The sequence below is a fragment of the Miscanthus floridulus genome, chromosome 15 (assembly GCF_019320115.1).
Source record: "Miscanthus floridulus cultivar M001 chromosome 15, ASM1932011v1, whole genome shotgun sequence".
Classification (NCBI taxonomy): domain Eukaryota; kingdom Viridiplantae; phylum Streptophyta; class Magnoliopsida; order Poales; family Poaceae; genus Miscanthus; species Miscanthus floridulus.
In genome coordinates this window covers 21304749-21374939 of record NC_089594.1, presented here as the reverse complement: position 1 = coordinate 21374939, position 70191 = coordinate 21304749, and the positions used below count along the sequence as shown (strand labels likewise).

Sequence of the window (70191 nt, the reverse complement as noted above, 5' to 3'; positions counted from 1 at the left end):
GCACAACAAGGAGCGGGCGGGGAGGCGGCAGAGGATGTCCAGAACAACATCCTCTGTGAGGCTGGCCAGTGCATTCCTGTTGTTGGCGGCCGTCTCCATTTCGAAGAGCCTGCGATCGTTATTGTGCAATAGGATATGAGAGCTTCCTTAGTAATGAGATCACTAAAGAGAAAAATAATCCGACAAAGATCCATTAGTGCAGTGCGAAAGCATTACCCTTGCCTTTGGATCTGGCGGTGACGCGACGTGAGGCGTGCAATGGTTCACACAAATTGCGAGAGGAACAATGCGCCAACCTTGAAGATGGAGAAGTGGATTGGTGAGGCAACTGTGTTGTGGGTAGTTGGGAAATGGGGAAATAACTTACGCTGAATTTAGTACCGCCGATAGACCAAACGGTCATGTAGGGCCGATGGCCAGAAGACCTATCTAGTCGGCTTGGCTTTTCATGCGACGGAGAAAATACCACTACCGCATCTACTGTTAAACCATCGGTGGTAGAAATCTCAACTACCGGTTTTCTTCATCAGGAGGCCTCACTATCGGTCCAACCGGCGGTGGAAGTAAAACACAGTCGCTTCTATTGTTACGGCAGTAAAAGTGGTGATAGTGATAAATCAATTTGTAGTAGTGCATCAAGCCAAATATGACCATTACATTGATTAGCTACTTTAGCAATTACGTGGCCCGCCTAGTTACACCACCTATTGACATGGACTAATAAGATAGAAGTCCTAGATGTAATATATTTTATCTCCTGGATAATCAATCCATGTTCTAGAACTAGATATTTTTGGTATCGCAAAAATATCTATTAAGGATGAGGAAAATTATAGAGTATAGATATTTTGTAAGAATGGTGTGTAATGTGCCACATGGTACAATCCTATAGCTCATTTAGCACTACAAATAGGGGTGCCCTTCACCATGTAAGGAATAAGTTAAGAAGAAGTCAAGAAGAGTGTGTAATGTGCCACATGGTGCATCCTAGAGGTCATTTAATACTACAAATAGGGGTGCCCTTCACCATGTAGAGACTAAGCTAAAGAACTAACTTTCTCCATGCCAAACAACATTTCTTCCCAAATATACCAAATAGATAAATCTTGTCACATAAGTTATAGAGTATGGAATGTGCCAAACAAAACAAAAAGGATACTAATCATGCTAGAGTATGAAATATTCTAGAACTAATATTTTTGGCATCACAAAAATATCTAGTAAGGATGGGGAAAATTATAGAGTACAGATAAGAGTATTTAATGTGCCACATGATGATACAATCCTAGAGGTCATTTAATACTACGAATAAGGGTGCCCTTCACCATATAGGGACTAAGCTAAGGAGAAGTCAAGAAGAATGTGTAATGTGCCACATGGTACGTCATAGAGATCATTTAACACTACAAATAGGGGGCCTTCAACATGTAGGGACTAAGCTAAGGAACCAACTTTCTCCATTCCAAACAACATTTCATGCTCTCAAATATGCCAAACAGATATAGTGAATCTTGTCACATAAGTTATAGAATATGCAATATACCAAAAAAGGCCCTAAATAGCATAGATGAGATTGGGTGCCTTAGCTATGTGCAACCTGCATAGGCCCAAACCATTGTGAAGGCCCTGATCCAAAGATGCACAAGATACTCGAAGATCTCATCCTCATCATCCTCGTGTGAGCGGAACTCAAAACCCTAGTTCTTTCACTTCTTTCCCCTTTCCTTGGTCGGCGGCGGCTTTGTTGTGTTCATGGTGGATGATAGCATATCCATGCCTTGCAAGCGCTGCGACTTCACCCCGTGGCCCGTCCTACGTGCCTCCGTGGGATCAGATTCTGACGGAGTCTCCTCCATGGTGAAGGATTGTGGTAAGAAGCTCTTAGGTTGAACCTTTCGTCGACGTCAACGAGGCAAAGCGATTGGCCCAGGAGGAGGAGCGGATGCAGTTTCTGCGGCAGATGGCATGGAAGAAGAAACAAAATGATAGACAGCGGATACTGGAAGATACCGTCCTCGACTTCGATCCCAAGCAAGGGGGCGAGTACTACACCAGATTTACCTTCGCTGACCTCACAAAATTCGATCTCGACGAGGAGTGTAAGTCCATCCCTATTGGTTCAATTCTAATTAGATCAATTCCTATGCTCTGCCCTACCCTGCCCTGACCTTTAGTCATATCTACTGTATTGCTTACACGATCAGATTATTTCTATTTTAATTTGTGCTTTCAAATATTTTTTGTTTGTCTATTCGAGTAGACGTCGTCACTGTCCGAATTTCTGTCTCTTGAATTCGAAATTGCAATTGTGCTTCACCGTTTATACTATCTTGAACTATTAGTTTGAATCTTATATGACTAAAGGATTCTAGTAGCAGACTCTCCTCCGTGTTCAATTTTGATCAGATCAATTCCTCTGCTCTGCCCTACCCTGCCCTGACCTTTAGTCATATCTACGGCATTGCCGTCCATGAACAATTACAAAATTTTACATGATCAGAGTATTATACTCCATTCTATGTTAATTTGTGCTTTCAAATATGTTTTGTTGGTCTATTCGAGCGGAGGTCATCATTGTCTGAGTTTTTGTCTTGGATTGGCAAGTGCATGTGTACTTCAACATTTATACTATCTTGACCTGTTAGCTTTTGAGTCTTATTTGTATAGAGCCTATCTTGATTTTGTTATCTTACTTTTCACACCACAGTGGCCCTTGGTCCGATGAGATTTACTGATGCTGTCTACAAAAATAAGGACGACTATGAGCTATGTGAGGGAATAAACTTCTTCTCTGTGAGAATAACCACTTCAGATGTTGGCTTCCCCATCAATGTGTACGGCACTGTCATTGCCAGAGACAGTCTAGACAAGAGGTGTGTTTATCTCTTTAGCCGTGAGAGAGATCAATGCCAACTCATCAACTCTTAGGTATGTACATTGGGCTGATTGGCAACACTGTTCCTCTAAATGAAGAACTGCTTGTATTTATTAGGTGTGAGCTAGACAAGGATTGCAAAATTACACTAGCCTGCAAATGACTTATATTGATCAACAAAGTAATCGCTAGTGGTTAGTTGGTCAATTACCTGTGTGATATTCATCCTCGTTTCTTGTTCTGAATTTATTTTTGGTGCTGAAAGTTGGAAATTTACACGCTACTGATCAATAATCCCTAGAATATTAGACAATCTGTATAGTTTCCAAATGTTACAAAATTGCAAATGTTCAGTATGAAGGGTAAACTTGTGATATGTTAGTTTTCAAGTCTTTTTGGTAGTCACAATTAGCATCCCAAGGTCCATGAGCAACTGGTACAGAGAACTAGGTGATGCAATATCCTTTGTCTTGTGGGATTCCGCTAAATGTTACACACTGATCCAATTGTTGTCCAATAGAAGTACATTGCTGTTTCTAGGGTGTGGTGTGGATATTGTATGGAACAGAATAAACCTAAAGTTAAACATTTTTTACAACAATTTATGTGAACATAAGTATGTATAATATATTAATGAAACTATATTTGAACCCTTTGACATAATATTTGTTTCTTATATTAGGGAAATTATTTAACACATTTTATTATATCGACATCATGCTTAATGGTACAACCATATGAACCTACAACATCGTGATACCACATGTAAACTGATCATTAACTGTTTCATCTATGGTAGTAGTTTACATATGCTAGTTGACTGTAATCATTCTATTTTGATTACGGCATTGTATTCAGAGAAATATAACATAACACTAACATATAATGTAAACTTTTTCGTAGGATGAATCTTTGATCTTGACAGGTCCAAAACGAGGACTCGCATTGATAGGTCCAAACTATGTTGAGATTGATTTGAAGATTAAGGATCATCAAGGGCAGGACAAAGAACTCAGTAAAGGAAAGTTATCTATCAATGGCATAGAGCGTCGATGGTTGAAGCAATGTGTGCTTGAAAGTGACTCTCTTGCTACCAGGCTTAGTACTGTGGATGTGTTGTATGGAGTTGTGAAAGATGCAGTGGAGTGTACTATTGCAATTGATGTTCTACAAGGAGACTTTAATGGAAAAATCACTGCCCAGACCACCAGCATCCTAAATAGCCTTGTGCTTTTATGATAATCAAGTGGTTGGTGGCTTGACTGGTGATGTTATTGGAGTTATCAAGTTTATACGGTCCATCATATGCATCTATGTGAAGGATATCCTAAGGATTGTTGTCCAAACAACTGATGTTAAGTCTAAACATACCATTGAATTTACTCCCAAGATCAACGGTAGAGAAGAAGAAGATATAATTGTTGGCGTCACTACGATGCATGTAAAGGTAGCTTAGTCAATAATGGACTTTTGAGTAATCTCTTGGGTTGACTCATTGTTGAGGCTTGCTGGCGGGAATTATATGGCTTGGTGTAACTATGTTAGAGTAGTGCAACATAAAATTCTCCTCATAGATGATTCCTTATGCTCGTCGTTGGTATCAGCCTTGTCTTGACATCAGCATCTCTCTTGTCTTGGCCGAAATCTCTTTGATGAGAGATGAAGTGCAAAAATGGTAAAACAAAATTACCAAGTGCAACATAACAAATGAACCAAATGCAAAGCAAAGTGAAGAGGAGGGAAACCTTGGCCTTGCCCCATTGGAGCTCGGTCAAATCTAGACCAGGGAGTTCTTTGCACATCGGCCTCGGCTGGCAGACCTTCTCCGCACAAATGGTCATCAGACGTCTACCTCCATGCACCGCACTCGGCTCCCTCCTCACACCACAATAGACCGGTGAGCTACGTGTCGCCCCCACGTGGCAATGGAAAATCTAGTACCGAAGAAGGGGGAAGTGGTCATGACTCCCCTCAACAACAACAACAACAACAATGACAACGACGTAGGTGCTCTTCTCTCTCGGGTCTCCTCCCACTCTTGCAGCCCGATCGTCGCAGGCGATGTCTACTGCAAAGAGGAGGAGAAGGGTTGGCGAATGGGAAGGAGGGTGGCTTGAGGAGATGCAGTGGCCGGGGGTGGTGGCGGACGTGGACAGTTGGTCGTATGATGGATGGGGATGGCGATGGACAAGGAGGGGGCACAGTAGCTAGAGGAACAACGGATGGGGATAGAGTCATGCGGTGGTGGATGGTGTAGCGTTGAATAAGAAGGGGACACAATATATTTGTGTGTGGACCAGGAGGTAGGCGGGGTGATTAGGTGTAGAATTTTTCTTTTCTTTTTATTTTTTTTATTACACATTTGCTATTCACAACGAAGGCGCCAACGCAAAACCATATGTGTGTACGCTATTTTTCCTTCGTGTAACATTTGAATCAACGGCATAAATGGTTTTTCCTTATGCGTAACAATCCTACCGATAGGTCAATGCTCTTTTCCAAATATTGTCTCCATGTCCCAAATGGCATAGCATCTACGCAATTATATCCGGATCCTATCGGACTCTGTTGTAACGCTGTCAGAACCAGACGATTTGCTGTCAGTCTGCCACGTAGATAGAGGCTCAAAAGGGGCAACCCACCACGCCAACGACGCTGAAAATAGTCGTACACTCCAGCGATGCTGGCCTCAGCCTGCCTATCCATCCGCTTCCTTCTTCTCCTCCCCCTCCACCGCCGCCACACACAACGGATTCCTCGTCCCCTTCGGCAACCCCAGCGGCCACCGTCCACCGTGGCGGCACATGTCAGGTACGCACGCACATCTATCCAATCGCAGCACGAAAAGACCCAAATCTTGCATGAATTCTCAGCGCGCATCTCGTAGAATATGCTCTCCTCGATCCATTTGCAGTCGCAGCAACACATTAAAAGTCGTCGTCTTCAACCTTAATCGATAATGATGTGCAACCAGGTTCTTCTGCCACGCACGTACCAGCAGGTTGGCTCGTCCTCCACGCCAGGCTGGGCGGTGGCAATGGTGACCGCGACCTCAGAGCAGCGGACGTTCACCACCTCCCATCCTCCTCGTGGCGACACGCGTAAGCAGCTGCGCACAAAATTCCTCCTCCACACGCTACTGCTCATGAGCTGATGTGCAAGATAACCCGCGTGGTGGGCTGGTGGCCGCGCTGACATGCTTCCTCTACTACCTCATCATGGTCGTGGCCGCCGGCCCCGCCAAAAGCCTGCTCGGCGTCGCCAGGGCCGCCTTCGCGCTCGCCGCCAACGCGCCGTGCCTCCGGTACATGAACAAGGCCACCGCGCGCGGGCGCGGTAGCTTCACCGGCACGCTGATCTACGGCGACCTCCTGGTGATCAGACGAGGATCTACAACAACGAGGCCGACAGCCGGGGCCCGATGTACATCACCATTGGTGACGGGGGCAACAGGGAAGTGTTAGGATCGAAATGTGTACCTCTCTGTTTGTAACCGATAGATCCAGGGAATACATTATCCTTGTCTTCTCCGTAGATGCACCACAGCGGGTAGACGCCATTGCCGCGGCAGGTCCGGCTCGGTGGAGTCCGTAGTGGTACTGCCGTGGTCTAGTGGTGGCACTACAGAGGTGCGACGGCGGTGGTTGGGGCACATCCCGTCGCTGGCAGCACGGTCTTTAGATCGGTTTAGGGTTACTGTAGGTGGGTGTGGCGGCACACGGCGAACCTCGTAGTCCGAGCCCTCATCCCCACCTTCCTTTTATGTATGCTGTGTGACAGGGGCCCACCAACCGGATTAGGGTTGGGCTCCCCCGATCAGGGAGCAGAGATAAGGGCCCAATGGTGGAGATCAACTAACATTCTCCCCCTTGATCTCATTCCATCTTTCACTTTCATATTATTTACTTTTGTTCATTCCATTACAGATTAGCGCATAGAGCATGTCTCATCGTCACGGTCCACTACCGATAGACTTAACAGCTACAACACACTACTCTGTTCTGAAATAGCTACATGTTCTCTTAACACCATGTTCTCTGAACATGTTAGGTGGTAAGCCTTTTGTAAGCGGATCCGCGAGCATCCTTTCTGTACTTATATGCTCAAGACTTATGACTTGATCCTGGACTTTATCTTTCACAACATAATACTCTATGTCAATGTGTTTGGCAGCACCACTTGACTTATGTTGTGAGCATCCTGTACTGCCAAATTATAATCGCAGTATTACTTTAGTGGTCTATAAATGTCGTCAACCACCTTCAAACCGGGTATGAACTTCGTTAGTTAGTTCACCTGCCCATTGCCTCATAACACGCTACAAACTGTCATACATTGTGGACGATGTAGTGACAGTTTGCTTTGAGCTTTTTCATGAAATAGCTCCTCTTTGCGAGATGATAGAAAATCCACGTCTGGATATGCATTCACTCTCGCATAATTAGAATCTGAATATCCCACCATGTGGAGTGAATCAGATCTTCTATATGTCATCATGAGGCCTTTTGTTCCTTGCAAATACTACAAGACTTTCTTTACTAATTTCAGTGTTCTATTCCAGAATTGCTCTGGAATCTGCCAAGTAAAACCCGGTAACAAATGCCAAGTCAGGGCGCGTACATACTTAAGCATGTTGCAAGCTTCCGACAGCTGAAGCATATGGAACCACTTTTACTTTATCGATTGAGCTCATATTGGTTCCTAGGGCATTGAAAATCCCCATATCTATCGCCCTTGACTATAGGAGTAGGTGAGGGACTACATTTGTGCATACTGAATTTCTTTAAGATCTTTTCTATGTATGTCTTTTGTGACAGTCCTTATACCCTTTTTCTTCTATCTTGGTGAATCTCGATCCCTAGAACGAATGAGGCTCCGCCAAGATCTTTCATATCAAATTTTTTTGTCTCCAGTAGTAGACTGACATCACTACTAGAAAGTAAGATATCATCTATATACAGGACAAGGAAGATAAACTTCCCATTCTTAAACTTTGTATTGACACAATTGTCCTCTACATTCTCTTTAAACCCAAAATTCTTTATTGTCTGATCAAACTTCAAGTACCACTGTCTTGAAGCTTGTTTTAATCCATGAATGGATTTCTTTAGACGGCATCCCGTTCGTTCTTTTTCTTCCATAACAAAACCTTTCGGTTGTGCCATGTAAACATTTTTCTCCAAGTCTCTGTTGAGAAATGTCGTCTTTACATCCATATGATGTAATTCTTAATCGTAATGTGTCACTAATGCCATTATGATTTTGAAGGAAACTTTACATGAGACTGAAGAAAAGGTCTCATTGTAATCAATCCCTTCTCTTTGTATAAAACCTTTTGCCACAAGTCACACTTTATATGTCTCTATATTCCCTTGAGAGTCATGTTTAGTCTTGTAGACCCATTTATAGCCTACTGTTTTGACTCCTTTAGGAATTATTTCCAAATCCCAAACTTTATTGACATTCATCGATTTCATTTCATCTTCCATGGCCTCAAGCCACTTTGATGAATGATCACTTCTCATGGCTTCTTCAAATGAGGTGGGATCATCCTCCATTTGAAATTCCTTAGTGTTATACACTTCATAATCAGCAGAAATAGCTGATTTTCTAACTCTTTGAGACCTACTAGGGGCCTTCACATTTGGCACATCTTCTATTTGAGGCTGTTGTTGCTCCCCCTCATGTGTGGCAATAGGTTCTATAGAATCCTGAAGAATAGGTTCCTCATCGTCATTCATTATTGCCACAGGTGGGATAACAACAGGTGCTGGCACCACAGTATCTAGCACTGTCGGTGCAGCGACAGCAGGTAGTGAGAAAATTGGCTTATGAATCATTGGAGTGGGCACATACACCTGCTTCACTTCAAGGTCAATTTCTCGAGCTACCATGCTCCCCCTCATCAATTCATCCTCTAGGAAGACAGCGTGTCTCGTTTCCACTAACTTTATATGTCTCTCTGGACAGTAGAAAACGAAAACCTTTTGACTTTTCTGTGTAGCCAATGAAATGGCAACTTACTATTTTGGGATCTAACTTCCCAATGTTTGGGTTAACTACTTTAGCCTTAGTAGGGCTCCCCCACACACACGCAAGTGGTTTAGTGAGAGCACTATTTCTGTCCACAACTCATATGGTGTTTTGGGCACCGACTTACTTGGTACTCTTTTGAGAGTATGAATGGGGTTTTAACGCCTCCATCCACAGGCTCAACTGTAAGGTGGAGTAACTTATCATACTGCCCACCATATCCATCAGGGTACGATTGATTCTTTTAGTTACTCTATTCTGCTAAGGTTCGCCCGGTGTAGAATACTGGGCTACTATGCCATTCTTTTAGGGTATGCTGACCGTAGTACTCCTCCACAGTCAGACCTGACTATCTTAATCTTTAATATCTTAAATTTATCCAATACATCTTTTCTTTCTTTGATTGGATAAATATAGCCATAATGGGAGTAATCATCTGTGAATGTTATGAACGAATCATAACCATCCACACTCTTTACAGGAAAACCGACCACAAATGTTAGTGTGGATAATCTGTAAAATTCCTGTGCTTCGTTTATCATCTTTCGTTACATACTTTCCTTTTATGCATTCTCTGCATTGTTCTTAATCTGAGAGCTCTAATGGAGGAAGAATATCATTCTTAACTAGTCTTTCTATTCTCCCCCTCGAAATATGGCCTGAACGATAGTGCCATGATTTCGACGACGCATTGTGAGCTCTCTTATGCCACCATTATCAGGGTGACTATCTGTCACCAGCTGCTTTATCAGCTGGATAGCACATGTCTTTGAAGAGCCAGTGAACTGACTCTTTATTCTATCGAGGTACTCGGTGACCGTGTCACACTCTGAGATTGAGCCCACAATTGCAAGCTCAATCGTGTTCTTTATCATAGCCAAACTTTTTCTTGTTGGTAGTGATTCATTTCCTATGCCCAAGGAGTCATAGGATATCTTTTGGGATTCAAAATCCCTCTCTTTAATTGCCCAAGTGGCATCATTCTCTTTTGTCTCCCTCACCGGTGCCACAAACTCAGTGGAACACGGTGAGGTGACTACCCAGTCCACCTTAGACAAGATGAAAACCAGGTCAAAACTTTTCTTAACATAAAAATAACACCATTTGCATGCCTTGATTTCAATGTTGGTCAAAATCAAAACATACAATTATTCTTATACACTAATTCTACATCACTGTTGGGCAGAAATAGAATTAATGCATAAATCATTAACATTATCAACTTTTCTTATACACTAATTCTACATCACCGTTGGGCAGAAGTAGAAATAATGCATAAATCATTAACATTATCAACTTTTCTTATACACTAATTCTACATCACCGTTGGGCAGAAGTAGAATCAATGCATAAATCATTAAAATTACGATATTATTATTAACAATGTTGGTCAGAAAATAACATCATAATCATATCAAAACTCTTTTTCTCCAATTAAATACCACATTGGTTCAAAATAACTGGAGAATCAACAATTTCTTTAGCAGCGGAAAAACTTTCTTTTTCTCCAATCCTTTAATCCATTAATCAATTTCCAGGAAATAAACATTTACTGGAAAAACTTTCCTTTTCTCCAGTTAAATATCACGTCTGCTCAAAATCACTGGAGAATGTACTTACTCAATTTCTTGAATTTTACCCAATTACTTTTCTATTTTTCTTTTGAGCCAATTTACATATTCAATTTTCCAGAAAAAATAAAAAACGAAACTGGGCTCTTGCTCTTTACTGTTTTGGCCTGAAACGGCCCACGGCCCACAGCCGCACGCGCCCTTCCCGCGCGCTCACCCGCGCCCAGGCCGCAACCTGGGCCTGGGCCGGGAAAGTGGCCTCACGCCCTCGCCCGCCTGGGCCGAAAGGCGGCCCGGTTGATCTGCGCCGTTCGTTCTGATCGGACGGTCGCGCGCGCGGATAGGGAGAACAAAACCCCGCCCGCGGCCGCGCCCTCCAAAACCCTAGAGTCATTCGGCTCTTTCGTCTTCTCCATCTACGCTGCTCTCTTCTCTCTCAGCGCACCCGCAGCCACCGAGAGGATACCGAGCGAGAGCGAGCAGCGACCATGGCGCCGTCGCCGGCCCCCTCGCCGGCGCGCGTGCTCCCCAACAGGTGAGCACGCAGCCGTCGAGCGGCCTAGCCGCGGCGCCCCCTTGGCCGTGCCCGGAGAGCCAGCTCCCCGGCTCGGCTTCTTCTCCCGCGCCGGCGAAGGGACATCCGACGCACGGCGAGGTAGACTTTCTTCTCCCTTCGGATTCGATTTCTATCTTCTTTCTTTTCTTTTCACTTGTTCACCCGAAAAGGGGATCTAGGGCTAGGGTTCGGTTGAACCCGATTCGTGTTTTTTTTGTTTGATTCGAGTTCTCCAAGATTATCCCCTTTCCCCTCTTCGGATTTGGGTCTGCTTTTCTCTTATCCGAACAAGGATTTAGATCTAGGGTTCGGAATCCGACCCTCCCCTTTTCCCCTTCTCTGATTTGTCTTTGGATCTACCATCCGAATCGGTTCCCTTCCCTTTCTTCCCCTTTCCCCTACTCTGATTTGGATATGATTTTCTCTTATCCGAACTGATGTGGGGAATTAGGGTTTGGGTCTGGGGTTCCTTTTCTTTCTTTTGATTCGACCGATTCGGTTTGTTCCCTTCTTTTGATTTCTTTTCTTTTTGGAGTTCATCCGAATGGCTTTCCCCTTTTCCCTTTCTCCACGCGAGTTAGGGTTTGGTCTTAGGGTTCGGCCAAATCCGAATTAGATCTGTTCTGTTCTTGGGTTAGGGTTCGGCTTCGTGAGCCGAGGGCCCTATCTCTTCTCTGATCCGAATGGATCTGTTCTTTTCCCCTGCGCGGTGGCGGTGGTGACCGGGTTCCAGTGACATCCGCCACCCCCGGTCCCTTTTCTTTGCTTTTACCCGGTTAGGGTTAGGATTACACAGAGGCAACCGGCTCTGGTACCATTGTTAGGATCGAAATGTGTACCTCTCTGTTTGTAACCGGTAGATCCAGGGAAGACCTCATCCTTGTCTTCTCCGTAGATGCACCACAGCGGGTAGACGCCATTGCCACGGCAGCTCTGGCTCGGTGGAGTCCGTAGTGGTACTGTCGTGGTCCAGTGGTGGCCCTGCAGAGGTGCGACGGCGGTGGTTGGGGCACATCACGTCACTGGTAGCACGGTCTTTAGATCGGTTTAGGGTTACTGTAGGTGGGTGTGGCGGCTCACGGCGAACCTCGTAGTCCGAGCCCTCATCCCCACATTCCTTTTATGTGTGCTGTGCGACAGGAGCCCACCAACCGAATTAGGGTTGGGTTCCCCCGATCAGGGAGCAGAGATAAGGGCCCAATAGACCGTTGTGCCTATTGGTGGAGATCAACTAACAGGAAGGCCTTGCTCTCAAGTATGCATGTCACTGGCTAGCACCGTATATGCATAGAGTCAATTAGAATCTGATGATGCTGACTCAGTTCATGTGTGTGATTGTCGATGTTGGTCTGAAGGTTCATCAAGGACCACAAGTCGGCACACCTGTCGGAGTTTCGGGAGGCGAGCTTCGGGCACGTCCGGCTGAGGGTCGTCAACGAGATGAGCGCCGTGTGGACGTGGCACCGCAACGACGACGCGTTCGCCACCGTTCGCGACGAGGTCTGGCTGGAGAGCTTGGCCGCTGCAAATCCAGGCCTGGCACCACCCACCCGTCGTGACATTGATGAGCTCTAGAATGCTGCAGGATTAGGAGTGGAAAAATGGTATACCCACAACATTTCTTGGTTGTTACTTCGTCATGCCTTTTTATTGTTGACTATCAATATCTAAATGTTACTATAGATTGACAAGGTAAGGTTAGTATAGTGGATTTATTATTATGGGACATGGGAAATATATTTGCAGTATAATTTGTAACTCTTGGCAATTACTAAGCTGATATATTCTTATGTGTACGTATATTATTAGTTAAATCATCGTATGAAAGACAGCCAATTTTCAAATAGACATAAATTTCAAATCAGGAGAAGTAGGCGTTGCTGTAGCACATTATTTTTAACGTGCTTATTTCAATCGATTTGTACCTTGATGAGATTTCAATAAAGAGGAAAGGTATATTTTGGCATAAAGTGGTGCAGGTAATTCTCTACTTCGACCCGATTCGAATCTGAATCTTGAGAATATCGAGAAGAGTTTTTAATATCCACGTGGATATGGAAAATATGAATAGGATTGTGTGAGGATGCAAAGCATGATATCCATGGAATCGGCAAAAATTCGGCAGATATAGATTATCCGTAAATTTTATATATGGAGATTATTCGATATTTAAAATAGGATATCCAATGGTTTCTCTCCCTAGACTAAAAACCAAAAGAATTCATAATACAGAAAAGTTTGTTACTTGATTTGCTTTTTGATGTGGTTGTTTTATTTGTTAAATTTTGAATTGGCGTGATCTGAGAGCGACAAAATGGACCCCAATGCAACATTTTTGTGTACTAGTTGTTGTTGCCTCTTTACTAAATTAATTCTTGACAAGCATAATTTTGTATGTATGCATATATTACTTGACTATTTAAATCCATCTCCAATCTGACTCTCTCCATCTCTCTACTATTTCTTACATCCGAAAAAAGTCACACCTGCATTCGCATCCGCGTAGTGTCCTATGTTTGGGTTTGGCAAATCTTCCTTTGTGCATAGATTCCATCTTCTTAGCATACCTCCATGATGAACACTATATCCACATCTTCACATTCATATATAGACTCTAGAGGATAGCTGAATCACACCTCTTAATCAAGTACCTATTCAGTAATCTACTATTGCTTAATAACTACAAAAATTATGAATTCTAGGTGGCAATCTTTATCTACCAAAATTTTGGGATGTAATAAACTAGGATCAATCCCTTAAAACTGATTACAATACACAAAGATTGGAAAGAATAAGTACCATTTGAACTAAAAATTTAAGCAGTGGCATCACAGTCATCACTCACTAGTTACGAAAATAGTTTCAACTGTCGCAACAAGCTCAAACCAAAGACTGGTCACTGAATTTGAGACAATTCTCCTAAAAATCAACCTCATCTGTCCCAATTTCAGGCTTTAGCTATTGTAGATTTGTAATCCCTTTTATATAGAACTTAAAATACCCTCATTGGATAGCTAGACTAGAAGAATCAAACCATTAGACCTCCTAAGATGACCCAAATGAAAGATTCAGTGGCGACATAAACAAAAATATGGCGGTGCTCGTGCTCGTTGCAATCCTCAAGGACAAAAAAGAAATGGCACTATATTAGCAAATAAAAGGCAAAAAAAATGCAGAAGAGAACAACTGATTGGAGCAAATCTGACCTGACGTACACAGCATCAGAGTGCTCGAGCGGCAAGTAGTTCGACAGCTTTTTCCCTGTTGGAATTGGAAGAAGAACGAAGAAGCGAAGAGAGAGACAGAAAACGAGGTAGAGAAGTAGAGACCAAAGACAGAGAAGAGCGCGAGAATGGCGTCGTCGTCGCCGGTCCGCGTGGTGTCGAGGCACATCGTGAAGCCACCGCCACGGCCACGCGAGTGCATCCCGCTCACGTCGTGGGATGTCGCCATGCTGTTGGGCAACTACATCCAGAAGGGTCTCCTCTTCGCACGGGCACCGTTCCCGACGGCCGAGCTCGTCGACCACCTCCAGGCCACCCTCGCCGACGCGCTTGCCACCTACTACCCCGTGGCCGGGCGCTTCGTCACGGAGCAGCACCGAGATGACCACGGAGACGTCGTCGGCAGCGGCACGGTGTCCATCGACTGCGGTGGCCAGGGCGTCGAGATCCACCACGCCGTCGCCGATGGCGTCGGCGTAGCTGACGTCAAACCTCCTGACCGCCGACATCCCATTCGTCGTGCAGTCTCTGTTCCCGCTCAACGGCGCCATCAACTACGACGACCACGAGCTCCTGCTCTTCGTCGTCCAGGTCACGGAGCTCGTCGACGGCGTCTTTCTCGGGTTCGCGTGCAACCACTCGCTCTGCGACGGCACTGGTTTCTGGAACTTCCTCAACGCGTGGGCGGAGATCGCGCGCGCTAGGTTCGCGCCCGCGGAAGCCCCACCCGCGGAGCCGGCGTCTCGGCCGCCGCCCTTGTTCGAACGCTGGTCGCCCGACGGCAATGCAGCGTCGCCGACCGTGCTCCCGTACGCCGACCTGTCGGTGCTCGGCAAGAGGCCGACGCCAACGCCGACGCCGATGCGCGAGCGGATGCTGCACTTCCCGGAGGAGTCCCTGGAGGTGCTCAACGAGCGAGCGAGGCAGGAGCTCCTAGCTGCCAGGGACCCGGCCGGCGCGGCTGCCTTGACCAGATTCCAGGCGTTGACCTCCCTTGTATGGCGCTCCATCACCCGCGCCCGGCGCCTGGAGCCGGACCAGCAGACGGTGTGCTTCGCGGCCGCCGACAACCGTGGGCGTCTCCGGCCGCTTGTTCCGGCGGAGTACTTCGGCAACTGCATCAAGCTCGTCTCAACTGACGCGGTGCGCGCGTCTGAGCTTCTGTCGCGCTGGCACGGGTGGGCGGCGGCGGCGGTGGGGCGGGCGGTGGCGGCGCACACGGACGCAAGCATCCGTGCGCATGTGGCGGCGTCGGCGGCGAATCCGTTGCTGCGCCCTGGCCGGTTGTTCCCCGCGAACGCCGTGCTGATGGGGAGCTCGCCGCGGTTCGACATGTACGGCTGTGACTTCGGGTGGGGGAAGGCGCTGGCGGCGCGGAAGCGGCAGGGCCAACAAGATGGAGGGGAAGGCGTCGCTGTACCCTCGGCGGGACGGAGGCTTCGACGTGGAGGTGGTGATGCTGCCGGAGCACATGGCGGCGCTCGAGCAGGACGAGGAGCTCTGGGCCGCCGTGTCGCCGGCCACGGCCAGGGCCACGAAAGAATGAAACTTTTTTAATCCATGCGGTCCAACGTGAATACGTTGTTTAATTTAAATCACACATGCCTGCTTCTTCGTTTGTAAATTAAAATTTTGCAATTTCTGACAAATATCCCGAGATTGGGATCGACATCGACATGATTTTTCATACAAACCGATCCTTGCCGCCGCCCATGATCTCCGACTTCGACTCCGAGTCGAAACTGGAAAGAGGAACCGCCCCTCGTGCTCGTGCATATATAAACATGGGCAGCCCACATCCATCCACATAGCCGCACAGCCTGCCACTCCAATCGCTCACCTGGGGTTTGGCGCCGCCGCAAACACACCGCGCGTCGCGATGGCCAGCGCCGGCACGTCGTGCAGCGTCCGCCTCGAGGGAGACAACGACGCCGTACTCGAGACGGTGGCGAGGATCGGCGGCAAACTAGCGAGCGAGGAAGGCGGCGAGGCGGTGGTGGTCGAGTCGCTTCGCGAGCTGCAGGACGTGCACATGACCTTCGAGGCGCTGGAGGCCACCAAGATCGGCCGCGCCGTCAACGCCCTGAGGAAGAGCGCGCCGTCGGAGGAGGCGCGCCAGCTCGCCGCCGCGCTCTACAAGAGATGGAAGGCTCTGGCCAACGAGCGGTTCAGGAGCAGTAGGGCACCGCCGCAGCAGCCAAAAGGCTGATAAGGGCATCGAGAAGGGTCCCTCGACGCCACCGCCACCGCCGGTCAACACGAAGCAGTCAGCTCGGCCCGAGGGCGAACTCGAGACGATAGCCCCGACAAGTGTCGTCGTCGAGGCGGCACCGGAGGCGAAGCTCCACCTCCACGAGGGGTTTGACAGCGCGGCAATCCTCAGGAAGCCGAAGAGCTTACGGGTGATCAACACCAACGCGCCGAGGAAGACAGAGCATCGCCGCGTGATGGTTGTCCGTCGTACGGCGGCGGCCTCGGAGCCCGCGCTGGCGTCGAACGCTGCAAGGCGAAACGGCGGAGGCTCCAAATCCAACCAGCAAGCCTACTGCCCGGCGACGGCGAGCAACCTGGGTACCAATGCTGCAGCTAAGCGTGTCTCGCCGACTGGCGCTGCGGCTGCACCCTTGACGACCGCTAAGCCGCCGACTGCACCGCCGAAGCCCGTCGGTTCGTCGGGCGCTTGCAAGCGCAAAGCAGAGGCCCCCGCGGTTTTCGACGAGGCGAGGCTGGCAAGGGCCAGGATAAGGCTCCACGAGGGGTACAAGGAGGCCTCCGCAGTCAAGGAGAAGAGGAAGATCAAGGAGGTCAAGGTCATTGCCGCACCGGGGAAGGCGAGGCAGCGTCCTGCTCACAATGTACGGTGCACGGCTGCCCACAGGACAGGGACAGGGAAGCAAGCTCCGGTGCCTTGTCCGCCCAGGATGCGCCGGGCTTTTTGAGCAGTAGCAGCGCGCAAATAGGGTTCGGGAACTTTAGCCAAATTGTGTAGTTTCTGTCGCTTTGAGTGAGTATTCTCGTTCTGATCTGATCTGAAGACGCCGCCGCGCCGGAACATCGTGTGTCCATTGTTTGTTGTTGGCTTTGTCATGGTTTTGGTTGATTATAAGTTTGATCTTCGCTCTGTTGTGTAGTAGTACATCGTAATGTACCTTCGTTTAGTCATGGAGACGTTTCCACGATCAAGACACCAAATCACACACCGGCTTTGTTCCACGCTATGGCCTATGAGGCTATGAGTGCCCATGCATTGCAGCACCGGAAAAAAAAAATCAGGTTTACCTCAATCCCAAAGAATTGGAGGAAGGTAGACGGAGGACTGCAATGGAAGTGGCTTATGTGACTGCTGCCCAAACTGACAAGCTAAATGTTACTCCGGCAAGGCGCCTGTTGTCGGAAAACCGACAGACAAGCAAGTGGGAGAAACCTGCACCGGGAGAAATCAAGCTCAATTCTGATGGAGCTTTAATTTCTTCAGCTCTAATGGCGATGGAGGCTGGGGGTTCGTGATCAGGGACGAAGCGGGAGCTGTCCTGAAGATGGGAATTGGCAGGGAGGATCATCTGCAGGATGCGTTTCATGCCGAGCTCCTGAGTTGCGAGACCAGACTGAAAGTGGTTGTTGCTATGGGGATCGCGGCGATCATCATGGAGACTGATGCTGCGATGGTGAAGGAGGCGCTGGAGGGTGATGAGTACCGTTTATCGGCCATGGGAGGTATCTATCTATCACTGATCTCAAGCAATCGCTTGTCACTGACTTTGCAGGCTTCAGTGTTAGGGATGTTCCTTGGTCATGTAATCGCTTAGCACATGCTTTAGCTGCTTTGGGTTGCAAATTTGTCTAGTGGTGCCCAATCTATTTGGGATGATGTACCTTATGAACTTGAGTCTCTGGTGTCCAGCGATTCGGCTGTGACGAGTGAGTAATATAATGAGCTTTGCATCAAAAAAAATTTGGAACTGAGTTTGGTGTAAATCAAACTATCTTAAATTTTACTAAGTGTTTTTGTATAGAAATGTTAAAACATTTTGATACAACATTGTTGGGTCAGTTTTTTTTATAAATTTTATTAAATTTAAGATAATTTTACTTAGGAGTATGCTAGAATCGTATTCTTTCAGGGACAGAGGTAGTAGTTGATTAATGTCTACCAACAGACCATTAACATTAATCCCACGAAACACAGTAGAAAAAAATAAATGCTAAAAGTTCTCACAGAAATTTATCACCTAAATTTACATCTAATTACCCACCTATGCACTTATAAAACATGATCTTTGCCTTGTCCACCCATTGTTGGGTCAGATATGTGAAAATGAAGCCCATATAAGCCCATAATGATCCCAAGCCTTGTTTGATGATGAAGACCATATGTGAAAATGAAGCCCATATAAGTGGGTGACTTTTTGTTTTCGTTTCTTTTTTTTCACGATATAAGGTGTGGCCGTGTGGGTGACGTTTCAAATATGTCACCTAGGCTAGAGGACACCTGATGCAACATGGAACACGCCGCTACATGGCGATGCCCTTGACCATGCCGTGGGTACGCTACCGATGCTGTGCCGCTTGATTAGGTATTTTTCTGAAAGAAAGAAAAAAAGGAACTAATCATTCATGCGGGTCAGGCTGAGGGCGCATTACCCGTAGCCCATCATTTTCACAGGCCCTACGCCTGCTCCCTGCTGCCCACTTGCTTGTGTTGATATAAAGCCAAAAGTTTTGCAGTTAGCAAATCACCGAAACGGCCTGAAATGAGCTTACACTACTTCAGTTGAGAGCAGAGCAGAGAAAGGAGCCAACAACCAAAGAGGAGCGCAGACGAAGAAGATGGGAATTCTCGGAGAAGAGGTGACTAGGTGAGCGTCGTGATGAGGCCGCTGCTGCACCTGCTGGTGGGGATGGTGCTGTACGAAGCGGCGGTGCCGGCGCTCGTCGACAAGATCACCGCCGCGCTCTGCCCCGCCGACAGCAGGTCATGCCCGGAGGCCATCTACTTAACCGGCCTTCAGTCCTCGGTATCTATCTATGACCTATCCAGCTTGCGGCGTTTCTTCCTCTGCACCCCGGCCGTGGCCCGTGGCCGTGTGATGGTCGCCAGCAACCTGCACTGCAGTTGCATGCCGTAGATGAGATGAGTGAGTGTTGTTTCATCTTCTTCTATAGTTTCTCTCTCCTATCGCTCGGTCACACAAGGCTGAGACGACGTAGCCACGCAGGGGACTGAGGAGGATCTTTTCAAGAGTCACCTCCTATGCCCATTTTTTTACAATTTAGCCCTTTTTTGAAGAAAAATTATGTTTAGCCTCCTGAGAGACGTAAACTCGTCTTTGGACCCTGGGAGTCGGCGCTAGGACTCATGGCGCCGAGCTAACACATCTCGGCGCTACAGATCTTGGCTCCGAGGTGTCTGGCCGTGCACAGCAGGGCATCCTAGGTGACGTTGACGTGGCCGGTACCTTGGTGTCAGAATACATGGCTCCGAGCTCGGCACCACAGATCTTTACGCCGACCTCCGAGCCGTCAGATGATGTGCTGCGACGGAGGTGATGAGACGTGCAAGCGGTTGTAGGCCCACACACCGCTCTCCTCTCCTCCCCTCTGACATGGATGGCAGGTGCCTACCAGTCTGCCACCATGCGCGTGCTCGGTGCATGTTGCTTTTGGCCCTGCAGGGTGCAGAGCTGTAGCGTCAAATCATCTAGCCTTTTGGAGAAGATAAACAATGGGATATCAGTTATCAATGAAAAGGTGAAATCAGTAGACCAAAGATTGCATGTTTCTGATAAAAACAATGGCTGCTTTGCTGGCTGCAGAGCGCAAGCTAAATGATACAGGCTCTGCTGTGAAAACCAACAGGTCTCTTCTTATTCACGCTTTTGTTAATGCTTAAACAATATACATTTAAGTATATGGCTTAGAATTTAATAACGGACCTGTTGTACCTTAATGAATACTTGCACACTTCGCCGTATTTGAGGACCTAAAACCTTTATGTCCGTGGGTTTCTTTAGTGTATTGCTAATTTCTTCTAGTATTTTCTTCAACTTGCAGGTATGTGTCTGCTGGAACAAGCTGGCTGAATGGTGCTTTTAGCAAGGTCGCCAGGGCTACAGCTCTCTAGATGGTTTGACGCTACAGCTCTCCATCTGCAGGAGCAAAAGCAGCATGCACCGAACGCGCGTATGGTGACAGCACCTGCCGTCCGTGTCAGAGGGGAGGAGAGGAGAGCGGTGTGTGGGCCTGCTACCGCTTGCACGTCTCATCACCTCCGTCGCAGCACATCATCTGATGGCTCCGAGGTCGACGTTAAGATCTGTGGCGCCGAGGTATCAACCACGTCAACATCACCTAAGATGCCCTACTGTGCACGGTCAGGCACTTTGGAGCCAAGATCTGTGGCGCTAAGACGTGTTACCTCAGCGCCGCCGACCTCCAGGGTTCAAAGAAAAGTTTACGTCTCCTAGAAGGTTAAACATAAATTTTCTTTAAAAAAAAGATTAAATTATAAAAAAATTTGGGCCTCCCATGCTCCCCACTCGCCAGTCGCCACTAGCACAGGACCACTGCGATGCTCCGCTAGTTGGTGCTATACTAGGTGGCCCAAAAGTCGACGGTGCCATGCGCGCTGGAATCCCTCATCGAGCCGGGAAAAAAAATGATCCGATTGCACCTTACTACCTACTGCAATATAACGTGTACCGCGGTACGGTACCGACCAGAATCCAAGTTAGTGAAACGACACAACATATATAGTGCAGTTTTCGTTTGCAAGGCAGCATGTATAGTAACTACAGTACATGCTATGAGTGATTTGGTGAAACTCTACCATCGGTGTTTCAGGATTAAGTTTCTATTACGGCATTATTATATTGGAAATAAAGTAAAAAGTCCAGGGTAAAAGCATGGTTTTCCAACCCCAACAAACACATAATAGTCTCCTTATGTCTAAAACCACACACTACGCAACCTTCAACAACCATGTAACAGCTCCTCCCAATTTTTTCATCTCACAGGAATGGTACTTGCAACCAGGGGCGGACACGGGGGAAAGCTCAAGCCCCCATACCCATCTCGGAGCAGTGGAACCCCTGTGGAGCCCCCATAAATTTTTAGGCAAAGTTCCATAGTGTAGGGGGTTGAGATTTAAGATCGAACAACAGTATTGTTCAGCCCTCCTGAAATATTTCCTGAGTCCGCCACTGCTTGCAACTATGTGTGACACGGTGAACCACGAGTTTATTGAACACTATTAATTGAACGGGTGGCTTTATCCGCCTCTAGAAATAGTTTCTGAGCGGGTTCACCTCTAGAAAATCTATCATATTTTGCGACGAAAGGAATACCTTTTTTCTCTTTATGTGAATAACAATTCTAAAAAAAAAGAATAACAAATTACATGTATAGAATTTCTAGAAAAGAAGGATAAAAACTTTTATTATATCTGTCAATCTTTTTATTTAAGGATAATAATACTTATTTTTGTGGGAGAAGTAACACATGCTGTTTATTTTTTGTTTGAGTACAGGTAGGGGCGATTTTTAAGATAATAGGATTCCCTCTAATGGGCCAGCTAGCTGATGAATATGGCCGGAAGCCTCTTCTGCTCTTAACTGCCTCCACCTCCATAATACCTTTTGGTAATTTGCACTGTCCTGTTTTCTGCTCGTTATGTATCTCTCCTTCAGTGTGTAGGCCATACCATTCACTCTAAACATGGTACGGTTTTTGTTTATGCAACTTACACCATTTGCACTAAATACTTTTTTTTTTGTTTATGCATGCAGCTGTGCTTGCATGTAATAATTCAAGGACTGTTGTGTATGTCTACCTTATTCTGCGCACTCTTTCATTCTTGATTGGCCAAGGAACATTGTTCATCATTTCAGTTGCATACACGGTTAGGCCTGGTTTAGTTCCAAAAAATTTTCACCCCAAACTATCATATCGAATCTTGCGGTATATGCATGGAGTATTAAATATAGACGAAAAAAAACTAATTGCACAGTTTGGTTGAAAATCGCGAGACGAATGTTTTAAGACTAATTAGTCCATGATTAGCCATACATGCTACAGTAACTAACATGTGCTAATGATGGATTAATTAGGCTTAATAAATTCGTCTCGCAGTTTTCAGGTGAGCTATGTAATTAGTTTTTTTATTAGTATCTGAAAACCCCTTCCAATATCCCCGAAACATCCGATGTGACATCCAAAAATTTTCATTTCACGAACTAAACACAGCCTTAGAACTACAGCAATTTTCTCATCTTTGTACCAAAATGTGTTGCATGTCACTGGTTAAACTAATATTAAAAGCCACTTGGTTAAGGCGAGAGACGCCCCTACCTAGATCTAAGAGAGAGTATTATATCCAATCCTCAAGATAGTTACTTAGGGGCTGTTTGTTGAGGAGTCACACCATTCTAGATAATAAGGTGGTGGTGCACCATGAGTCCAACGAACTAAATTTGGCAAAATGACTCTAATTGTTAACTTGTGAAAAAATGAGTTGGAGATGAATCAACTCAATATGTCCCGCAAACTAAGTAGAAAGGTGAAGAGCGAGAAGAGGATTTTTAATGACATGCAAGCACCTGGCTTCAATGTAACACCCTAAAATTTGCATAACTTTGAAATAGGAGAAAATGATTAATTATGCATTTTTGTGGGCATTTGAATTTAGGAAAATAATAATTTTATTAAATTAAAATCAATGTAGGTTCACAATCATGTGTGTGCATCCATGTTGCTGCATGTCTTTTTGTATTGCTTGATTTCAAATTAGATTCCAAGTTGAATTGATTTTGCATTCAAAATTGACTTTGAAATTGCTTTGGAAAAAATTGGAAAAGGAAAACGAATTTCCCTTTCTCCCTTTCCTTCCGGCCTGGTTGGCCTGCTTCTGCCCGTGGCCCGCTCCTCCCGCCGGCCCATCCTCTTCGGCTTGCACTCCCGTGGGCCGTCCCTCTCCTCCCGCTTGGGCCTGCGCCCTGTGCCCGCTCTGCGCGGCCCAACAACGCGAGCCCGGCCCAGCCAGATGCCCACGCCGCTCGTCCTCTCTCCTCCCTGCTGATGCGCCGGGCCCACCCGTTAGGCGCCTCTTCTACCTCCGTCTCGTGCGTGCCGACGCCGTCCGTGTCCGGCTCCGCCACGAGCCAGTGCCACCTCTTAAATAGTCACCCGAACCTGCGCCCCCTCCCCATCCCACCTTGCAGCAAGAATTTCGTCCCCGCGCGAGCACGCAGCCGCCTAACCCTAGCTGCTGCCGTTGTTGACCGCCTCGCCGAGCACCGCGCTGCCTCCGTTGATCCCCGCTCGCTTCTCTCGGTTCCGGTGAGTTCCCCACTCTCTCCTCTATCTCCGGGACTTTTCCGTTCGAAAAACCGAGCACCATAGCCTCTTAACCAACGTCGCCGGCGAGCTCCCTTTGTTCGGCCATGGCGCCGCCGCCATTCGCCTCGCCGCCGGCCGATCTCACCCGCCCGATCCAATCATGGCCGCCCGTATCTAATCCGACGACCCCAGATGAAGGATACCCCTTTGCTGGTATTTTTGCAAAAACCACCTTACAAGTATTTGGGTCTTAACCCGTAGTCCAAAACGTCTTTTCATATTTTGTTTTCTTCTTTTGAAATCATATTTTGTTTCGATTAAATCTAAAATACGTTTTCAGTTATTTACAGTTTTGCCACTAGATTTGTTTTGGCCATAAAATCTCCGTTTTAACTCCGATTTGATCCGTTCAACTTGCATTGGGTTCATAATTCCATAATCTACATGTTCATACTACTGTTATGTAGGTTTTCAACTTTTAAAATTTGAGGTTACATTTAATCTATTATTTTACTAAAGAAAATCTGTTTTTATTCATAACTTCTTCGTTTTAGCTCCAATTTTTATGATCTTCGCGTCTTTGTGATCATAGCAAGACGTAGATTTGTTTTACAAACTTTTTATCTTAATTTTATGCTGATTGGTGTACTGTTCTAATCTATAGCTTTCGTTTGCTATGCATGATTGTATGGATGCCTGTGTGGTGCTGTTTGACCTCGAGTAGACTATGAGTTTTGTGTTGGTGATCTAGAGCAACTGTTTGAAGATCAAGACCAGCAGCGATACTTTGAATTAAGGCAAGTATAATATGAGGCTCCTTGTTACCTATTCACTTTAATGCAATCTCAATTCATATGCATGTGTTAATGAACAGCTTAGAGTCTACCTACCTTGATATTGATTATCATGTCCTCGATTTACCTATGGTTTTGTATGTGGGTAGTATGCTCAGTTTGCTCCAACTAATATTGATTAAGGAATACAATTAAAGATATATGCAACATGGTATTAAAAGATGTTTTTAGCAACATGGAACCAAGAGGGCTAGAGCATTTGGCCTTTTCTTATGGTGCTCTAGTTTCTCTCCATAAGGACTCATCTTTAAGTGACAACCCAGGACTTACAGTACAACCATGAGGACCACATGGCTCTGGTCTTAGTCTGGTACCTTGCTCTTTCTGGTTTGTAGCAGTTTACCAAAAGGGCAAGAGGGGCATACCAGGCTGGGTATGGGCCTCATCCCTAGGGTGTGTACTATACTGTGTGTATCAGTGCCACTTTTGAAGATGACTCCATAACACTTGGGAGATGGAATCCTTAGCGGCTGCTCCTTATTAGAACAACTAGGGAAAAGCTTCGTAGTGTACCCTGCCTGCTCACCTTGGAAGTGTATTGGGAGTAATTAACTCGGACATATGGGTAACATGACTCGTGGTGAAAGTGTACAACCTCTGCAGAGTGTAAAACTGGTATATCAGTCGTGCTCACGGTCACGAGTGGCCTGGATCCTTACTGAATAGTTGGTTACTTGGATGGTCTGGGTTATGATTAAAATTGCTGACACCTCTAATTATTCATATTTGGGAGCCTAAGCATAACTTAGCAACTTATGATTAATAATAAAATGTGGCCAACTAAAAGTGCTTACCGCAGTTCAGCCGTGTCAAGCCTTTTGAGCCTGTATCCCCTCATGTTATGCTTGCTAAGCGGTAGTAGCTTACGCTTGTTTTATTTCAATACTTTGGCAAAATCCCGGATATGTACTAGATGGAGGTTCTTCAGCGGAGTTTTCCAAGAGGTGTTAGGCTTGTGATCAACCAGTTGACTATTTCTGTGGTGTTGGAGGCTTTGCCAGAAGAATAGAGTTTTAGTATATACTGTAAAGTAAGACTATGTCTTTTGTAACAAATACTATAGTGCTATGTAATAAAGGTATTGTCTTTGATATTGCCCCTTTTTTGTAACTATATGTGTGAATTGCATTCCTAGGCACACATATGGTGTATATCTGGTTTTGTCCTTAAAACCAGGTGCTACAAAGTGGTATCAGAGCTATGTCGACTGTAGGACACAAGCCTAGTTAGAAAATGGTCGTTTTAAGGTTTAGAATTTGCTATAAAATCCTTGGTCTATAAACCTTGCTATTTTCTTCCATGCTATATGCTTGTCTTTGCTGTTCATCTCCTCCTTGCCGCTAAAAAAACTCTTGGCCCTATCTCCATCCTTGATTTGAATTGCTTTTAGAGCTATCACTTACCATGTTCTTGCGCAAAATGAAGGTGAAGCTATAGAGTTTTGAGCCCTTGATACAACAAGAACGCTAGTAACGTGGGTAGAGTCATTGAGTCCTAATGCTTGAATTGTGAACCTATAATGTTTGAATGGTTGTCTTGATGTTCATGCTTGAATTGGATCTTTGTAATGATTACAATGATTTTGTGGGTTATGCTCACAATTTCATTTAGTTTACATGATAAGGTATAAGGACCAATGGTTAGATAGTTCAGTTGGTTTTTCTTGTCTCTGCGCGTGCTATTTTCTGAGCAATCAGTATTCATCGGGTTATATCTCCAAAGGTAGATGCCCAAACATCATGAAAGTTTAATGGATTGGGAGTTAGGACCTCTACAAGTTGAAGTTGCTGCACTGTCTGGGAGTTAGAACAGTTTCAGTTGTGCCCTATTTCTGAGTAACTTAACCGCAGAATCTGGCAAGGTGGTCTATACCAAAAATTGTAGAGAATTTCATAAGCTTTTTAGCCAAATAAAGGACGTCTTCATAGGATTTCTAGAACTTGAGATATGGCTGTCTTTCTGAACTGCTACCGGTAGTTCTCGTCTAGAAAACTTTGGATTGATTGTTTTACCATGTGAACTACTTCTAGATCATGGATTACAACCAATAATTGTGCTGAATGTTGCAAACAAATGGTTTCTACTAGGAGAAGTGCTTCATGTGATGCTAGAAGGAATGCCCCTAATGCTAATCCATCGCCAATAAAATCCTCCAACTATAGAGCAATCTATGATGACATGGACTCAATTGTTATAGACCTATGTTCAGAATGTATGCATCAACCCACATCAAGCACCACCAAGGGATAAGCGTGGTGAATTTATGAAGGGATATCCACCGACATTTTCTCATGCAAGTGACCCACTAGAAGCTGATGACTGGCTTAGAGCCATGGAGCGACAACTTAACATAGCTCAATGTAATGACCATCAGAAGTGCTTTATGCTTCAGGTCAACTTCAAGGAGCAGCTTTAGACTAGTGGGAATTATTTCAGGTTGGGAAAGATGTAAATCAAATTTGTTGGGAAGATTTCAAGACTGCCTTTAGATCTTATCATGTTCCAGAAGATTTGGTGGAGATCAAGGAGGAGGAGTTCCTCAGCTTGAAACAAGGTTCCATGACAGTGTGTGAGTATCATAACTAATTCACTCAGCTGTCACATTATGCTCCAGGAGAGGTGGTTAATGATGCCAAGAAATAGAAACACTTGAAAGGATTAAATGATGGACTTCAACTACAGTTGATAACTGTTGTGTATCCTGACTTCCAAACTTTGGTGAATAGAGCCATTTTGATTGAGAACAAGAGTCGGGAAATAGAGGAGAAGAAAAGGAGAATTCAAAGCCAATCTGTAGGTAGCAACACATGCCCTCGCTACACTCCCCAGCAAGAATATCAACAGAGATACCAGGAACCAACTAGTCAGTGGGATTTTGAACCTCCTCAACAACTCCCTCAACACCAGCAAGAGCAACAGTATGTGAACCAGCGTCCACCCCAAGAACCCCTCATCAACTCTCCAATGAAGGATAGTGTGCCCAACACCCCCTCTTCAGGCAAGAAGTGCTACCGCCGTGGTGAGCCCGGTCATTATGTGAGTCAGTGTCCAAAGAAGCCGAACAAGCAATAGTCCCGCAACGGAAACCATAAACAACAGACTCATGTGCAAGGCAGAGTCAATTATGTGAAGATAGAATCTACTCAAGAAGCCCGAGATGTTGTGTTTGGCACGCATCTAGTCAACTCTAGCCCTGCATCAGTTGTGTTTGATTCTAGAGCTTCACATTCCTTCATTGCACATCATTTTGTTAAGGAGCACAATATACCAAAATGTCCTATGAAGAAACATATGTTAGTTGACTCACCTTGTGGGGATATGCAAGCTACTCTAATGGTTCTAGTGTAAGAGTTGAAATAAGGGGGATAGAGTTTTTGGCAAATCTGATTGTGCTGAAGTCCTCAAGCATAGATGTAATTCTTGGAATGGATTGGCTAAATCCATGAAAAGCTATTATCCACTATGAGAATGGTACATTACACTTGACATCCAAGTCAGGAGAAGAAGTTATATGTAAGGCAACTACAAAAGCAAGAAAGGTGTGTAGTGTCAATCAGATGGAAGGTGCAACCATAGATAAGACCAAGGTTGTTAATGAGTTCTAGTTGTTTTTCCTGATGATTTGTCAGGTATGCAGCCAGATCGTGATATTGAGTTTATTATTGAGCTTTTGCCTAGAACTGCACCTATAGCCAAGAGACCATATCGGATGGGTGTCAGTGAGCTAGAAGAACTTAAGAAGTAGTTAAAGGAGCTACAGGATAAAGGTTTCATACATCCTAGTTTTTCACCATGGGGAGCCCCAGTTATATTTGTTGAGAAGAAAGATGGGACGCAGAGGATGTGTGTGGATTATCGTTCTCTTAATAAGGTAACCATCTAGAACAAGTATCCTTTGCCTAGAATTGATGATCTATTCGATCAATTATGAGGTGCTTGTGTGTTCTCCAAGATTGATCTTCGCTCTGGTTGTCATCAGTTGAGGATTCGTTCATCAAACATTCCCAAGACTGCTTTTACTACTCGGTATGGATTATATGAGTACACGGTTATGTTTTTTGGATTGACTAATGCCCCTGCATACTTCATGTATATAATGAATAAGGTGTTTATGGAATATCTCGACAAGTTTGTTGTGGTCTTCATTGATGATATTCTAATCTTCTCCAAAACAGAAGCAGAACATGAAGAGCATTTGAGATTAGTCCTACAGAAACTTAGAGAACATCAACTGTATGCTAAACTAAGCAAGTGTGAGTTCTGGTTGAAGGAAGTTTCTTTTCTAGGGCATGTTATCTCTAATGGTGGAGTAGTTATGGATCCCAAGAAGGTTAGTGATGTGTTGAGTTGGAATCCACCTCAAGATGTAAGTGAAGTCCGGAGTTTCCTAGGAATGGCCGGATATTATCGGAGGTTCATTGAAGGTTTTTCTAAGATTGCCAAGCCTATGACATCTCTACTTGAGAAGAATGCTAAGTTTATATGGACTGAGCAATGCCAAGCTAGTTTTGAAGAGTTGAAGAAAAGGTTGACTACAGCTCCGGTGCTAGTACTACCAGATCTAAACAAAGAGTTTCTCCATCTACTGTGATGCATCTCGACTTGGTCTGGGTTGAGTTCTTATACAAGAAGGATGAGTAGTGGCTTATGCATCTAGGCAACTAAAGAAGCATGAACTAAATTATCCCACCCATGATTTGGAGTTAGCAGCTGTGGTTCATGCATTGAAGATTTGGAGACATTATCTTGTTGGACATAAGTGTGACATTTATATAGATCACAAGAGTTTAAAGTACATTTTCACTTAGTTAGATTTGAACTTGAGGCAACGTCTTTGGTTAGAGCTAATCAAGGATTATGATTTGGAGGTACATTATCACCCTGGCAAGGCAAATGTTGTAGCTGATGTTCTGAGTCGAAGGAGCTATGTTAATGCAGCTTTAGTAACACAGTTACCTAAGGAGTTATGTGCTAAATTCGAGCATCTTAATTTGGGAATAGTTACTAATGCAATGGAATTGGAAGTGGAACCTACACTTGAATAAGAGATCTGCAAGGGTCAGTTGGAAAATGAGAAAATCAAAGGAGATAGCAGAACTTATCACAATTGGCAAAGCACCGGGTTTTTGATTGGATGATCAGGGAATAGTGTGGTTCAGAAAGAGAATATGTGTGCCAGAGATAAAGTCCATTCGAGAGATGATTCTAAGAGAAGCTCATGACTCAGCATACTCTATCCATCCAGGTAGTTCTAAGATGTACCTAGATCTAAAGGAGAAGTACTGGTGGTATGGTTTGAAAAGAGATGTGGCTGAGTATGTAGCAATATGTGACACCTGTCAGCGAGTTAAGGCAGAACATCAAAGACCAGCATGTTTACTTCAACCTATGAAGATACCTGAGTGGAAGTGGGAAGAAGTTGGTATGGATTTCATTGTTGGATTACCACGCACTTAAAGTGGTTATGACTCAATTTGGGTAATAGTAGATCGGTTGACTAAGGTTGCTCACTTCATACCGGTCAAGACTACATATACAAGTGCAAAGTTGGATGAATTATACATGCAATGGATAGTATGCTTGCATGGAGTTCCTAAGAAGATTGTGTCAGATAGAGGTACTCAGTTTACATCCCACTTTTGGAAGAAATAACATGAGTCTATGGACACCAAGTTGAACTTCAGCTGAGCTTATCATCCACAAACTGATGGACAAATAGAGAGAACCAATCAGATCTTAGAGGATATGTTGAGAGCTTGTGCTCTACAATATGGTACCAGTTGGGATAAGAGTTTATGTTACGCTGAGTTCTCCTACAACAATAGTTACCAGAAGAGTCTCAATATGGCACCATTTGAGGCACTATATGGTAGAAAGTGCAAAACTCCATTGTTCTGGAATCAGACAGGAGAAAGTCAAGTGTTTAGACCTAAGATCCTCAAGGATGCTAAAAGGCAAGTGCAGACCATCAGGGAAAACTTAAGAGTGGCACAGTCTAGACAGAAGAGTTATGCTAACACTCGGAGAAGGGAATTGATTTTTGAAATAGGGGATTATGTCTACCTAAAAGTGTCACCTATGAGAAGTGTGAGAAGGTTTAATATGAAAGGAAAGTTAGCACCAAGGTATATTGGACCTTTCAAGATTTTAGAGAGACATGGAGAAGTAGCTTATCAGTTGGAATTGCCTGAGAGTTTGTCAGGTGTACATGATGTATTCCATGTGTCTTAATTAAAGAAGTGTTTGCGTGTACCAGAGGAGCAGATATCATTGGAAGAGCTTACAGTTAAGGAAGATCTTACATATGAGGAATTTTTGGTAAAGATTTTGGAGACGACAGAAAGAGTTACAAGGAGCCTAGTTACAAAGATGTGTAAGGTTCAATGAAATCGGTATATAGAAGATGAGGCTACTTGGGAAAGAGAAGAGGATCTGAGAAAAACCTACCCCTAGGCCGTAGCTTTTTGAGTAAACATCGTCTGAATCTCGAGGATGAGATTCATTTTAAGGGGGGTAGAATTGTAACACCCTAAAATTTGCATAACTTTGAAATAGGAGAAAATGATTAATTATGCATTTTTGTGGTCATTTGAATTTAGGAAAATAATAATTTTATTAAATTAAAATCAAATGTAGGTTCACAATCATGTGTGTGCATCCATGCTGCTGCATGTCTTTTTTGTATTGCTTGATTTGAAATTAGATTCCAAGTTGAATTGAATTTGTATTCAAAATTGACTTTGAAATTGCTTTGGAAAAAATTGGAAAAGGAAAACAAATTTCCCTTTCTCCCTTTTCGTCCGGCTTGGTTGGCCTGCTTCTGCCCGTGGTCCGCTCCTCCCACTGGCCCATCCTCTTCGACTTGCACTCCCATGGGCCGTCCCTCTCCTCCTGCTTGGGCCTGCGCCCCGCGCCTCCCTCCCGTGCCCGCTCTGCGTGGCCCAACACCGCGCGCCCGGCCCAGCCAGACGCTCGCGCCACGCGTCCTCTCTCCACCCCACTGATGCGCCAAGCCCACCCATCAGGCGCCTCTTCTACCTCCGTCTCGTGACTGGCTCAGACACCACCGTGCCGACGCCGTCCGTGTCTGGCTCCGCCACGAGCCTGTGCCGTGCCTCCCAAGACATCGCGCCTCTTAAATAGTCACCCGAACCTACGCCTCCTCCCCATCCCACCTTGCAGCAAGATTTTCATCCCCGCATGAGCATGCAGCCACCTAGCCCTAACTACCATCGTTGCCGACCACCTCACCGAGCGCTGCGCCGCCTCCGTTGATCCCCGCTCGCTTCTCTCGGTTCCCGTGAGTTCCCCACTCTCTTCTCTATCTCCCGGACTTTTCCATTCCAAAAACCGAGCACCATAGCCTCTTAACCAACGTCACTGGCGAGCTCCCTTTGTCCGGCCATGGCACTGCCGCCGCTCGATCTCACCCGCCCGATCCAATCATGGCCGCCCGTATCTAATCCGACGCCCCTAGATGAAGGATACCCCTTCGCTGACATTTTTGCAAAAACCACCTTACAAGTATTTGGGTCTTAACCCGCAGTCCAAAATGTCTTTTCAGATTTTGTTTTATTCTTTTGAAAGCGTATTTTGTTTTGGTTAAATCTAAAATATGTTTTCAGCTATTTACAGTTTTGCCACTAGATTTGTTTTGGCGATAAAATCTCCGTTTTAACTCCGATTTAATCCGTTCAACTTGCATTGGGTTCATAATTCCATAATCTACATGTTCATACTACTATTACGTAGGTTTTCAACTTTTAAAATTTGAGATTAGATTTAATCTATTATTTTACTAAAGGAAATCTTGTTTAATTCATAACTTCTTCGTTTTAGCTCTGATTTTTATGATCTTCATGTCTTTGTGATCGTAGCGAGACGTAGATTCGTTTTACAAACTTTTCATCTTGATTTTATGCTGATTGGTGTACTATTCTAATCTATAGCTTTCGTTTGCTATGCATGATTGTATGGATGCCTGTGTGGTGCTGTTTGACCTCGAGGAGACTATGAGTTTTGTGTTGGTGATCTGGAGCAACTCTTTGAAGATCAAGACCAGCAGCGATACTTTGAATTAAGGCAAGTATAATATGAGGCTCCTTGTTACCTATTCTCTTTAATGCAATCTCAATTCATATGCATGTGTTAATGAACAGCTTAGAGTCTACCTACCTTGATATTGATTATCTTATCCTTGATTTACCTATGGGTTTTGCATGTGGATAGTATGCTTAGTTTGCTCCAACTAATAATGATTAAGGAATACAATTAAAGATATATGCAATATGGTATTAAAAGATGTTTTTTAGCAACATGGAACCAAGAGGGCTAGAGCATTGGGCCTTTTTATATGGTGCTCTAGTTTCTCTCCATAAGGACTCATCTTTAAGTGACAACCCAGGACTTACAGTACAACCATGAGGACCACATGACTCTGGTCTTAGTCCAGTACCTTGCTCTTTCTAGTTTGTAGCAGTTTATCAAAAGGGCAAGAGGGGCATACCAGGCTGGGTATGGGCCTAATCCTAGGGTGTGTACTATGCTGCGTGTATCAGTGCCACTTTTGGAGATGATTCCATAACACTTGGGAGATGGAATCCTTAGCGACTGCTCCTTATTAGAATGACTGGGGAAAAACTTCATAGTGTACCCTGCCTACTCACCTTGGAAGTGTTTTGGGAGTAATTAACCCGGGCATATGGGTAACATGACTCGTGGTGAAAGTGTACAACCTCTGCGGAGTGTAAAACTAGTATATCAGCCGTGCTCACGATCTCGAGCAGCCTAGATCATTACTAAATAGTTGGTTACTTGGATAGTTTGGGTTATGATTAAAATTACTGATATCTCTAATTATTCATATTTGGGAGCCTAAGCATAACTTAGCAACTTATGATTAATAATAAAATGTGACCAACTAAAAGTGCTTACCGCAGTTCAGCCGTGTCAAGCCTTTTGAGCATGCATCCCCTCATGTTATGCTTGCTAAGCGGTAGTAGCATACGCTTGTTTTATTTCAATACTTTGGCAAAATCCCAGATGGGTACCAGATGGAGGTTCTTCAGCGGAGTTTTCCAAGAGGTGTTAGGCTTGTGATCAACTAGTTGACTATTTCTGTGGTGTTGTAGGCTTCGCCAGAAGAATAAAGTTTTAGTATATATTGTAAAGTAAGACTATGTCTTTTATAACAAATACTATAGTGCTATGTAATAAAGGCATTGTCTTTGATATTGCCCCTTCATTTGTAACTATATGTGTGAATTGCATTCTTGGGCGCACATATGGTGTGTATCTGGTTTTGTCCTTAAAACCAGGTGCTACATTCTAGCCCATGTTAACCACACCTCTTAATTGGAGGCTTTACCAACCATGCTATCGCTCGGTTCACTCATGTATTTTCTACATGCATGTATATGATTTTATACAGCTGGTCAACAACACCAACAATTTTTTTTGATTGCTCATTGTTGTATCTAGTGTGTGACTAGGCAATACTTGAATTACCCTTTGGTTCAATAGTTCATTTAGATGCTATTTATTTTATTTTTAGTTATATTATTCAAAGTTGTAAATAAGAACCCCAAAGCTATCATTTACTAGCATTAGGAACAACATTGGTATCATAGGCGGATGTGGTTGAGCTGTCAAAGCGAGCAACTGCAATTGGCTTCATAACAGGAATGATTTTTGCCTCAAGTGCTTTGGGGCATGTTTTCTCAAGGTTCCTACCCAAGAATTGGATTTTTCAGGTATCATTATTAATTGAAATAATATGTGGTTGCATCAACATTGTTGATTATTTAGTAATACAAGTAGTAAAACATGGTTTCGCAGGTGTCCGTTGTTTTGTTGATATGTTCGGTTCTCTATATGAAAATATATCTTGTGGAGACACATCCAAGAGTTCCAACATCTTCATCTTATCGGCATTCATCATTGTCATCTTTGGTTACCAGGGTTGCACAACAGCGTTGGGAATCCATCGAAGCAAACATTACTCTATTTAAAAATAGGTAATCTTCTAGAAATCAGTCAACTAAGGGATATTTAAAGACTCATGTAAATTCTAAAGCATTTAATTATCATTCCTATTTCTTGTGAAGAAAGGGAATTGACACATTTGCATTTGCATTTCTGTCAACATAAATAGGATTGTCGCAATGTCACTAGTTAAAATTTAGGGTATTTTGCTTATGCAGTCTTTACCAATAAATTAAGAATGCATAAAGTTTCATATGAGTACAAAGATATATCATGAAGGTTTGTTGTCAGGATTTATGTGAAACATTTTCCTTCATTGTTGAAGGTACTAAAGGAATAAATAGTATAATTGCCTCATGGGTTAAAGAGAGTAAATACAATTCTACTTCCCATGTATGGAAACAATGATGCCCCTGACAAGCAAGTTTTGAAGTTAGCTACAATAGCTAATATAATTCTTCATGAATTTTCTTGTGTTGTTTTGTTTGTAGTGAATCACTTAGGCGAATAGTATATGTTGACTTCTTCAATAAATTGGGCATGAGTGGAATTATTGATGTTCGATTGGTAATAACTTCTATCACTTGTACTATATGATATGGTGTTTGAAATTATGTGGTTTGAATTACAGACAAATCTAAAGATTGTTTATCATTTATATTACCTCACTTTTGCCAGTATTACTTGAAGTCTGTATTTGGCTTTGACAAGAATCAATTTTCAGAAATTTTGATGGTGGTAGACATTGGTTCCATCTTTTCTCAGGTGCTACATTAAAAGTCTTCAACCACTTCAATTAATTAAGATCCATATATTTGCAAGTGTTTGTCGTTTGTGTCAGGTTGATTGTTATTATATTTTGTGACAATGTTACTGAAATTATAGATTTTGGTCCTTCCCGTTGTGAGCCACATTATTGGTGAAAAAGGAATCATATGTGTCTCAATCTTGGCATCCATTGCTTATGTGAGTTATTGCGCCGAGACATTTTTTATATGTTTTCACTAATCTCAGCTAAATTTTTACAAACTTTGGTATATTGATGTAAGGAATCTATTTTTTTCATGCTTTGCTTTATGGTTTTGCATGGGCTTGGTGGGTATGTATTTAAGCACACACTTGCTTCAAGCAAGTGCAATTCTAAGCAAAATTATGCACACAGATCAGGGTTTAGTTGGTACAACTATGATAGTTTCCTGCATTTTCCTTGTACCTATATTGCAGGTTCCTTACTTTAGCTCTTTATTGGGTGTCATCTTTGTGATGGCCAGACCAGCTGTAAGTCCATCCTATATATCTATCCGCTAATAACTGTAACATCAAATTTCCATAGTTTGCAATTACTATATAAGAGAGGCAGTTAACCACGAACTGCTTTTTTTCCTTAGAAACAAACTCTATGTGTTATTTGATTAAATATGAATTTACTATCATGAGACGTATACAGATCCATGCAATCGTTTTGAGGGAAGTAATGCCAACTGACCAGGTATACATATAGACACCACCGATCCAAGAAGACGTATTTGATTAATCCAAGAAGACGTATTCTATCTGCAAATCAATCCTGAAAACTTTGTCTAATTTATTTATTTACTTCCATAGGGGAAGGCACAAGGTTTCATTGCGACTGTACAATCTGTAGCTATATTGCTGGCACCTCTGTTTATGAACCCACTAACCTGTGAGCAATCATTTCTCTTGTACCAATTAGGCAATTTCCTATAATGCACATGGACCCTGACCCTGTACACTGATTCCTCTTATTTTGATGCCATTCTATCCTGCACCTCTGTTTCAGCTTACTTATTTCAGAAGAAGCCATTTTCAATTGCAAAGGTTTCAGTTTCCTTGTGGCTAGTTTTGTCTTGGTTAGTCTCTTTCCTTATCTTGATATGGTAGACATGTAGCAATGAAGGATACATATAGAAATAGAATGTTAACTAAGAGATGTACTGTGATGCTTTTTTTTTTTTTTTGCAGGCAACGTCTTTATGCTTTGCTTGGATGCTGAATCCAAAAGGCAGGGACAAATGCACAGAAGTTCCAAGTTCAGACGAGCGTAATGAGGAAGCACTACAGGCACCACTACTGACTTAGAATGTACCAAAATACTCTGCAGGTTACTAGAAATTTTTTTGTGACAACCACTAACATCCTTCCCCAGACCCTGCACAGGGTGGGAGCTTTCTGCACTGGGTACATCTTTTTTTTATTTGTATCGTCCCTTTAGTTTTGTAGTGCTCTCTATGTTACTGCCGTCAGCACCATTGGTACTGTAATGACTAATGACAAAGTAGAGTTGCCACTGTTCGTGGCAAGGTTGGTCACTGATGAGCTTGTTATGTGCAAAGCCAACTACCGGTCGTTGCACCCGGATTTTTTATTTTTTAGCTTTTTTTTTAAGTTTTTCACAAATACGTTTCTGGAGGAAAGATTTTAGAATCTAGACCTTTAGCTCGGCGCCATCGATGTTGACGCCGAGCTAACACGTCTCATCTGCGGGTTGTGGGTGGCTGTTGGGTCGCCGGACGCCGGATATTTTTAATGCGACCTTGTGGACACCGCGTCGCGGTAGCAGCTTGTGGGAGGAGAGGACATGGACAGCAGATCAGACAGCTGCTCCTCCTCCTCGAGTTGTCGTCTTGTTTCTTGGATTGGGCCATGTTTAGATTGCAAGTTTTTTCACTCTCTCTTCATCACATCGAATCTTTGGACACATGCATAGAGTATTAAATATAGATAAAAAAATAACTAATTACACAGTTTGATTGTAAATTACGAGACGAATCTTTTAAGCCTAGTTAGGCCATGATTGGACAATAATTATCAAATACAAACGAAAGTGCTACAGTGCCGAATACTGATTCCTAACCTCAGTCAAAACGAGGCCTCGCTGTCTGTCGCTTCCACGCAGGAAACAGGAGGGGCGGTGTCGACAGAGACGGAGATTTCAGAAAATCTTGGGGGTACATGGCTCGCACACAATGGGAAATAACAAAATGCGTCTTGGACTTGGACGGACCCCATCGCGTCACGGTCCGGGTCATTGCCGGACGGACCCCATCGCGTCACGGTCCGGGTCATTGCCAATCTCTTTCGATGTCCCCTACATCCCGGCCCTACGCGAAACACGCCCACGGTCCATAAATTAATCATCATGATGCATCCATCGTTCGGCCTTCACCGTACTGACAGCCCAACAGGTTATGTCTGCGAATGGGCCTATGGTCAGTCTAGTGGGACGCTATCCCCCGGGTTCAAACCCCGGTGATCGCACATTTTTCTGAAAATTTTTCAGAATTTTCAAGGTACACGCATGTAACACCCTAAATTTTACAACAATTTAAAATAGGGGAAATTGATTTATTAAGCATTTTTATGAGCATTTAAATTTAGGAAGAATAATAAAGTTTATCAAATTAAAATTGAATATAGGTTAACAACAATGAATGTGCATTCATGCTGCTGCATATTAATTTTTGGAATTGTTTGATTTGAACTCAAGTTTGAACTTGATTTGAATTTTGCCTTCAAAATTGCTTTGAAAAGAAATTGGAAAAAAAAAGAATAAAATCCCTCCTCCTTCCTCTTTTTGGCCCGTAGGCCGCTGCTCACCCTTTTGCCTCCGCTCGGACCGAAGTCCAAGTCCAGCTCGGCCTGCTTATCTCCTTCCTAGGCCGCTGCACTCTTCGCTCGGGCGCGAAGCCCAGCGCTCCTTTTCCTCAGCGCCAGCCCAAGCCGGCTCTTCCTTTGCGTATCGCGCGGCCCAGCTTCGCCGGCCCAGCCAGACGCCGGCCGCTCCCGCAGCCCGCACGTTCCTCTCCGCCCGCTGACCGCCTGGGCCCAGCTGTCGGACTCTCCTCCTTCCTCCTCTGTCTCGTGTCCCAGTCGGACACCGCGCCGACGCCGCCGAGTCCGGAGCTGCTACAACCTCCGAGATGGCGTGCCGCTCAAGTATTCCTCCCCATAAATAGCACCTGCCCCCCTCCTTTGTCTCCTATCTCATCTGCCGTTCGGATTTTTCGCCCAAGCAGTCGCTGCCGAGCAACGCTCTAGCGCCGCCGCCGACCACCGCTGTCCACCGAGGGCCGCGCCGCTGTCGTCGTTTCCCGCTCGCGTATTCCTGTTCGAGTGAGATCCCCATCCCTTCCTCTCTCTCCCTGTACTTTTCTTTCATCGAATCGTGCCTTTGAAGCCGAGTACCGCAAGCTCCAGAAGCCGGCCATGGCGCCGCCGAGCTCACTGCCGCCGGCACTGTTCCGGTTGGATTCCTCTCTCTTCCGCCAGATCAATTTTCAGCCGTCAATTTCTAATCCAGCGGTGTAGATTGAAGGATACCCCTTCGATCGGAATTTTGCGCATGAGTCCTTATAAATAGTTCAGTGTTAACCCGCAGTCCAAACGTTTTTACAGATTACGTTTCTTTCTTTCGAAAGCGTATTTTCGTTCGGTTGGACTGAAATACGTTTTCAGTTATTTACAGTTTTGCCATTCAACTTGTTTTAGCCATAAAATCTTCGTTTTAACTCCGATTTGATCCGTTCAAGTTGAGTTAGGTTCATAATTAAGTGATCTACATATTCATGCTACTGTAAAGTAGATTTCCAACTTCTAAAATTCGGGCTTAGATTTAATTTATTATTTTGCTATAGGAAAACTTGTTTAATTCATAACTTTTCTGTTTTAGATCCGATTTTTGTGATCTTCGCGTCTGTGTGTTCGTAGCGAGACGTAGATTTGTTTTCTAAACTTGTCATCTTGATTCTTTGCTGTTGGTGTACTGTTCTAATCTGTAACCTTGTTTGCTTTGCATGATTGCTCCTGGATGATTGTATGCTGCCGTGGTTATTGAGTATAGACGGTGAGCAGTTCGTGGGAGATCAAGGGTACAACTTTGACGAGTAGGACCAGCAGGAGTACTTTGCTCAAGGCAAGTATAGCATGGGATCATCATTGTTTCCTATTCACTTAAATTCATTAAATTCATGTTGCATGTGTCATCTTGTTAGGAATTTCCTAGAATTGGACTATTGCCTTGTCACCTATGGATTATGCATTTGGGTAGCTTTGCTAGAGCTCAATTAAACCATGATCATGTAACTTGACTAATGGTATATGCAATAAACATTAAAATATAATTTTTAGCAACATGGAAATAGAGGGCTGGAGTGTTTAGCTACTTTCTAAATGCTTCAGATTCCTCTCCCTAAGGACTTATCTGTAAGTGATCATCCGGGACTTATAGTACAGCTGTGAGGGCTACATGGCTCTGGCTTTAGCTCAGTATAAGGACTTTTTCTAGCTTGTTAGTGGTTACCTTCATTGGCGTAAGAATGGCTTGATAAATCGGGTATAGAGCGGCCTCTATCTCTATGTGTATAGGCTGCGTGTTAATGTGCCATCGGGAAGGGGGGCTCTACATTTGTTTGCCGAGTTAATCTAATGGCCCTAACTTGTTAGACGAACCTTTGAAAGGCTTCATAGTGACCCCAGCCTGCTCACCTTGGAAGCGTTTTGGGAGTAATTAACCCAGGCATATGGGTATCACGACTCACAGTGAAAGTGTACAACCTCTGCAGAGTGTAAAACTGGTATATCAGTCATGCTCACGGTCACGAGCGGCATTGGAACATTTATGGAATAGATGAACATTAAGTAATATTTGTTTATGCTATTCAGTATTCATGTTTACATTTGATCATGTGTTTTGCATTGGGAATTGAAACAACTTGTTGCTACTCTTAAGCTAAAATTATGACAACTAAAAGCTGCACGCTGTTAAACCTGTGTCAAGCCTTTGAGCCTCATGAACCCCGTGTTACACTTGTTGAGTACGACATGTACTTACGCTTGTTTATTTTCATTATTTGGATAAAAATCCCGGATAGATAACAGATGACTTTGGGTATGATGATTTTCCTGATGACTACCAGACTTGTGGTCAACCAGTCGACGTCCCTGTGAAATGGAGCTTCTGCGAGAGATCTTTTTATTACCTTCGCTATATTTGTGTGATAACTCTGTCTTATTCGTGATATAATAAACATTGGTGATGATACTATTTATAATTTGTCGGCTTATGTGTGTGACTGATCTCTGGGCGCACATAAGGTTTTGCACTCCATTTTATCCTTAAAATTGGGTGTGCGCATTCTGTGGTACTACGCGTTTCTCGCGCACTGGAGGCTTATGAGCTGTCTGATGTTGTTTTGTTGTGAGAGAAAAACACTGTATCATAGCTAATAAGCATGGCTGATACGATAAACGAACATGGTGATAGTGTGCGACACAGCTGTGTATGTATGGCGCCGGGGTAGTCGCCCAAAAATGACGACGACGTTCCCTAATCTCTTTACAAGTAGAACAAAAGCGATAACACATCAATTTGCAGACGTAACGCCATACGTAAGATTGTAGTTGCACCGATCAGCATATATATCCTCCGCGTTTGATAGGCCAAACGTACCGTCAAAGCATGCGCGGTGCGCGCGAGAAATGGACACGTCTGATCAGCCTCTGAGGCCGCCCGGCGGCGCGTAACGTATGCATGCATGCATGCATACGTCCACGACGCGCGTATAACTACAAGGTCGTGTAGCTTCGACCCATTCCGTAGACCAACCGTAGTTCGTATGATGGAGGACAGTGTCCCAATGCGGAACCAACCTATAGCGAGACACACGACCGTTCGTGGGTCAGTCGGTCAGTCCAAGTCAGAGCACAAAACCCGGTACGGCACGCTGCATCTGGATACATACCGCCGAGGTGAAAATGGGTGGGTGCCACTGCCACACAGCACACAGCACAGCAGTCAGCAGCACGTACTGGGACGGACACTGACGTACGTGCCTTCAACTCGCTCCCTCCGCATCAGCTTCCATTCTGGTGCGCGCAGGAGTACCCTCTCTACCGCTGTGTCGTGTGACGTGTCTCGGTGTCCGCATGCATACCGAATTTTTGGGCGACGTGTCACCCCACGCTCGGCGCCATACATCTTGGCGCTAAGCTCGGTGCCAGAGTCGACGGCGCCAAACTCAGCGCCAGAGTCGACGGCGCCGAGATGCCTGCCAAATCAGCGTCACGTCAGCGTCGAGTCCAAGAGCTCGGCGCCAGGGACGCTAGCGTCGAGACGTGTTAGCTCGGCGCCATCCAGGTTCTGAAATCTTTTCTCAAAGGACGTATTTGTGAAAAACTTTCAAAAAAAAGGCTAAAAAATAAAAAATTCTATCGTTGCACCGATGACTTGTAGGACACATGCAGACGACGATCGGCCAAATTCATGCTCTTTGTCTAAACATTATATATTTAAAATCAGATGGAGTATTACTTTACATAGGCCTTGACATTAGGGTCATGAGGGAGGCCTTTTTGTCCATTTGGAAAGTTTTCTTGACACACAATTGAGCCGTCTTCCACCTCTCTCTCTCTCACACACACACACACACTTCACTTGGTGCTGCCCCTGTTCTCATATTAACTACCTGCTTGAGTTTTGTTTTCAATAATTTCCAGAGTCTGAAAGCTACGCAGGTACTACGCGATCATGACTGCAACAGGAGAACACAGTAGGACTAAAAAGAGCCAGCCATGCCAAGAGGGCCCAAATAATAAACAAGATAAGGAGATGCGATATTTGATTGCGCGCAAACAACGCGACGATATGGGATGCGTATTCTACTATTCTTTGATCCGATATTTCTGGCCTATCATTTTCACAGCTCACTTCACCTTATCATTTTCTCTCCTTTTATAAAACTTTTTTAAGTGAAGCTGATATGATGGTGCCTGACACGAAGTGCTCTCACAGCCGGTTGCCTACCGGCTTGCAAGTTGCAATTGCAACCAACAGGCAACAGCCAAGAAGAGGCCGGGCGGCCGGCCGGAGTGGAAGGAGATGAGAGCTTTTGGAGGCGGCGAGGTGGCGATGAGGCCGCCGGTGTTGCACCTGATCGTGGGACTGATGCTCTACCTGGTCGCCGAGGCGATGACCGTGCCGGCTCTCGTCGACAAGGTCACCGCTGTGCTCTGCACCGCCGCCGACGGCAGATCGTGCCCGGAGGCCATCTACCTCACCGGCTTGGAGTCCTCGGTATGTGCTTAAATTTCCGAATTCCAAATTATCGATCTCATGTCCAAAGTAGTCATGTAGGCTGCAGTAGATTTCCAAATTCCAGGATGGTTTCTTCTTGCCATTTCTGTGCTACGATTGGTGTCCAAGGTAGTGGATGATCTCTGTTTCTGTTTCTCTCTCTTCTTTTGACTTTTGAGATGTGGACCTCTGTTTCTGGGCATCGGGCTCTGGGGCCAGCAGCCCAGCACCATTTTTCTGGACATGGTTGTTACGACACGACTAGTAATTTCACTGGTTTAGAATGGATCCACACGGAAGTGAGTGGGTTTAGGGATACATCGAGCAGCGCTCGCCATCAATCCGGACGCAGCCGGCCAGTTCGTTCTCTCCGTATCCCCCCTCTGCTCTCCCCCTTCTTCCAGATAACGTCTCTCCTACGGCTTCGTCCAACTTGGGCCGAAGTACCTGCTGTTGGGCTGGACCTTCCTCTTGGGCCTTGTCGACTGAATTGCTTCCTGGGTCAGTTCTCCATCAGTAGCTGCTTCCCCATCATCGGTGCCTCCTTCAGTTACAGGTTTCAACACCGGCGGCATCGTGACATTCCTCCCTCCTTGAGAACCGGCTTGTCCCCAAGCCGGGGCCGCCGGAAAGATCAGCTTCAACGCTTGTTCATCCTCCCAGGTAGCCAGATGAGCAGGCCACCTCGACCATTGCACCAAAATTTGATCAATGACAGTGTTGTTATGACGATGACGACGGCGTTGCAAGATTTTCAATGGATACTGAAATGCAATAGGGGTTTCAGGTATCTCAGCACAGACCTGATCAGGAGAAGTGACAGCGAGCTTGAGCTGAGATACATGAAAGACAGGATGCACACTAGAGGTTGCTGGTAAGTCCAACTTATAAGCCACATTGCCAATTTTCTGGAGAATCTTGAATGGACCAAAATATCGGAAGGATAATTTCTGATTGCGACGATGAGCCAAAGAAGTTTGAATGTAAGGCTGTAGCTTAACAAACACTGACTGACCAACAGCATAGCTTCTTTCAGTACGATTTTTATCAGCCTGATGTTTCTGGCGTTGTTGGACTCGGATCAGGTGCTGCTGCAAAACTTGCTCCATCAACCGACGATCAGACAGCCATTTCTCTAAATCAGGAATAGCACAATCCTGAAGATGATCTATACCAAAATGCTTAGGCTCATGTCCATACAATACTTCAAAAGGGGTACGATTCAGGGATGAATGATAGCTGGTGTTGTACCAAAATTCAGCCAAAGGTAACCAATCCTTCCATTTAGTTGGACAAGCATGAACAGCACATCTCAAATAGCCTTCTAAGCATTGATTGACACGCTCAGTTTGCCCATCCGTTTGCGGATGATAAGCAGTGCTCATCTGTAACTCAGTTTGAGATAGACGAAAAAGTTCCTTCCAGATAGCACTAGTAAAGATTTTGTCCCTATCCGAGATTAGAGCAGTTGGCAATCCATGCAATCGATAGATATGATCTAAATAGACCTTAGCTATTTGCAGTGCAGTGAAAGGATGAGCCAAGGCAATAAAATGGGCATATTTGGAAAACTTGTCCACCACTACAAGAATGCAGTTGCAACCTTTAGATAGAGGTAAACCTTCCACAAAATCTAGACTCACCACTTGCCAAGCATGTGAAGGCACAGGAAGAGGCTGAAGAAGTCCAGGATATTTGACTCTTTCAGATTTAGCTTGTTGACAGACGAAACACTGAGATACGAAAGCCTTCACCATTGATTTGAGGCCGGGCCAAACAAACATCTTCTTGATCTTCATGTATGTAACCAGAAACCCTGAGTGACCCCCAATAGCTGAAGAATGTAAGGCTGAAATAATCTGTTGTTGCAACTGCGGACTGCTAGCAACCCAGATCTTAGATTTGTACTTAATAATACTATTGTCCAAAGAAAAATGACCTTGAGGAGAAGAAAGAACTAGTGAGGTCAACAGCTTAGAAGTGGCAGGGTGAGTCTCATAAGTTGCAGTTAACTGTTGAACCCAGACAGGTTGGGAGGTGGACAGAGCATAGAAGTCTTGGGGCACATGGTGAGTGGCTGATGGTAATCGAGAGAGAGCATCAGCTGCAGAATTCTCTGAACCTTTCTTATAAGTGATTTTATAATTCAGTCCTAGCAATTTAGTATAAGCCTTCAACTGCCAAGGTGTGGTCAATCGTTGATCAGTGAGATTCTCAAGACTCTTCTGATCAGTTTTGATATGAAATGTGGCATGTTGAAGATAAGATCTCCAATGATCTACAGCCATCAAGATAGCCAAACATTCCTTCTCATATGTTGATAAACCTTGATTTTTAGGTCCCAAAGCTTTACTGATATATGCTATAGGGTGACCCTCTTGCTGTAAGACAGCCCCAATTCCTTTAGCTGAAGCATCGATCTCTATAGTAAACACCTTAGAGAAGTCTGGCAATTGAAGAACAGGAGCAGTAGTTAAGGCTTGCTTGAGCTGATCAAAGGCAATTTGATGCATAGAAGTCCACAGAAAAACAGTGCCCTTTTTTAACAGGTCAGTCAATGGCTTTGCAATAGCACCAAAATGTTGCACAAATTTCCTATAATACCCAGCCAATCCCAGAAAACCTCTGACATCTTTCACATTTGTAGGCACAGGCCATTGTTGAACATCTTGGATTTTCTTGGGATCTGTAGCAACACCATCACCACTAATAATGTGTCCCAAATACTTGAGCTGTTGCTGGGCAAATGAGCATTTGGACAGTTTTATTCGAATGCCATGCTGCTGCAAAAGCTGAAACACTTGGTGAAGGATCTGGAGATGACTATCCCAAGTAGATGCATAGACCAATATGTCATCAATAAAGACAACTACACCTTTCCTGAGTAATGGTGCCAAGATATAATTCATGGTCTGTTGAAATGTGGCTGGCCCCCCTGTGACTCCATATGGCATAACTGTATACTCGTAATGGCCGTGGTGCGTCTGAAAGGCTGTCTTATATTGATCAGAGTCTTCCATCAGGATCTGATGATATCCAGCTGTCATATCCAGACTAGTGAACCGCTTGGCTCCAGTCAATTCATCCAGAATTTCATCAATTACAGGTAAAGGAAACTTGTTTTTGACTGTCAAGGCATTCAGTTTTCTATAGTCCACACACATGCGCCAATCTCCAGTTTTCTTCTTAACTAGCAGCACTGGAGAAGCAAAAGGACTGTTGCTCTCCCGAATTAAACCATTCTGCAACAGTTCTTGCACTTGCTTTTCGATTTCATCCTTCTGTGCTGGATTATAACGATAGGGCCTTAACCGAAAAGGTTGAGCTCCAGGAACTAATGGAATTGTGTGATTGATGTGTCGTTTTGGTGGCAAGCCCATAGGTTTAGCAAACAACTCTTCATACTGAGTTATTAAGGCATGGAGGTCAGCAGGCCAACTGCTGGATATAGACTGAGGCTCTAATTGGAACATTTCCAAAATACACCACAGTTGATCATTTGAACACAGCTCCATAACTTTAGATGCAGTAATAGTGGGACATTGGTGCAAATTGGGCTGCAATCCAGTCAACTGAATCTTCTGACCAGCATGATTGAAGGAAAGCCACTTGTTTCTCCAATGAATTTCCATAGGACTGTGTTTGCTCAACCAATCCATACCAAATATGATGTCATAACACTGCAAGGGTAATATCTTCAGATTGACCACAAAATTATGACCTTGGATAATCACTGGACAATTAACCAACTCATGAGTGCACTGTAATAAGGTACCATTTGCCACTCTGATTTGAACAGGGTCAAGCAATGGAGTCCAATTGGGAAGGCAACTAGCCAAAGTGTGACTGATGAAGCTACTAGTACTGCCAGAATCCACTAAGAGTACTACAGCATGTTGAGACAGAGTGCCTGCTAACCGGATAGTTTGATGACAATCAGTACCTTGCACAGCAGACAAAGATAATTCCATCAAATCTTCACCGGAGTCAGAACTAAGCTTATCAGGCTCACTCTGAGAAATGGCATCTTCTTCAGGTAAGAGCTGCCATAACTCTTCCACAAGATTCAGAGCAACAGTAGTGGCACATTTATGTGCTGGATTCCACTTATCACCACATTTGAAACACAATCCTTTGGCTCTTCTATAGGACTTGATGTTCTGAAGTTTATCTTCCAACCCTGATGGTTTAGCTGGCTCAATAGGTTTTGGAGCGCCAGGTGTATGTGTTGCAGCCAGAGCTCTTGGAGGAGACATTGGTGAATAAGACACTCTTGCATAAGAACTTCAAATAGATGATCCCCCATCTGGTCGTTTGCCATCCTTGGAAGGAATATCCAGCAACACCTCTTCCTGTAACAGAGCAAGAGAACAAGCAGCATCCAAACTGGCAGGACGATGTACAAGTACTACAGAACGAATATTATCTTGCAACCCATCAATGAAACGACTAATGATGACATGAGGGCTGAAATTAGGGTCATGAGCAAGTATTTGGTGGATAAGATCATCAAATTGCTCAATATATAAGGAAACTGTGGAGGTTTGTTTGAGCCTAAAGAATTGACGGTTTAAGTGACTTTGCTGATCTCGTTCAAAGCGTTGACAAATGGTGGCACACAGTTCAGGCCAAGTAGCACGCTGAAGAATGGTTTCTACAGATTGGGACCAAAAAGCCGCAGAACCCACAAAATTCATGATGGCTAGCTTGACCCACATGTTAGGATGAATGGCATAAACGTCAAAATAGGATTCACATTGTTTTTGCCAGAGCTTTGGGTTTTTGCCATCAAACTTAGGAAACTCAATCTGAGGTATAGCTTTGGTCATGTCAAAGTGTAACTGAGATTCGGATGAACCAACATAAGGATGAGGGAAATTATGCACACCTTCGACCGGGGTAGGCATGAAGGTGGTGACCACCCCATTGCCAATGCCCCGGTGACTGGTTTCAACGCCGGCGCCAATAGGCTGTTGTGTGGCCCCAGAAGGAGCCGTATGCTGACGAAGAGCCGCGGACTTTGTGAGATCAATGGTCTCCATGTCGTGGACGCGCGAAGCTGCCGCGGTTGGTGGGGGTTGTGCCACAAGCTGGTCCATCTTGTGCTGCAGATTGACGACCGAGTGATGAAGTTCGTCAACCTTGGCATCGATCTGCGGACGCCACACGCCCACATCCTGAAGTACAACGAGATTATCGTTGAGTGTGCGCTGAATTGAAGTGTTCTGAACTTGCAACTCCTTCAGCATCTGGGTCAGGTCACTGAGTTGAGATTCCATCTGGATGAAGCGCTTCTGGTCTCGAGTTTGATACTGAGGGCGAAGCAAATACTCTGGGACTGCCGCCAGAATGGATCCAGAAACAGGAAACGCTCGAACAGGGCTAACTCAAGGAAATCCGTGTGCTCGTTCGGGGAACGAATGCCGACCAACTCAACCTCGGCACGGACCTATGGATCCTCGCGATCAACGCTACGAAAGCGAATCACAGAGGAGAGCCTGCCGTCGGGGATCACGAGTCCAGATCGAGGCAAACGAACCGAGAACGGAGACGCACCTGGAAACGAGAACGAGATCACCGCCGCCGGACGCCCGCGGAATCGAGTGACCTCCGATACCAATTGTTACGACACGACTAGTAATTTCACTGGTTTAGAATGGATCCACACGGAAGTGAGTGGGTTTAGGGATACATCGAGCAGCGCTCGCCATCAATCCGGACGCAGCCGGCCAGTTCGTTCTCTCCGTATCCCCCCTCTGCTCTCCCCCTTCTTCCAGATAACGTCTCTCCTACGGCTTCGTCCAACTTGGGCCGAAGTACCTACTGTTGGGCTGGACCTTCCTCTTGGGCCTTGTCGACTGAATTGCTTCCTGGGTCAGTTCTCCATCAGTAGCTGCTTCCCCATCATCGGTGCCTCCTTCAGTTACAGGTTTCAACACCGGCGGCATCGTGACAATGGTCACCGTAGGTTTCCGGCCGTTCCGTCAGAAAATTTAGACGAATCTGAACTGCACATCTCAAATTGGAAGGCTACAAACTCAGATGTTGGAGGCCCCTTGGGTGTTGTATAAACATGTACCTTAATTTTCGTTTCTACAAGGACAAAGCACTTGCACGGAGTTTCAACAAGACAAATTCAAGTTCACAAATCACAACTTCAAAAGGTAATTGTGGAGATGTAGAAATCATGCGATGTTCAGTTAGTACTATGTGCTGTTGAGCACCTTGCCCACCAATCCAAGTGAAGAGATACTCCATCATTTTGTTGAAGCTATGACCACCAAACCAAAAAAGCACCATTACTAGTGATGTCACACCCAGGCACAAAGGGCGGTGTAGACCTACAAGACTTTGGGTGCAACTGGGCATTTGTATGCTAGGCAAAACTTTTTCTAACTTCGATGTTGATGATCTTTGACTCTATGGAAAGTTTGTTACGAGTTCTATGAGATTTATTGAAATTCATCCCATTTGACCACGTCAAAATTTAAGGGATAAATAATCCAATTTTGCTTCGGTGGCTTTACCCTTGATGTGTCCATGAAACCTAACCTTTCACATTATTCTTAGCAAAAACATGTTCATCCAACTTACTATATTTCCATTAATCACAAAATAAGATATGTGCCCCTAAATGGTGGCATTTTCATTAAGGCAGTGAATACTTGTCTGATCATCTTTTGCTCAAATGCAGGTAGCAGGGATTTTCAGAATTATAGGATTTCCTTTCATAGGCCAGCTAGCCGATGAATATGGCCGGAAGCCTCTCCTCCTCCTCACTGCCTTCACCACCATAATCCCTTTTGGTATTTTTGTCTTTGTCCTGTATCCTGCCCTCAATGCGTGGGTTTAATTTTTACTCACTAGGCCATAGTACCATACCATACCATTCACGCTAGATGCTACCTGTATGGTTTGAGTATTACTTAGTCTATTCGTTGCATGTTTGAATCCTTCAGATATACTTAATTGTCAGTAATATATTACACTATTTGCACTGGATACTAATTATTAATTGCGTTTTTATGCATGTAGCTGTGCTTGCGTGGAATAATTCAAGGACTGCTGTATATGTCTACCTTATTCTCCGTTGTACCTTTTCATTCTTGATTGGTGAAGGAACCATATTGTTCCTTACGGTTGCATATACGGTGAGAACTATTGCAATTTTCTTGTCTTTGTGGGAACAAACTGCATTGTTCGTTCAACTGCTGCTAGTTGTGCATCATCATGTTTTTCAAGGGCATTCACTAGCTATGCTATTTCACAAATGAACTCTTCATATCATGCTGACTACATGGAACAAATTAGTTGACAACATCTCTCATGACAAATAACCGCTCAAACTAAATATTTACTTTTATTCTGAAATGAGTTTATAAGAAGTGGGCCTAGCTCAACTAGTTGGTGTGGGGATGTGCGGTCATGCATCCCAACATAGGTTCGAGTCTTATTCAACTCAAAATTTGGTTCCTATTTATTTCTTAAAAATGAAAAACCTTCTAGTTCCACCTAGCTTGGTCTCATCTTTTCTAAAAAAAATAAGTTTGGAAGATTATATAATATCCCACAGAATAACTCCATGGTTCCACAATATTCCATTGATGCTAGGCTGACATCTAGGCCTAGATCCCAAGATCCCACATGTCATCCTAACATGAAGTGATATTCAGCGGTATGTAGTAGATTTATATAGTAAGCTTCCAAAGTTTATCATTCATTTATTTGTATTAGAGCACAACAAAATTGTAGGCTGCTTCACTGGCATTCACTACTACATAAACCACTTTTTTCGGACATTCAACCTGGCTGTGTATTTACGAGCCACTCGTAGCTTTGGAAGGTTCTCCTTATGTAAACCATCTATGAAAATGAAATGAATTCCAGAATCCAGAGATGGTCCACATATAGGTACCTCATGTGGAAATGACATTTCATATGTAGTTCCTTATGTGAGCCATCTTTAGAAATTGTTCCACTTCCTCCAAACATTTTGTCATTTTGTATATTTTTAATTAATTGAGTTGAACAAAGGGATGAATCGCCAAACTCAAGTTAACTAAAAGAAAAGATAAAAAAGACACATTTTTAGAGGAAATGGAACCAGAGGTGGTTCACATAAGGAACCTCTGACTACATGTGAGTATGTGACAACCATTTCTTCACAAGGTTGAAAAAGTAAAGCTTATCCTATTCTGCGTAGTAACAATTCTATGGTTGGATAGTAAGAAGGGATCACCCAAGGGGGAAGGTCATGCATTTCAATATCCTAGTAACCTCACGCGGGCATATTTTGCACAAAAAAATGTGTGTCGCACAACCGTGCTATTGGCCATTAGGGTCAGCCAAGGCGCAGACCTTTTTTTTCATTTTTTTTACTTTTTTATTACAGGATTTTATAGTTGGTTTTTCACTTTTCCCCTTTGGAAATCCACTGATTTCTACAAGCCTTAGGTTACAGACGGTTGGATATATATGATTATTCAAAGGGGTTACCAATTGCCTGTAATTTTTTTCTAGTAGTGATTGTTTCAGGCATTTTTGAAAATAATTAATATAATAAAGTGGAACTTTTCTTATGGTACATTTATTTATCGTTTTGTGACAATGAACATATAGTGTTTCTGCTATCATAGGGAGATGTGATTGAGCCATCAAAGAGGGTGGCTGCGTTTGGCATCTTGACTGGAATTGTCTCCGGTTCAAATGCTCTGGGGGATATGTTTTCAAGGTTTTTGCCCGAGAAGTGGATTTTTCAGGTATTGCAAGTTGAAATACAAACTATTTGTAGTTGCGTCAGCATTATCGACTATCTGTAAGCTAACACACAAGCTCTATACCATGATCTTTTAGGTGTCCGTTATTTTGTTGACATTTTCCGTCCTCTACATGAAAATATATCTCATTGAGACAGTTCAAAGGGCTCCTTCTTCACCTTGTCAGCACATGTACATGCCGTTGTCATCTTTGATTGTAAGTTTATCGAAACAGAGTTGGGAATCTATCAAGGAGAACATTAACATATTTAAAAACAGGTAAACCTTTACATATATACATCACTTAGCTAGCTAGGTTAAAGAGTTAAAGGACCAAGAGATTCGTAAAATTTCTTGTAATATCCTAAAGCAAGGGTTCACCCTATTTATTGTGGAATTATGTGGATGATACACTATGCATGACAAAAAAATCATGATAACAGAAAAATACTTCTAAATACAAATTTGATTACATTATTTTTGTAGAAAAACTACAATTGTTTGTAAATAAGCTGTCAAAGGTCACTAATCTTGAACCTTGAAAATACATAAGCACCTTATATAAAGACATGGAGGGAGTACTTAGTAATAAATTGAGAATGTATATAGTTTAAGAATTTGAGTGAAATGTTTTGTCAATATTAAAAGGATTAAAAAAGGTAGGGCACCATCACATAATTGGGACCTTTGGTACAATGTTTCTAATGAGAACCTTTGATACAATGACCTTGGCTACTTTTAAAGCCAGCAAGAGTTGGCCCTACTCATTTTGTTGAAATTTTCTTTTTATTGTTTGTTTGTAGTGAACTACTCTGGCGAACCACGTATGTTTGCTTCTTCTATAAATTGGGTATTAAAGGAATTAGCGATGTCCAGTTGGTGATAATATCTCTCACTGCTACCAGATATGTTGTTTAATATTATACGGTACTTAATTTCACCTTTGTTTTCCTAGTAGTATTACTTAAAGTCAGTATTTGGCTTCAACAAGGATCAGTTCTCAGAGATTCTAATGGTTGTAGGCATTGGATCAATCTTTTCTCAGGTGCTGCTTTAAAAATTCTTAACCACTTTAAAATTTTAAATGAAGATTTTGCATGGCTTAGATTCAAGCTTTATTAATTTTGGTTTTTAATAATGTTACTCAAATTGCAGAGCTTGATCCTTCCATTTATTAGCCACAAAATTGGAGATAAAGGAATTGTATGTCTTTCACTACTCACATCTGTTGCTTATGTGAGTTATCCTACTCAACTTCCATTGAGTGTGCACTAATCACAGCTACACTATTAAAAATTTACACATTATTTCTAAATTATTTTTCAGGCTTTGCTTTATGGTGTTGCATGGGCTTGGTGGGTATGTATTAAACTCAAGCTTACCTTAGCAATTGATTTCTGTTCTAAGGGAAAAAAATGTTGCACGTACGCTGATGGGCTTACTTGATGTAACTATGAAAGGTTGCTGCATTCACCTTTTACCTATGTTGCAGGTTCCTTATTTTAGCTCTTTATTGGGCATTATTTATGTGATGGCCAAACCAGCTGTAAGTAATAATTTATATTCATCTATGCAGCAATATGACATAAGAATTTTCTTTGGTTAACAGTTAGTAGAAGGGAAGGCGTTGACTAAAGCTTTTCAGGCCAAATTTAATATTTTCAGTGCATTCCAATGATATTTCATTATTGCAAACTTACTAGCATTAAAAATATGTGAATATACAGATTTATGCTATCATTTCTTTGGAAGTACTCGCAACTGATCAGGTACATGTCCATACGCCACTTAACATGGCTTTTTTGTCAATTCAATCCTGAAACGTTTTATTATGTACATACTCTGAAATTTTGTGTTATCTGTTCGAGAGAAAAAAAAATTGTGTTATCAACTAGTTGTTTCTCTCAGGGGAAGACCCAAGGTTTTATCGCAACCGTAGAATCTGTGGCCAGAATGTTGGCACCACTTTTAATGAACCCACTAACATGTGAGCAATCACCTTTTGTATCAAATTGGAAAATTCCAGCATTTAATTTCTTAGGGACCTTACACACTACATTCTGTATTTGATCACACCTTTTTTATTTGCTCCTCTGTTTCATTTCAGCTTACTTCATTTCACAGGAAGCCCCCTTCAATTGCAAAGGTTTCAGTTTCCTTGTGGCTGCTTTGGTTTTGGTGGGTTCTTTTGCTCTCGTAGTATGATTGAAATGTGATAATAAAGTGATGCAATATATTTATATCTCTGGATTCTGGAATATGAACCACCAATAGATTCCTTCTTTGCTAAATATTTATACAGGCTACCTCCTTGTGCTTTGCTTGGACACTTAATCCCAAAAGCCAGGATAAATACCGAGAAGTTCCAAATCCAAATGACCCTGACGAGGAAGCATTGCGAGAACCACTATTATCTTGATGGCCAAAACCATGAATCCACGAAATTGAAGAAGATCTTTCAACCAAATGGAAGTCAAAAGCGCCTGTACTCATCACATTAGCTGAATTAGCCGTCAAATCCAGTATAGTGTTCGTATAGTAGATTTTGTACATACACTAGAAGGCAGCTGTAAACCTGTAACGATTGAGTGGTCTAATCATGTACTTCATTTCTGTAAATGAATTTAGAACCCAAATCAATTATTAGCATCCCCAGTGATGTACATATTGGTGATATAGCATGGCAGTATATAAATGTAATAATTTTTTTTGTAGTTGCTTTGCTTGGAGTGATGGATTCATATGTGACACTTTGAATGTGCTTATTTAGTTTGCAACATCAAGTTGATCCATATTGTGAAACTATGGCTCTAGCTAGGAGTGGATAACTTTAGAGCAAGATGATGAAGAACTCGTCCCTAGTACGTTGCAAGTTAATTAATCCTCCTCGTGCTCCTCCCATACCTCGCAAAAAACGATCTTCATCTCAAGTTACAGCGGTGACGGAGCTTACAAGGCGAGCATCGTGACCAGGGTTGATATTAGTGAGCTACAACACGTGGGTCGGGCTCCCGTACTCCTCAGGCGCTTGGGATTTGCGTGCAAATCGGGGCGGAGGGCCATGCTTGAAAGACCTGCAATCAAGATGACCACTATGCGGTAGGAATTAGCGACGTCATGGATCGCCTCTCTACTCTCTCTCTATTTTCTAAATTATAAGTTGTTCTAGTTTTTTTATATACATAACTTTAGCTATGCACCTAGTTATACATTTTGTCTACTTACATAGTAACATAAAAAATCAGAACCACTTACAACTTCGAACGGAACTTAGAATCGATAATGACACGCCACGTGCGTCTGCCCCATCCGGACACGCTCTCAAAAAAAAACTCCCCACATGTGGCTATCCGCTCGTCCCACTCCCCGCGGTGCCTCCATCCCATGCCATGCCCTGTGGCGCCTCCGCCGGCCAGCGCACTCCGCCGGCCCCTTCTTCCTGTCCCCCCGCTCGGCCAGAGCTCCCCACAGCCCCTTCTTCCTGACCCCACCTGACCAGAGCTCGTCGGTAGCCACCTATGTCTACGGTCGACCCCTTTCGTCCCGGCCAGAGCCCGCCGATGGCCTGTCACTGCCTTCCTCTCCGCCCGCCTGCGACGGCGACAGCCCGCAGTGCCGCCAAAGCTTGTTGGCGACCTGTCCCCACCGCCCCTCCGCTTGCCTCGAGAAGGGGCCACGACGGCGCTGCCCTCCGCCTGCCCATCCCCTGCTTTGCGCTGCGTCGTACGGAAGAAGAATGGTGAAAACGCATGTTGGAAGCGTATGAGTGTTTCAGATATTTCACAGGTATGTTGCAAGTATTTCATGCAGATGTTATAAAAGTAGATCGGGATGTTGCATATGTTGCAATGGTTGTACACGTATGTTGTAAGCTTCTCTTCTCAATGTTTCATCTATTTTTTCAGACATATGTTGTAAGCGTATTTATTTTGATGTTGCATATGTTTCACACATATGTTGCAAGTGCTTTATCTAGATGTTGCATATGTTTTACAATGGGTTTCAAGTGTTTTTCATGTGTTTTTGCAAGTGTTTCATATAAATATTTCAAGTGTTTCATCTGCCTTCAGACGTACGTTGCAAGTGTTGCATCTGGATGTTTCAAAAAATACATCGGGTGTTGCATCTCCCTCCTCGCTTTCTGTTGCCTCGCCTCGGTGTCTCTTCCTCCTCCCAGTGCCCGTCACCCCCTCTCCTTCTTCTCAATGCTGGTGACGTTCGGGGCAGCGCAGACCCCACGTGGGTGAAACGGTGCGAGAAACGGACTTCAGGCATGAAAAACGGACGTCCGTGCGCTAACAAGACCAAACGAGAGTATTGTGGAGCACAAGTATGGATGGCAATGGGTAAATCCCCATCGGGTATGGCCACTCCAGACCTATCCCCGCCATAAAAATTTGGTACCGCCAGAATACCCATACCCACCATGGGTGGGGAATTTTTCCCAGACCCATACCTGGCCAGGTAAATCATACCCACCCGTACCCACTAATAATTTATTCACGCACATGAAAATCAACAATTCAACAGCAACCACCACTAACCAGAGCACATAAAATTAGATAAATAATAGCATATAATAATATCTTCTACAACCAGCAGTCACATTACACCATCACACAAAGTCATTATGTCATAAATCATTATATTACATAGCCAAAAGGGGTACATAAATAAATCTCCAAGTTCATTGCAGTGAACATATGTAGGACACCAATTCAACAAATATGATGGTCGATTGCTGTCTTGTTGATGTGTTGGTTTCCTTCGAGTTGGAGACAACTTGATTTGCTCAAAGTTCAAGTTCCTGTAGACCCTCTTGAATGTCTTTGGAGGCAAGACCAGAAGGTGGCAGCTTCTTTTTCCTTGTTGTCAACTAAAAAGGAAAACCAGCAATTAGATAAAATCAAAGTAAAAAGAATCAAACTACAAAACAAGAGAATGGACATACTTTTATACTTGTTCCACAGCCAATTTTGTGAGCACATAAGAGCCTCTATCATTTTTGAAGTTAGCCTACTGCGATGCTCACTAAGTACTCTCCCACTAGTGCTGAATGTAGATTCAGATGCACTGTAGTGATAGGAATTGCATAAATATCCTTTGGGCCGGGTATTTTTCACCCATGGGTAAACGAGTACGGGGATTGCTGGAACATACCCATACTCGCGTACCCGATGGGTGAAGGGTTTGGTCTATTTACATACCCGTGGGTAGTGTGTTTAGTCCAAATTTAGACCCTAATGCAGTAAATACCCGTCGGGTATCGGGTCGCGGTCCCCATTGCCATCTTTAAGCACAAGCTGAGCAGCTCCGGACATGATGTAAGCATCCGTCACGGACTCACGGTGCACCAATGGAAAAAAAAAGAAAAAAAAACAAATAAAAATACCGCCAAGCCCCGTTCCCCGGCTCCCGCCTCCCCTACGCGCTACCTCCCTGCCGTCCTCGCGTCCGGCGCCGCCTGTCTCCTCCTGCGCCTCGTCGGCTCGTCCCTTTCCTCCCCCTCCCCGGTCCCCGGACACCGAATTTCTTCTGCGTCAGCTCCGGAGGCAGCGCCACAGCGCACCCGGCCTCCTTCTCCTTGTAAGGTCCAGTCTCCGTGTACCGGCCCAGAACTAGCCCGTCGGCGGCGGGCGGCCGGAGACTGTGGCGCCGGAAGGGAGGTCGCGCGAGAAAGAGGGTACCGACCGCAAGTAACAGTCAACAGAAGGTCCGTTTGATCTCAATCCATCGCCTGAATTTACTTATTACTGCCTGCCCGACATGGCACTCGACCGACCCCTCTGTCCTTTTTTAGCTCCACCTGCTACACTCGATGAAAAGCTACTAAAGCGTTCCTCCTCTACGTTGCAGCTCGTGCATTTTGTGCTTAATTATTTCTTTTTTCAAACAAAAAAAGATATAAATCCTCCTCTTGGGTAATTACCAAGTGGGCACTGAACATATATAGGATTGCTCAAGGGAAGGGAAGGACATCTGGAGATGGGTTGCCTTGGAGGCGACGAGATGAGAGTTGTGATGAGGCCGTTGCTGCACCTCCTAGTAGGGATGGTGCTGTACGGGGTCGCCGAGGAGATGATCGTGCCTGCACTCGTCGACAAGGTCACCACCGCGCTCTGCCCCCTCAGTGCTACCATCTCTGCCTCCACGCCCTGCTCTGAGGCTATCTACCTCACCGGCCTTCAGTCCTCGGTATGTCTCGTCTCTATACGATTTTGGTTTGTGCACTATTGTTTCCAGCATAACAACTTGGTTTCTCTAGGAAAAGAAAGTGCTAACGCAACACGAGTGAAAGCGAAACACATTAAGCTGCCTTATTACGAATCTTGCCAAAAGCCACAAGTGCTCAACAAAATGTCAAAGGAGCAATGCCATATGCAGATCTTATTGCAGAGTATGTAAAGCTTGGGTATATGTTAGGATTTTTTTTAATTGACCCATTAATTGAGCACCACTGGGGGTGGGGTGGGGATGGTGCTGTTCTAGGTGGCTAAAGAGCAGATGGCATTCGTCAACTTTATCATCAGTGTGCCCGCTACGCCCCTGCACAGGGGACTTCCCTGGAATCTGTCTATCTATCTATATCGCCTGAGTACACATCCTTCCGTATCAGTGTTCTTCTCTTTGTAGTTAGTTACTAAAACGACCATGCATCTGCCACATAGATTGACTAAGTTGGTGAAATTATGCAATCAGAATTACATGGTGATCATTGAGGGATGTTTCTGCTTTGGCAACAGAACAGTTGATATGGTAAATCTGTTTGTTTCCTGAAGGAGATAGTGTTTCTTTGAGCCAAGTACAATAATTCAGCTAAACAAGTAAAACATTGAAACAGGATAAACAATTTCATTTGTGCTGGTTTTGATTTGTTTTTTTCTGGAAATCAAGTTTCAATTCAATGTATTGAGTGCAGGTTGGGGGCATTTTCAGGACTATAGGGCTCACTCTGATGGGTCAGCTAGCAGATGAATATGGCCGCAAGCCTATCCTCCTCCTCTCTGCCTCCACCTCCATAATACCATTTGGTAATTTTCCGATTTGTTGTCTCAACTACTAATGTGATCCCTTCAATTTGTAGGCCTCACAACTAGTCACACAAGACAATTCATATGGATTAAGTTTTAATTTGACCATGGAGCACGTCTATGCTTGTTCCTTTCAGTAAAGTGTTCATTTGTCCATTTGATGTGGATGTTAATTGGTGTTCATGCCTGCAGCTCTGCTTGCATGGAAAAATTCAAGGGCTACTGTACATGTCTACCTTGTTATGCGTACTTTTTCATACATGATCGGCCAAGGAACCATAATATGCCTTGCTGTTACATACACGGTGAGAAATAGTTTCAAATTTTTCTCCATTGTAGAAAAAAAAATGGCATGTCAGTGGTTGAACTGCTCCTGTATTGTCAATTGAAGTCTTCGTATGCATCTTTTTTTTTAAGGTAAAATCATTTTTCCTTTTTTTTTACATGAACTATTGCCTTGACTGAAGTTGGTGACTAGATAGAACCCAGTTATCTTGTGTTGTCAAAGTCACTAATTAAATGGATAAACCACAAAAAAAATCAACATTATTTGTTTTAGAGTTTGTCAGTTACTTGCATGGAAAGACAACAAACCTATGTTATAAGATCCTTCAAGTGGCATTGTTTGTGATTAATTGAATATAACTGATAAAAACAAACAGAAGTTTACCACTATACATTTGTTATGTTGCTTGTGAATAAAGATATGCAATCTGACAGTCTGAAATGTTCCCCTGAATTAGGCGGATGTGGTTGAACCATCAAAGAGGGCGGCTGCCTTTGGTATCCTGACAGGAATTTTCTCTGCTTCGCACGCTTTAGGAAACATCTGTTCAAGGTTTCTTCCTGAGAGTTGGATTTTTCAGGTATCACTAGTTGAATTATTTATTTTTAGTCGCATCATATTGTTAATTATTTTTTTCTTCTTTGCAAGTTTCAGCTTACAAGTCCTGGACCATGGTTTTTCAGGTATCAGTTGTTTTGTCAGTATTATCTGTGCTCTACATGAAACTGTACCTGGTGGAGACAGTCCAAAGAGCTCCCTCGGTGCCTTGTCAGCGTTTGACTTTGTCATCTTTGGTTGTTAGTTTACCCCAGCAACGCTGGAACTGTATGAAGGAGAACATTAGCATAATCAAAAACAGGTAAGGCTTCTGCACACAGTATGTAGTTGACTTTATCATTAAAGATGTTTAATACTCAAGGAATTCATGAAATTTCATGTCAAATCCTATAAGAAGTTTAGGGCTCCCTCCTAGTTCTCATATAAGAAATGTTGATAATAAACTTGTATTTGAACTATTAACAACAAAAATGATGTGTCCCAGAAATATTTGCAAAGGTATTTTTTCTGTGGCTCTTTTTTTTAAAAAAAAAATATGTATAAAGTTTTATATGAGTTCAGCAATATCTATCTTGAAAGTTCTGTCAGAGTTAAGTCAAACTTCTTCCTTCATTCATGAAGGGCCTACAGGAATGAGCAGCAGACTTACTGATTCCATTAAGAATAAGGCAGTACTTATTCATCTATTCATGCTCGGAAACTTTGATACAATGACAATCAATTAGTTTTCAAGTCAGCCAGTGTTTAGCAACTGCTAATGCAATTTTTGTTAAACTTGTATTATTGTGTTTATAGTGAAACACTTAGGAGAATCACATTCATTTCCTTCTTCTATGAATTGGGAATGATGGGCATCAGTGATGTCCTTCTGGTAATTATTTTCCTACTTTCTACTTCATGACAGTGTCTAGTCGAATTGCACACTTCATTTCATTTCATTTCATTTTTCCAGTACTACCTCAAGTCAGTATTTGGCTTTGACAAGGATCAGTTCTCAGAAATTCTAATGGTGGTAGATATTGGTTCGATCTTTTCCCAGGTGAAATTTTTAGTTTTAATTAGTACCCCGTTGGTCACCATAATTTTTAGGGCTTATTGGATACACACCATTGCAATTTTCACGATTTTGAAACACGCCACTACAATTCGCCTAATTGGGCTGGTGCCATTACAATTCTGCTAGAGTTTGAAATACGCCATTGTCTACGCTCCATGCCGTCTTGGACCCACTGTCAGGGCTACAGGAGGCCACCATATTTGCGTATGGACCTTTCTGCCCTCCCGCGAAAGGATAATGTCCCGACGCCGGCTGTTATCTGAAGTGAAGCACTTGGGTTTGCCATTCTCTCATTTTGTTTAGTTTATTTATGAATCAACTTCAGTACATGCAATGCACATTTGGCGCATAGTTCCCAGAACATGCAGTGACATGTCAAGCGCACATGCTACATTCTAGAAATAAAGATGGAAACATGTAATGCACATACGGCACATAGTTCCCAGAACATGCATTTTCATCATTCCAGAAATAAAAATGGAAACATTCCATCGGTCCACATCCATAGTTCTCAAACATTGTACTTAACATCCATACAGAGGACACCATTCTAGTTGCATAGTTCCCAAACACATCAGGTCACTTACAAAGCACATGTTGGTTCGCTTGGACTAGCAAAAGCCATAGATAACACTTCTACACCAATGAATGGCCTACAACCAGTTATGTCCATCAACCCCTGTAGCAGATGCTAACTGTCCTGTGTATTTACCATTTAGACTTGATGCATCTACACCAATGAATGGCCTACAACCAGTTATAAACCCATCCACACATGGTTTGAGAGCTACAAATATCCTCTTAAACCTCATTTTCTTGCCTACTTTCTCCACATCTATCTCTACAATGCTACCTGGACATGTTATATCCATCTGAGCTTTCCAATTAAATAGCAATTTGAATGACTCTTCATATTTACCATGAATATGTTGCAGTGCTAGCTGCACACCTGAATAAAGCTTACTGTACTTGAGCTTTATCCCATAATCTCCCTCAACCTTCTCCTTGGCTGCCTTCGGACGCTTGCTTGGATTCTTCTTCAACCATTCTTTCAGTCTATCTGACACCCATTCTTGAGAAGGCATTTTGTTTACAACAAGCTTCGTGGTTGGACAATCGTGTTCAAAAGGTAGGGTCTTAATCTGAACAAAAGACAAGCATGAATAAGTATTATGCACAACCAAACTGAATTTAATTAAAAAAACAAACTGAATTTAATAACAAGGATACATAATTGTTTATACCTGTATAGTTTTCTGATCATGAATCCTTGAAGCATGAATACGCCAAGGACAGCCAGGGTGCTTACACCTTGCAATATACCTGGTAGGGTCAGTCTTGATGCCAGGAGCAAGCTCAAAACCTTTCTTCACTGCATAGTGCCTCACTGCTTTCCTGAAGGTGATGATGTCAGGAAATAAGGCACCCTTCTCTATTCTTGGGTTCTCAGGATCATGTAAGACCCTTATCTCATCAGGATCTGCATCAGTAACCTCTGCCTCAGCAGGAACAATTTGATTGGCAGCATTAGTAGGCATAGATGAATCTGTTTGTGCATTCAAAGATGGCTGTGCAGGTGGAATTGTAATGTACATATGCTCATCATCGACGCCAACATACTCTTCTTCATTATCAAAGATGTCATGCTCTTCTTCGGCAACACATTGGGATTTGTTAGGCATTGTTGGATTAGGCTGTGGTTCTGGATCAGTAGGTTCTGGTGGTTCTGGATCAGTAGGTTCTAGTGGTTCTGGACCAGGCTGCATTCCTAGATCAGGAAGGATAAGGTCTAGTAGTAGTTCAGTATAAGTAGAATGCTTTAGTGATGGATTTATGTCATCTGGAAGCGCACACAGGGGCTGTTCCCACGAAAACATCCTAGGACAAAACAAAGGATAACAAAATAGTCATGGCTGAATTGGAACACTAAAAATAAGGAACGCAAGAACACTATCTTAGATACTAGCGAGAAAAGTAACATTTGTCCAAAGGAAACTAAAAAAACAGCACCATTTTTATCATTTTTTAATTCATAAAACTCAAAAGTAAACCATGTACCCCGGCAGTGCTCTTCCAAACATCAGCTTATAAGAGAATCAACTTCAGATTTCGGAATCACTGTTTTTTTTTTGAACCTGGAATCACTGAATTGACGCAAAGGGAAAGGGAGAATCGCTGCCAAAGCCTGAAGACCATCCCTCACGTAAAAAATACAGAAGCCAAGCAGCCCCAATTGGTAGATCCGCTCCTGCTTCCCAATCCCCCAACCCGTCAGGCTACTGGACCGCAACCAGCAGCCACTATTAGACAGACGCGGAATCAACCAGCCCGCCCGTGCCTGCACCCGCGCTGCCGCTCGCGTCACCGGCGCGCTCCCCGCCCGCACGGCCGCTCCCGTCGCCGGCGCGCGCCCCGCCTCCCCGCTCCCCACCGCGTCTGGCCGCCGCTCGCTCGCACGGACGTGGAATCGCGCTGTGCCGTCCCTCGCCGCCAGCCCGCCCGCCCGTGCTTCCACCCGCGTCGCCATCCTCAGCTAGTATGGGTGCTACTTCGAAACAGCGTACCTGGTGCCGTCCGTGGCCGAACAATCGGCGACCTCGGGCGCCGCCGCCGTTGTCGCAACGTGCACCATCGCCGCGCTACTGGTCCGCTGCCACAGCCCACTCGACCTTCATGGATTGTGGAGCCCCACTCCTCCTCCGCCGGAGACCAGGTCCGCTGCCGCCGCCGCCGCCAACCGCCTCGCAGTCGCTCTCGAGTTCTAGGGTTAGGGATTGGGTTGGGGAAGGGAGTGAGGAATGCGGAGTCGGGGACGGCGAACAGAAAGACGCGTCGCGCGTCAACGGTCGCGGCTTATCCTTTTGCGTGGCATGAAGGGCAAAAGTGGCAATACGAAAATACAACAGCTCATGAAAATTGTAATGGCAAAAGTGGCAAAAGTCAGCCGTAGATAGTGGCGTATTTCAAACTCTTGCGAAATTGTAATGGCACCAGCCCAATTAGACGAATTGTAGTGGCGTGATTCAAAATCGTGAAAATTGCAATGGTGTGTATCCAATAAGCCCTAATTTTTAATGGCTTAGTATCATTTTGTTAGATTTGCAGTTCGTGATACTGTTTCTAAATTGCAGATTTTGGTCCTCCCTCTTCTTAGCCGTGTAATTGGTGGAAAAGGAGTATTATGCATTTCAATACTCACATCAATTGCCTATGTGAGTTATTGCACCGGGATCATTTGCTATGTTTTTAATAATCTAAGGTATACTATTACAAAATTCAGTTTATTGATTTCTGAGGAAAAGTTGTTCTGCAGGCTTTTCTTTATGGTGTTGCATGGGCTTGGTGGGTATGTATTTGAGCTTGGACATGCATTGTGATGGGTTTATGTTGTACAATTGCAAAAAATTGTTTTGTTTAACTTGCATCTGTTTTGCAGGTGCCTTATATTTGCTCTTCGCTGGGTGTCATCTGTGTTCTGGCCAAACCAGCTGTAAGTCAATCTTGTATTTTGGTTCTGAGTGGTGGTATGGAACAAAAAAAATCGTGGTTATAATTTCACAGAAGGATGTTCTGTGACTTAAACTGTCTCAGCATCAAATTCACCAGTTACATATTCAGTGTGTTCCAATGCTTTTGTGCATGCATGTGGAAAGTATGCAAATCTACAGAGTTTCATGGTTAAAAATTATCTGAAGGAAGGCACTGGCTGAAACTTTTGCAGCACCGATTCATGCATCATACATATCCTCTCTGCATTCAAGTGATACTTGTACACTTACTTGCGTCATAAATATGCATATCTGCAGACCTATGCAATAATTTCTGGGGAAGTACTTTCAACTGATCAGGTACCCATACATACGCTACCTGTCTTTGTTTTGTTTTGGTAATTGAAGAATGAAACATTTTAGTCTAATCTTCTGTCTTACTGGCATAGTTTTGTTTTTTTTATTAAAAATACAAATTCACAGGGAAAGGCACAAGGGTTCGTTGGAACCATGCAGTCGATGGCTACATTGCTGGCACCTCTATACATGAGCCCACTGACCTGTTAGCACTATTTTACAAATTCATTGTTTGTTCCTAATCCTATGGACTGACTCTACACGCTCCATTCTTTATTGAGTGTAGTATTCTGGTCTGATCCTTTTCCATTCTTGTCTTTCAGCTTACTTCATTTCACCCGAAGCCCCCTTCAACTGCAGAGGATTCAGTTTCCTTATGGCTGGTTTCTTCTTGGTTAGGACCTTTTTCTCCTTTGCAGTATGGTTAATATGGCTTTACAACTGGATATCTGAACATGCAGTTTTTCTAATGCTAAATACATTTACAGGCAATCTCCTTATGCTTCGCTTGGACGCTTATTCCAGAAAGAAAGGACAAATGCTCCGAAGTTGCTGTTTCAGGCCAGCCTGACGAGGAGGTAGAGCAAGCACCTCTTCTGGCTAATCGTATTGCTAATAACACCATCTGCTAATCAGATAAAAAAGCAAGAAAGTATTTTCTTGCACCATCTGCTAATCGTACTGCTAACACCAATTTACCATCTGCTAGTGCATCAGTAGTGTTTCTGCACACAAATTTAGCTATAGAACAATACCGGCAAGTTTAGTGCATGTTGGTGGTAGTATGGCAGCATCTGCAATTCTGGTTGCAGTTGCAATGGTGCATAGCTGACGATGGTAAAAGTGATAGCTTCTTTTCATCTTACATGTAACCATCAGGAGCTCATGTAACACTAAGCCGTGCTTGATAATGCGTGTGCCTTGTCAGATGGTGCTAATTTTGGAATTCGTGTGAAACAACTTGATCAATTTACTACATGTCTCTCCTTATATGTGAGCTGAATAGTCGTAAGGCAAAAGGAGAATTCAGTTAGCAATCCTAGTTGTATATGCAAAGCGAAGGCCTTAGACGTGCTGGAAAGAATCAGTTCTGCAGTTCCCAAATATTTAGTACGTGCAATGGTCTATGCTCACTGAAGCCTACGTTTCCATTTCTGCCTTTTCAGCATCAGTTTGAGGCTGTCCGTGTTGCAAACCTTCTTGTGTCAATTAGCAGTAAACAGATCGCATTTCTCAACTGATAATTTACAAGTTGCATTGCATTGGTAGCAAGTTAAAAACTGATATCGATCTGGTCAGAAAATGCGGCGGCCGATGAGACATGTGCTCAGTTTTATACTAGCTAGTCCTGTTCCTGTCTGCACTTTGCTGCGTCAGGAACAACTCAGTCATCATCATCACTTACGTGGCCTTCATGTTTGCATGCATTAGCATCACTAAATTGTTTTATGCGTAATTGGCATCTTGTTCCGACACGATGAACCACTGATGGAATCAGAGCGGCACGCAGTTTCGGCACGCAGCACGTCACTAGCTAATTGACACTTGTGTTTCGGATACTCCCACTTGGCAACATGTCAGAGGCTTGCAACGTGCACAGTATCTCATCTTGGTATATACTATTGCTAGCGTGGCAAGAAGCCACAAACAAAAACTAATAATAAAGTATCAAAGCAGTTGCAACACAAGAACATGTCCAGTAAAAGTGACATGATTATAGATTACAGTTTGCAGCATGGCATAACATGCAAAGTAGTATTTAACTTGGTCAGGCTTTCCTCGACCAGTGATACCGTGATCTGGTAATGGTTAGTTGGCTCTGCTTGTTCACAGCTCTTTTTTCAGAGATTTTGTTCAACTTTTGAAGGCCACGAAAAGCTAAGCCATCTGTCTATTATCTTCATGTTATAGTATTTACTACCACTGCATTCGCTTTAATCAGAGCTAAAAGTCAACCCCTCTATTTCAAATTATAAGATGGTCTGACTTTATAGATACACAGTTTTCTTATATAGATATATTTTATATCTAAATGCATAGCAAAAACTATCGTATTTAAAAAACAAAACATCTTATAATTTGACACGGAGGAAGTACCGATCGATCATAAAAAAAGAGAGATCTATACGGAATGGTAAAAAAAGACACGCAACTAATAAAAACTAGTCAAATAAAAAAATAACTGTAGTGTGTCACTAAAACGTGACTATGTTTCTGCACACAAATTTTAATTCAAGATCAGTACCAACCAGTTCAGTGCGTGTTTTTGTTGGCATGGAAGCATGAGAAATTATGTCTCCTGTGGTCCTGTTGCAATAGCTTCCTTGGCGGTGAAAGCAATAGCTTCCACTGTTGTGCCCCTCAAAAGTGCATATGGAGTATGTCACTTTAAACAGTGCTTCATAATAATGCGTACCCTGTCGGATGATGCTAATTCTGGAATTTGTGTGAAGCAACCCAATTTACTATTCGTTTTCCATCTTATCTAGTAGTTACTGGCAGGGATGAAACCCTCTCCCATTTTCACTTTAATATTTTATTACAAAAATAAAATAAAAAACGAAGTCCGGGAAGACCGAAAACGGAGCAGAAACATGATTCACTGAAAATCGGAAATGGAACAATTTGAATGAAATTATCGACATATGTCGATAATGATCGAGATACAAAAAGATAAAATAGAAACATCGAACATATAGAACCAAGAAACCTGACTTCAAATACTTATCTAACCTACTTGGCATGACAACACTGTCGACACATAACTAATTCTAGTTAATGCTATAAGGTTCATAGTGAAGACTTGGAAGTTGAGGACCTTCTTTGATTGTCCCTTCCGGTTTATAGTTTGGTGTTCTGTCATCATATTTGGACAATTTTGTAAAGTTAGTTTTGGTATGTGTTTACTAAACTTGTAAGATGGTATCCACATTTCCTATGTCGTGTGGGTTCACGCTTTTGGTGCTCTTATTTATTGTTTATAAAAGTTGGGTTTCGCTCTGTTTTTCAGCACTACTTCAGCGGTACTTTTCATCGAACGAACAATACTTTCCTCTCGTAACAAATCAGCATAAGCAGTAGTATAAGCCAAATTTCAGCGAAAAAAATATCACCTGTGATTTGGTTGGTTCATTGGTTCCCTAATTGATATTTACTAATAATAGTTGTTGATAATGATTATCTTGTCAGATAATTCTGATTATACCTGAAATAATTGGTCTGGTATCTCACTGGTTTGCTATCCGTTTATCGTTATCTGGTGGATTGAGGGTAGGAAATAATCCGGCTGATCATTGCTTGCTGTAAATGAACCTGTCGCTCCAGCTAGAACCGTTTCAGGCACCCGTTTCCAAGTAATCGAACCGGCCTAAATATGTTTAATACAAATGCAGTGTCCTCGGTCCTTTTGCTTCACTTCATGGTTGTCCTTGTTGCAAACCAGTAGTGAACGCGTTGCATTGCTCAACACCTCGATTCATCGCTTACACTGGCAATTAAAAACTGCTCCCTAGTCCAAAAGGTACGGCGGAGGATACTTTTGCTCTTACTTTTATTTATATATATAATAATCTACTGGTGTCATTTGTTAAAGAAATCGCTTGTCTGCTGCGCCAGTAACATCTCAGAGGCTGCTTGATTGGTTTGCTGGTCACTGTGAGCCAGGCTAGCAAACCAAGACAGCCGTTTGGTTTCTTTGCTTGCTCACCTTGGGACCGCACGGGCAAGCTTTGCCTGGCTCCTGCGAGAGAGCCAATTCGGCTCGCTCCATCGGGCAAGCTCCTCGTGGCTCGCGCTGATGCAGCCAGGCGAGGCGAGGCGAGGCTGCTGCCGCAACCAAGCAGCCCCTCAGTCATCGATATCGCAATTCGCAAACGTAACCTTGATGCTTGCATTACTAATAGTTCTCTTTTTGTACTAGCATAGCATGATAGCATCCTCCGGTACACACTTGTGTCTTATCCAGTCTGATCAGATCCATATCCCTTGTACACACTAATGCTTCCCAGGACGTGGGATATGGACGACAAATTGAACAGCCAGCTCGGCAAGCATATCCCTTCTTGGGTGTGTCAATGCAAATGCATGCATGCTTTAGAACATGATGATGATAAGATAAGATACTGGCTGACGTTTTACGCCATGTTTGTTTGACTTATAAGTCATACTTTTTCAATCAACGAATAATATTTTTCTTTTACAACAAATCAGCCAACAGTACTTTTAGCCATCGCTTATCACCCAGATGAACAGAACATTAATTTAGCTGCACCGTACCTGCACTGCACTCATTGGTCGTACTATATATATATATATATATATAACTAGAACATTGACACATGCAAAGCCTTTTAACTAAAGCATGACCCATCTAGTAAAAAGCAAAAAGGAATTAGAGGGACCAAAGTGATTCCTACCTTCAGGCATCCTGTAGTTCTCCGTGGAACCAAATGGGAATTGTTGTGTAGTCTGCAACTACAAAAATTATTATAAATAAAAATTTTCATATTGGTTTGGTCGCTTCATTCCATAGTTGAACAACCAAAATAATAGCACTCATAATCTGATGAAACAACATACATTTGACAAAAAAGACAAATAAAAAAACAAAAAGTATCGGGCATTTCTCTAGAAACGAACATCAAATTATCAATTGGCACATAAAAAAACGAGGGGCTGAAGAGTCAAACATTGCCTTGGGCTTGATTAACGATCTGTCTCAGTTATTCTCCTCCGGATCAAACATGCCTGTGTCCACCTCCGGATCCAGCTGAGGCAGAGGAAACTGCAATAGCTGAGATTTTAGGGCCACGATCCAACCCATTCTGAAGTTCAGGGAAGAGGACGGGTCAGCTGCTTACCGTGGCGCGGAGAAAGAACTGCCAAGATGGCGCCGACGCCACGAAGCTCCGGCCACGACATCACGCATCGCAAGGAGGAACGGATCTGACGCAGGGCCGCGCTCCGCTCCTCAACGGGGTTCATCATGCGCGATGGTAAGGGCACGGGTCTGCGCCGTGGTCACCATCATGAACTCCGTGCATGAGGGGCCGGGCTGGGCGGAGGAGCGGGTACGGTTGCAGTCGAATCCACGATCTCAGTCATGGCACGGCGGGGCAGAACGCTAGCGCACGGCGGGGTGGGACGCTAGCGCACGGTGAGGCAGGACGGCGGGGCACGCCGGCCGAGAATGGCACGGTGAGGCGCTAAGCGACGGTAGGGCGAGGTAGCGAACAGGCGGCGCCGGCGGGGGTGAGGGATCCAGGAGCCAGATCGAGCAGACCGGACCTATGAAAAAATGAAACCGCAAAAAACGTGGGGGTGGAGCTCTTGAGCTGAGATGCCGCTGGCCGAACGAAGTGGGCCGGGCCTACGAGCCTCAGGCCCGAACGGCAGGGTGGGCCAGTTTGCCTGCTTAATATGACGCTGGGTACTGAATAGCTATTTGTACCCAGGTACCATATATCAATACTATACCCTATTTGGTACCCGGGTACCGATTAGTTATTCAGTACCCAGACACATTGACAGCCCAGCGAGCTACAGGCTGCGTCCTGACTAGACTTTTTTTTCGGCAATGCTTTTTAGGCTGGTTTTTAACGTGATTTTTTTTTTTCGTGCAGCTTTTTTATGTCCGTGGCCAGTTTTTTTGCGCAGTTTTCTTATATCCGTAATTTTTTTCCCATGTAGCCTTTTGATGTCCGTGATTTGAGGCAACTTTTGCCATGTGTTTTTTTGGATTTTTTTTATTCTTCGTTCACCAGGCATTAGGAAATGACTTAACAAAGCAAATTGTGCGTCAAATATTTGATATTGAAAAATGACTTTTCATTCGATAGAATTTGTTTTCATTTGTCACAAATAATGGCATCCGTAATTGTAAAAAACTCATCTTTTCCTACCTTGATAAACTGAAAAGCTCAAATTTACAACTTTAAATACAGACATTTGTGATCACTACATAACATCATATATGAAACTAATACAAGAATCTGCACTAAAGCAAACACTTCGACCTCCTGGTGGAGCATGACAGGTGCTAGCCAAATCCCAACTGATCCATGTTAAGAACTAATCTCTTATGCACTATGAGCTAGATTGTCGTGCCTAAATGCACCACCTATCACAAGGGACCCGT

General features: G+C 43.8%; 5 protein-coding genes, 1 long non-coding RNA gene and 2 pseudogenes across 25 annotated transcripts in view; 6 read left to right on the top strand and 2 right to left on the bottom strand.

Annotated features, from left to right (window-relative positions):
• Positions 1–99, bottom strand: part of LOC136507178 (F-box protein At5g07610-like) — a 525-nt gene extending 426 nt beyond the window's left edge. Inside the window, exon 1 of the mRNA XM_066501978.1 lies at positions 1–99. This exon is cut by the window's left edge and continues 426 nt beyond it. Within this exon, the coding sequence (XP_066358075.1) occupies positions 1–99 (99 nt within the window).
• Positions 100–1752: 1653 nt separating this feature from the next.
• LOC136508108 (uncharacterized) lies at positions 1753–4349 on the top strand (annotated as a pseudogene).
• A 9292-nt stretch (positions 4350–13641) lies between these two features.
• Positions 13642–16047, top strand: LOC136508762 (uncharacterized acetyltransferase At3g50280-like; annotated as a pseudogene).
• A 2963-nt stretch (positions 16048–19010) lies between these two features.
• Positions 19011–21983, top strand: LOC136508763 (uncharacterized). 6 transcript variants are annotated; one of them, XM_066503543.1, is made up of 3 exons: positions 19011–19274; positions 20412–20585; positions 21785–21983. In XM_066503543.1, the coding sequence occupies exons 1-3, from the start codon at positions 19128–19130 to the stop codon at positions 21968–21970; spliced, it is 507 nt and encodes a 168-aa protein (XP_066359640.1). In that variant the 5' UTR covers positions 19011–19127; the 3' UTR covers positions 21971–21983. The 6 variants fall into 6 exon arrangements, 2 of the variants coding, with proteins under 2 accessions (XP_066359640.1, XP_066359641.1); XM_066503544.1 differs by having other exon boundaries at positions 20412–20726; XR_010772111.1 differs by lacking the exon at positions 21785–21983 and having other exon boundaries at positions 19011–19231; positions 20412–21746.
• An 11320-nt stretch (positions 21984–33303) lies between these two features.
• Positions 33304–36756, top strand: LOC136508764 (uncharacterized). Of its 2 annotated transcripts, XR_010772113.1 has the most exons (6): positions 33304–34198; positions 34284–34462; positions 34922–35919; positions 36036–36114; positions 36232–36301; positions 36414–36756. It is a non-coding gene; the product is annotated as an uncharacterized lncRNA (long non-coding RNA). The 2 variants fall into 2 exon arrangements; XR_010772112.1 differs by having other exon boundaries at positions 34922–36114.
• Positions 36757–42090: 5334 nt separating this feature from the next.
• On the top strand, positions 42091–54145 carry LOC136508984 (uncharacterized). 8 transcript variants are annotated; one of them, XM_066503767.1, is made up of 14 exons: positions 42091–42522; positions 49217–49328; positions 49558–49673; positions 51159–51281; positions 51376–51557; positions 52082–52157; positions 52237–52323; positions 52434–52514; positions 52605–52637; positions 52771–52824; positions 53006–53047; positions 53187–53265; positions 53386–53456; positions 53553–53749. In XM_066503767.1, the coding sequence occupies exons 1-14, from the start codon at positions 42328–42330 to the stop codon at positions 53610–53612; spliced, it is 1311 nt and encodes a 436-aa protein (XP_066359864.1). In that variant the 5' UTR covers positions 42091–42327; the 3' UTR covers positions 53613–53749. The 8 variants fall into 8 exon arrangements, 7 of the variants coding, with proteins under 7 accessions (XP_066359864.1, XP_066359867.1, XP_066359865.1 ...); XR_010772172.1 differs by having other exon boundaries at positions 42092–42522; positions 53403–53456; positions 53581–53665; XM_066503766.1 differs by having other exon boundaries at positions 42097–42522; positions 53581–54133.
• A 2565-nt stretch (positions 54146–56710) lies between these two features.
• On the top strand, positions 56711–65046 carry LOC136509532 (uncharacterized). 7 transcript variants are annotated; one of them, XR_010772373.1, is made up of 15 exons: positions 56711–56991; positions 57079–57473; positions 58198–58309; positions 58502–58614; positions 59053–59175; positions 59279–59454; positions 59949–60024; positions 60106–60192; positions 63342–63422; positions 63524–63556; positions 63647–63700; positions 64017–64058; positions 64182–64285; positions 64379–64449; positions 64544–64608. XR_010772373.1 is itself a non-coding variant. In XM_066504296.1 (15 exons), the coding sequence occupies exons 2-15, from the start codon at positions 57264–57266 to the stop codon at positions 64685–64687; spliced, it is 1401 nt and encodes a 466-aa protein (XP_066360393.1). In that variant the 5' UTR covers positions 56711–56991; positions 57232–57263; the 3' UTR covers positions 64688–65046. The 7 variants fall into 7 exon arrangements, 4 of the variants coding, with proteins under 4 accessions (XP_066360393.1, XP_066360394.1, XP_066360392.1 ...); XM_066504296.1 differs by having other exon boundaries at positions 57232–57473; positions 64182–64260; positions 64544–65046; XM_066504297.1 differs by having other exon boundaries at positions 57135–57473; positions 64182–64260; positions 64544–65046.
• LOC136509533 (uncharacterized) lies at positions 60650–62240 on the bottom strand. The gene is made up of 2 exons (XM_066504300.1): positions 61455–62240; positions 60650–61352 (listed from the first exon to the last, which is right to left on the bottom strand). Exons 1-2 carry the CDS (start codon positions 62085–62087, stop codon positions 60864–60866), a joined length of 1122 nt encoding a protein of 373 aa, XP_066360397.1. The 5' UTR covers positions 62088–62240; the 3' UTR covers positions 60650–60863.
• Positions 65047–70191: the final 5145 nt, after the last annotated feature.

Coding starts and splice junctions, on each gene's coding strand:
- LOC136508984 (XM_066503763.1), top strand. CDS start 42,328: ATGAGAGCTTTTGGAGGCGGCGAGGTGGCGATGAGGCCGCCGGTGTTG. Junction 52,324..52,433: donor TTGGATCAATCTTTTCTCAG/GTGCTGCTTTAA, acceptor CTCAAATTGCAG/AGCTTGATCCTTCCATTTAT. Junction 52,825..53,005: donor ATGTGATGGCCAAACCAGCT/GTAAGTAATAAT, acceptor GTGAATATACAG/ATTTATGCTATCATTTCTTT.
- LOC136509533 (XM_066504300.1), bottom strand. CDS start 62,087: ATGTTTTCGTGGGAACAGCCCCTGTGTGCGCTTCCAGATGACATAAAT. Junction 61,353..61,454: donor ATGATCAGAAAACTATACAG/GTATAAACAATT, acceptor TCTTTTGTTCAG/ATTAAGACCCTACCTTTTGA.
- LOC136509532 (XM_066504296.1), top strand. CDS start 57,264: ATGGGTTGCCTTGGAGGCGACGAGATGAGAGTTGTGATGAGGCCGTTG. Junction 59,455..59,948: donor ATTAGCATAATCAAAAACAG/GTAAGGCTTCTG, acceptor TTGTGTTTATAG/TGAAACACTTAGGAGAATCA. Junction 60,193..63,341: donor TTGGTTCGATCTTTTCCCAG/GTGAAATTTTTA, acceptor TCTAAATTGCAG/ATTTTGGTCCTCCCTCTTCT.
- LOC136508763 (XM_066503543.1), top strand. CDS start 19,128: ATGAGGCCGCTGCTGCACCTGCTGGTGGGGATGGTGCTGTACGAAGCG. Junction 19,275..20,411: donor TAACCGGCCTTCAGTCCTCG/GTATCTATCTAT, acceptor CTCCATCTGCAG/GAGCAAAAGCAGCATGCACC. Junction 20,586..21,784: donor TTAAGATCTGTGGCGCCGAG/GTATCAACCACG, acceptor GTTTGAGTACAG/GTAGGGGCGATTTTTAAGAT.